Source organism: Mytilus californianus, unplaced genomic scaffold (genome assembly GCF_021869535.1).
Source record: "Mytilus californianus isolate M0D057914Y unplaced genomic scaffold, xbMytCali1.0.p SCAF_93, whole genome shotgun sequence".
Lineage (NCBI taxonomy): Eukaryota > Metazoa > Mollusca > Bivalvia > Mytilida > Mytilidae > Mytilus > Mytilus californianus.
In genome coordinates this window covers 11,113-83,201 of record NW_026262749.1, presented here as the reverse complement: position 1 = coordinate 83,201, position 72,089 = coordinate 11,113, and the positions used below count along the sequence as shown (strand labels likewise).

The 72,089-nt window shown below is 33.5% G+C and overlaps 2 protein-coding genes across 2 annotated transcripts; both read left to right on the top strand.

Moving 5' to 3' along the window:
* Positions 1-15,231: 15,231 nt before the first annotated feature.
* LOC127717250 (uncharacterized) lies at positions 15,232-21,967 on the top strand. Its single transcript, XM_052222993.1, has 4 exons — positions 15,232-15,840; positions 17,324-17,410; positions 18,648-18,713; positions 21,078-21,967. Exons 1-4 carry the CDS (start codon positions 15,408-15,410, stop codon positions 21,755-21,757), a joined length of 1,266 nt encoding a protein of 421 aa, XP_052078953.1. The 5' UTR covers positions 15,232-15,407; the 3' UTR covers positions 21,758-21,967.
* On the top strand, positions 21,959-27,531 carry LOC127717249 (uncharacterized). The gene is made up of 3 exons (XM_052222992.1): positions 21,959-22,813; positions 24,116-24,389; positions 25,708-27,531. The coding sequence occupies exons 1-3, from the start codon at positions 22,374-22,376 to the stop codon at positions 26,464-26,466; spliced, it is 1,473 nt and encodes a 490-aa protein (XP_052078952.1). The 5' UTR covers positions 21,959-22,373; the 3' UTR covers positions 26,467-27,531.
* The last annotated feature ends 44,558 nt before the right edge of the window (positions 27,532-72,089 follow it).

Below are 72,089 nucleotides of genomic sequence, written 5' to 3'. Positions count from 1 at the left end.
GCCACGTCCGGTCAGAATGGGGACGTTAAATCCGATGCCTCGTGTAAAGAGAGTGCCACGCTCTTTGCACGTTAAGAACCCTTGCAACAACGCTTTGAGGGGTCCGTAGGTGACATGTTGCAAGGCTAAATTTCAGTCCCTATCCAATATACCCTCATTTCCCATGGCAGTCTTTATTTCTCCGACCTTAGTCCCTTAATCTATTACAGAACCTACCTATTGTATTTATTGTGAACTTGTTCTCATCCTGAATCTCGTCCTGAATGTGCATGAAATATTTGCCACTGGACGTTAAGCAACCAACAATCAATCAATCAATCAAATACTTCTTTTATGGTAGGTACATGTTTTTCTATTAATTTGTTTTTTTTTCTGTACCACATTTCTCCTTACTTTGCGTTTTTGTCCAGGAATTTTGTCTCTATGGGCAGTCCAGAAAGCTTGGGAATTTGTTCTTAAAGAACTGAATCTACATTCATCAGCATATTGTGAACATTGTGCAGAGTTTATGGTGAAGAGACACTATACACTGCATTTGCCATGTGTTTAATGGCATGATGCATTTTTCCTTTTGTCATTTCTGTCAATTCTGTTTGACATTCTTCCTGTACCAAATCTGAAATTAAATATGGTCTTCTGTTTCGGAGGCAATTAATTCTTCATTGATGTTAACTTTATTGTCTGAGGAAACTGCTTTTTCCGTTATATCACTATTCAGATTAAATAAAGGTTGATTTTTATACCCTGATGGCAAGTAATCCCATCCATAGGCAGGGTATTGAGTGAATAAGGCCAGCAGATGTTTGCAAGTCCGGTGATTTCTTTTCTAGTTAAAACTTGAATGTTGTGTCCAAATTTCCCAAACTGTTCAGGGTTCGACCTCTGTGGTCGTGTCAGGCTGCGCTCAGCGAAGCATTTTATTATTATTGTGGATGTAAATGCATTTTAAAAGCACAAGGCATGGATAGGTCTGATATATTTTCGGATTTATTAGCCACTTAAGCTACTTTTCGCTTTCAATTATTGACTTCATATTGTGCCACAATAAACCCCGTACCACGCTTAAACCTTTGTCAAAGCAAATAAAATTCATAACTTCCTTTTACTATAACTTGTAAGCATGAAAAACACAACACCGTATGTGCATGAAACTTTAATAAAATAGAAAAAGAATAAACAACGTAGCAATAAAAAAAAAAATAGTTGATTATATTATTATCTAAATTACAGGTGAATGCTTATCAGTTCATATTTTTGATATGGTTTCATCAGATGACAAAAGTGCTATTGACGAAGATCACGTTGATCAGATTAAAGAATATTTAACACACAGAAAAGATTGCTTTACCATACTGCTAGGAAATTAAACTACATGTGAATCAGTGGAGAAAATTGATAAAGATGATTTAACCCAACCAAATAAATTTAAGATTGACACCTCAGGTGGTAAACATACGAGGAAAGCAATCCAGGAGCTACTGAAAGAAGACGAAGAACATATTCGACATTATAGCATAATCCAATGTAAACTGTTTGTAAACCTCCTTACGGTAGATGCATGTATGCTGGGATTTGATCACAACTTGTCAAATGAGTATGGAAAACATGCTTCTGCAGAGGACCTTCTAAAGTTATGCAGGAAGAAGTTAAAACAATATTTGTCAGGAACAATACACAATTGTTCCGCCAAAATTTCAAAGAAATTGTGTCATATATTTGGTTAAAATACAACTCCGCGAGACATGCATAACAAGTACAAAATCATTTTATCTTTATCAAAGTCAACGGAGGATGTGAGGATACAGCTAAGCACACTGTTTCAACGTTTTTATAATTAATTTCGGTCTGCTCTAGTGGTGTTTCCTCTGCCATTGGTGAAGTTGCATTTGTAGAATTAATTCTAATTTCTTGGGATTGGGCATCACCTTGCGTCTTTGAAGGATCTTGTTAAGTTGGTGAATGTTTGTTTCTGGTATATTCCCTTAATTCAGTGTCTGTGCAGATAAAGAGGCCATGTCTTTAATTAATCCATATGTTATAATAGCTATCAAAGTTACCAGGATTTAAATTTCATACGCCAGACGCGCGTTTCGTAAGACTCATCAGTGATGCTCAGATCAAAATAGTTATAAAGCCAAACAAGTACAAGTATAAATATGTCGACTGAAGAATGATTGTGAAACTATTATCTTTTAAAATGATTTTATTATACTAGTATGTTGTTTTTTCATTACGTTTCATTATATATAATATGATCTGGTTACTAGTATTAAATCAAATGTTACTTGTCCTTACTGTAATTCTACAAATTTGTTTTTGTCATTCACGTTTTTTTTTAAAACTTACAATTAGAAATAGTTCATTGTTCGTCATGGGCGTCATTGCTAAAACGAATTACTTGTAGTCGCCTTCCTTGCATGTGCTTCATTGCTGAAATGAATGTCAGGTTTTTCAGAAACTGTAAGTGATGGCCAAATGTTTACGTGTACTTCATGTGCTTGCATTTGCTTACTTTCTAGGTCATGAATACTATTGACGATGTCCTCTGCGTAAACAAAATACAATCCCATTTGTCAGTTGACCGACCGGTCTTCTTTGGTGTAATCTTGTTTTATCCAGATCCCTATAATTAAGAATGCAACACAAGACAATGAACGGAATCACACAGCAAGATATAGAAGCTGTTAAATCTTTCCCACTCTGTATTAATCTTATTATCTAACAAAATATATTGAGTTTACAACGAACGGAACACTATATTGACTGTGCTTTCGCCATTTTCATGAATACTTATTGTGATTGAGTCTACCAGTTTTCCTGTGAGACTGTTACTTTATTTTCTTGTGAGAAGTATATAGTCAGGATCTTTGGTCTGTAATAGACAATTCAATATATGAGTATGTATAGGGAAGTATTATGACAGATAAGATGATAAGATATGAATAAAGAAATGTTAAAAATATTGAATCTGGAATATATTGCTAATAAATTCAAATTATCCCAATCTAGAAACCAATTGAAATTTCCTCGTTGATAAATTCAGAAATGATTTAAGAAACTAGTTTCCAACTTCCTTAGGTATGGACCTTTCATGTATTTATAAATTCATATCGGGTCAGTTTTTCTTACAGCTCTTGACTCGGATTTGTGGTGACCTATGCCTTCAAAATATTAGGGGTTTGAGCATTCCTGGTGTAGATGGAACTAAATCTATACACACAAAATAGCGCGTTGGAAGCCAAAAAATTGAATTATATGGTGTTATTTTTACTGAAAAGAAATCGGAAGAGAAATACTTTAGCTCAAAGATGTCATTAACCTTCATAAATTGGACACAACAAACGGGTAAAACTCCCCCATGGGTGTGTCTAATACATAAACTGATTGTTGCCAGGTTTGGTTAAATTTGTCTCAGTTGTTTCAGAGGAAGATATTTGTATAAGATTACAAAAATTTAAGAAAAATTGTTAAATTTAAGTTAAAAGGGCAATGACTCTTTATAAGGTCAATTGACCATTTTGGTCAAGTTGACTTATTTGTAGATCTTACTTTGCTGAACATTATTGGTGTTTACAATTTATCTATATCTATATATTCAAGATAATAACCCCTTCCGAGTCCTTCTTAGTTATCATATTAAGTTAATTTCATCTACTATTCTTGCCTTTAAATCTGTCTACACTGTAAAAGTAACGATGTTGCATCTTTGCTCTGTTGTAGATTCAAGACCTCTATTTGCACAAGTTCTTCTTACATATTGGATAATGTTGTGAATGCTCGACTTCCTTCTGTCACAAAGTAGTCAATTCCCTCTAAACTGGTTCCTACTTTTGCACCACACTGAGCAATAATTCTGTACATTGTACTCTCGCCTGCAAGTTAATCTTTGTAAAAATATTATTTTAGTGTAAACCTGGATTATAATTTTGATACCAAAAGATGTTCAGTAGCATTTTTGCTGAAGTTCAAAGGGCAATAACTGCCACAAAATTAGGCTTATTGGAAATTCCATGTTTCAAATGACCAGGTGAGATTTATATACATGTAGTTCATATTTCTGTTTTTTTTTTAATGTTTCAATTTTTCTATTATTCCAACAGTTTTTTTCCAGGAAAATCTTGAACCAATCTACTTACTGTTCGGTGTGAGCTAATTCTCCGTGTTGAATTGATGCTCTGTAAATACCTACGGCATCCTTCAGACTCTTTGAGTCAATTATTGTAATGATTTGAGAAATATATCTGTAACTTTTTTCTTTTTTTTTACTGTCCCAAAGGGTGACTGGGGAATAGAAATACGGTCACTACAGGTCTTCTTCCGACAGGCAGTAGAACCCTTGCCCAGGTGGGGCGTTTCAAGTTTGCAGCCACGTCCGGTCAGAATGAGGACGTTAAATCTGATGCCTCATGAAAAGAGTGCCACGCTCTTTGAACGTTAAGAACATTTGCAACAACTCTTTGAAGGGTCCGTTGGTGGCCTGTTGGAAGGCAAAAATTCTGTCCCTATCCAATATACCCTCATTTCCCGACCTTAAGCCCGGAAGCCCCTATTACAGAACCTACCTATTGTATTTATTGTTAATTTATTCTCGTCCTGAATATGCATGAAATATTTGCCACATTACTTTAAGCAACCAACAATCAATTAATGTATTTAAGTTAACTTGTTCTCGTCCTGAACATGCATGAAACGTGGCATGTATTCAGTTTTCATCTAGAGCTTATTTCTTTATCCATATACAGGAAATTCTTCCTAAAATTTTGTTAGACATTATATCTTGATATATACTGTGATATGAACTAATTTTAAACTTTAATAATGATTAAAGAAACATGTATTAAGAAATTGTGTGACAATTAAAGCATAATTTCATTTCATTTTAAAGGAAAATGATAATCACCCTTTATCATTGATATATTTTTCCGAATTATCTATGACAATTTACAACGTATAGCCTGAATAATCTTCTTGTTTCTGAGACTGCTGGCCTTCTGTCCAACTAGCTTCTGTGGCTCAAAAAAGCCATCCAGCATTTTTTTATGGTGAACGAGGAACCTTTGCCCTTACACTTCTAGAATAGAGTTACCATCCACTTTTGAGTTCCTCCAATCCTCTCTTAAAGTGGAGGTTAATATTGGTCCAATGGAACTAATTTCTGTAAGAGACCAAAATACAAGATTAAATATAACATTATTCATATTGTATATTGAAAAAGACAAAAATAGTACATTTGTTGTATCTTAATCAATACTAGTATATAAAATTCATGTTGTAGTGTAGATATTAATTAAGAGAAAAATATTTGTTTATGTTACCAACATGTACATGTATCTTTCATGGATTAGCGTACGTGTATTGGAAGAAAAGTTAATATCATATTTTATGATGCTTATTTTTAAGTTTATATACATTTCTCTAATTGTAAGACAATTTATACTTTCCCCAACCGGTTGACTTTTTTTTTAAAACATCGTGTGGTTGGTTTAAATTGATTCCAGTTCTTCATTGGTTTATACTTCATTATGACATCAGATGTTCTCATTTCCATTGATTTGTCTTTATAATGATTTGTGCATAATATTGGTGATCATTGGTTTTTAGAATAACCTCCACTTACATAATTAGAGTGATCAATTTGAAGACCACGAGATGGGATGTAGTGATCGACCAATACATCTGTTTCTGTGGCGTCCTGTGGCTGGCTTTCATTTCTTACTAAAAAAAATGTTTTTAATTAAACCATTTACAAAGATACTAAGGACTTTAATAGAAAATATAATATACATTGTAGAGAAATGCAGTTGTTATCACTCAATATTTACTTGTACTTTTGTTAACAGAACATATGTGTATCAAGCAAAGGTGACACTCGTATTTAACCATATTATGACATTTTTGAAAGGAAAGTCTGTTACGACTATACATATTACCATGCAATAGCTCTATATCACTAATCGAAAATTTAATTGATGTTTTGCTTAAAAACTAATATGCTAGAAATAATTTTTAGGCAGTTTTAATAATTTAAAATGCATCAAAATTTCGTAGAAATATTGCAGAATTAAATATAGCTAGTCTTATACCAAATATTTCAGCAGCTAGTGGTACGGATTCACAATGCAACTTTCTTCCCATGCAAATGTTTGCAAAACAAGCCCAATCAAACTGACTTTACCTACCAGTTTTTTCCTCAAGGTATCTAATCCTGTTAAGCAATGCATCACTGCCTACTCTTCCCTTTTCTAAGGCACCACTTAACGCATCTATTTTCAAGGTTTTATTAATACACCCTTGGCATACTTCATTTAAAATATTAATATTATCCCCATGGATATCGACATTTTCCTCATTGCTATCATTTTCCCACAAAATGTAGAGCTCTAAGGTGAGGTTGAAGGCTGTAGGTCTAAATTCACCTGTTTTTTTTATCAGGGTTTATCTCATTAGAAGTACTGTGGATTCATTATTATTCGTTGGATACCAATTTTCGTGGGTTTCGTGGGTAAAGGTAAACCACGAATTCAAATTTTCAACGAACAACATATTTTCAATAGGCTTTGTATACAGAGATTGGCAAAACCACGAAATCAAATATCCACGAATATACAAGTTTTCAGCAATCCACGAAAATTGATACCCACGAAAATAAATGAATCCACAGTATTAGGCAAAGGATTAGTTCCATTGTGATGAGGTTGGTCATCAAAAGCAGAATTGCTAGCACTAAAGCAGTTATGGTTATAGTAGGGGTGAGATGGAGTGGAAGGGTAAGAATAGGCAGAAATAAAAAGGTGGAGGTTGAGTTGCAGCATTATAAACGGCTGGCGTGTTTGGATAAGATGGAAGTTGTGATAAAAGATGATAGGTGATTGGTGTGTTAGGATGTGGTGGCGATTGAGTTGCAAGGGTAGAAGGGACTTGCCGGTTTGGAATTTCCTAACAATATCTCTTGTTTTAAACACAGATGGAGTTGCAATTTTCAAAAGTTTAAGAGTCATTCTCTGTAAGCATCAAAGAAAATGAGAAATGCATACTCCAGGATTTCCTTTATTTTACATCAGGGGTTTGTTATGGTGCACTAACAACAAAAATAACTTTCATTCAGAAAGTTGAAGTGTTGGTTGCCATGGAAACAAGAAACTCCGAATTTGCTTGAAAACGTCAAATATGCTCAATGAAAAGTCAAATTTTTCATGTTTTTACCACTTTTATTGCAACAAAATATGAAGACATATTGCCATTGTTTCTTTTTCTATTGGGTCCGTAGGTGACCGGTTGCAAGGCTAAAATTTCTGTCACTATCCAATATACCCTCATTTCCCGTGGCAGTCTAAATTTATCCGACCTTAATCCCAGACGCCCCTCTTACAGAACCTACTTATTGCATTCATTGTTAATTTGTTCTCGTCCTGAATATGCAAAATATTTGCCACTGGACGTTTAGCAACCAACAATCAATCAATCTTTTTCTATTCAATAACATTTGAATGTTTGGAAAATTGTTTAAACTTATATAAAAATTTTCAATTTAAAAATCTGAGGTTGTTACAGAAATCATGATTAGCAAAAATTCACAAAAAACACATCTTTATGGTTCTGTTTATATTTTTAATCGAAATATTTATTCAACATTCCTTCAATAACATACAACTCATATCATGATATATTGTTATAAGGTTACGAATGTCTCAGTAACAAAACGACTTAGTTAGTTACGAATCGACTAGGTATGAAACGACCAGGTTACGAAACGACCTGCACCCAAAGTAATACATGTACGTTAAACAATAAAATGTCATTTGGAGACAAAATTCAACTGAATATCCTTAGTAAGTGTTAAAACATGTGTATTACATTATACCATATTACATTTTACTAAAAAAAACAAATTCAATTTTAAAGGTTTTTCTTTACCATTCCTGTGCCATGCACGAGTCCCCCTTTTTTACAATGGTAGTTTGTACAGACAATAGTGAAAAAAGACAATGCAGTGCAACTGAAAATTCAGTAGATTTCTTGTGTTTTCATGATTCTTTGTACTTACAATGAAAATTACTTCGGGGTCAACTAGATATTTAAACATAGAGCATTTACCCGCCACAAATTGTGACCATGTTGTGTAATACTTTTGCTTGGGGTCTTGTTTATCTGTTATTCCAAGATGCAGTTAATATAATTGTAAATTTTAAACAAGGCCATGCAAATTACCTTCTTAAATGTATTTAGTAGTGAAAATCGTCGAACGTGAGTTGTTTTTCAATCGTTTGTGTTTTGATGATGCAGGATATGTTTCGCTTTTCCGCTATGGTTTAAATGGCCGAAGCTAGCACGTTTAGCGCGTTTCGAATTTAAAAAAAAAATGATTTTAGTTGACAAATGTTCATTGAATAATTGTTGAATATTCTGTTAATGTATTTAATATTTTTAATGAACTTATGTGTGGTACATTAGAGAAATGATAAAAATTCGAAAGCAAACGTTTCGGGGAATTGTTCAAATTGCGCATGCGTATTTCGAGGCCCGCGATCATTTGAAATTGAAACGAACATTTTCGGATTGTTGCGGTTAGCTTACGTAATTTTATGTTGCTGTCTTGAAATATGGAAAAAAGCATTCTCGTATGTATTTTTTACGTGTAAATAAATGCAAACATCTATAAATTTCATATATAAACTTTTGTAAATATCTGAAATTATGAGTGACAGTTGATTTTTTTTTCTAGTTCTACAAAATTTAAATTACTTATTCACTGAAATGATACATTTCAAAACAATAATCTGTTCAATTTTGGGTGAAAATAAAGGAAATTTAGTCACAAACGAAACAACGTTGCTGGTCGCGTATTTAAGCCCTAAATGTTACATACAAACGTTCCAACAATGTTACCCAAAAACAATAACATAAACAGAACATTGTCACAATGTTTTGTTGTAATGTTGTGATCACGTTTTGTAAAAACATTGTTATATTATGTTATGGAAACGTTGTCACAATGTTATAATCCCGGTATAACATTCTGGGGAGTAATCCGTAACGTTGTGAGAATGTTACGTGTTTACTGGGATTAGACATTGGTGTCTTGAAAAGGCAAATGGAAAACATGTTGATCCATTTTACGTGTTCATTACTGGTGGCGCTGGAACAGGAAAGAGTCAGTTAATCAAGTGTCTGTATTTTAAGATATCCAGAATTCTTGCTCCAACCTTGTGCAATCCAGATGACGTAAGTGTACTTCTGACAGCACCTACAGGCACCGCCGCATTTAATATTAATGGAATGACTATTCATAGTTGTCTGTCAATACTCAAGTCATTATCAAAGGATCATGCTACATTGAGTGAGGATAAATTAAACACATTACGATCTAAATTGGACAACTTACAAATACTTATCATCGATGAGATATCTATGGTTAATAAACGTCTTTTGTATTTTGTTCATGAACGATTAAGGCAAATCAAGAAAAAACCTGAAAGATGTTTATTTGGAGGTGTTTCTATTATAGCAGTTGGTGATTTCTACCAGTTACCCCCTGTAAAATAAAAAAAAGTGATAAACTGTATGTAAACGATCCTTCTAATCCGTTGAATTACCTGTGGAATGAATTGTTTAAGGTAGCTGTACTGGATGAAATAATGCGACAAAAAGACGATAAAACATTTGCCGAAATGTTGAATAGATTGAGAATAAAGAAGAAACATGAGATGATTGAACCTGATGATTTCTTATTGTTAAAAAACTGCATGAAAGAAGCACCAGATCGCATTTTACACATTTTTGCAACAAATGCTGAAGTTCAACAGTGTAATAATAGTATGATCATGAAATATTTTTCTGACCCTGTATTGGTTGAGGCCGAAGATTACGAAAAGGATAACACTACTGGAACATTGAAAAGAAAGTCTTCATTTTACAGTAGCAGTGATATTCAACTACCATCATCCATTCTTTCAGCGGTGGGTGCCCGTATAATGTTAATCAGAAATCAAGATATTAAAGATGGTTTAGTGAACGGAGTAATGGGAACAGTACATAAAATTATTACTGGTGGCAATCTTCCAGAAGTAATGTATATTCAGTTTGATGATGACAATTTAGGTAAAAGTGCGAAAGAGCTAAAATGTATCAATGGCAATAGATGTGTAGGTTTAGGTCCGTGTTCAGAAGATTTGTCATTTGTGAGTGGTGTAAGAAAACAATACCCGTTAAAGTTGGCATTTGCCTGCACAGCTCATAAAGTCCAAGGACTAACTGTGTCTAAAATAGCAGTTGATTTACGTAAATGTTTTACATATGGACAAAGCTATGTAGCCCTTAGCAGAGTAACATCGAATAAAGGTTTATTTATATCTGAAATGAACAACAAATCTTTTAAGTGAAAAAATATATGCAGACCCTGATAGTGAAGCTGGTTTAGCATCAATGCAATTATTTTCAATGAGAACTGCATCTGCGTCTGTTGCTAATATTTTGAAAGAACATCAAATGAGAATTGTTTATCATAATATCCAAGGGTTGTTTTCTCATATTGGTGATTTGAAAGTAAACAATGATATGGTAAGAGCTGACTTTACATGTTTTTGACTGAAACATGGTTGGCTCAAATGATCAGTATGTTAATCTGAATAATTATGACTTTCGTCATGTATGCAGAAATGAAGCTTTCAATGACGACAATGAAATGTTTCGAACAATAAAACATATGAAAAATGGAGGAGTAGGATATTTTTGTAAAAATCGTATTAATTATCAGCATATTGATTTGCACATAAAAAATATTGAGTGCATCGGTTTTAGAATAATAGAAATAGACACGCTTATTGTTACAGTTTATAGAACACAAAAGTATGATGTTGAGACTTTTATAAAGCAGTTTGGACTAGTTTTAAATGAAACTAGTTGTATTTCACACAAATCAGTAATTGTTGGTGATTCCAACCAGAATATTCAAAAAGACGAAAGATCTATTGAAAATTTTATGAAATCTCAATGGTATGTTCAGGTTATCACGGAACCAACAACAGAAAAAGGAACATTGATTAATCATGTATATTTGAAAGGAATTAATCCATGCTGTGTAAGGATTATACGAACATTTGACAGCTATCATGAAGCAATTGAAATTATAACTGGAAATGTGTAACTAACGGTGTCTATCGTAAATTTCAAACTGACTCAGGGGCGGTAGTTGTAATGTGAACTTCAATGTGAATTTTCGTAAGAGCTTAATAGTTAGTGTTTTTTTATGAATGCTGAAAATTACCTTGTGTAAAATAGCAGTTATGTCAAACAGGTATAGCAATATACAATTTTAATGTTTCATTGACTATTACCTAATAGTTTAATATATTAAGTACATTTTTTTATGAATTGTGAAAATTTTATATTTAAATACAATGACAAATAGTCAGTCAGTATATGACACAATATAATTAACAAAAATACTGCTGCAATATTCTATATATCAATGATGCACTTCAGCTGTTATTGTAAAATCAACCCAGAATGTATCCACCGTTGTCAGAATCCAAAAACAGAACATTTTTCGGCGTTTCAGGGATATTGAAATTGATTGGTATTAAAAATTTCATTTTCAGTTGTTGTTGTTACTTTTTATTTCAAAATTGATTTTAACTTGATCAAGAAGTTTATCTGCATCAGTTATGTTTATTCCTCTCAAATATGATACAATTAAAATCTGGGCTTCTACAAAAACGACATCCATAAAGAAATTATATCCTTCATTTAAACTCTGACATTCTGAAACAAAAATAAACGTTAACATTATATGTTGTTTAATATGTTTCCATTTTCTCTTTTCATAAAAAAAAGTAGCCATTAATTAATATGTCACTAAAGTATTCAACATCTTAACATAGATTTATTTAATCACAAACACCGTAAAACAAAACTAATTATGTTCGTTTAAATAGTACAAGATAAAGCAATGTAAGTCTTACTTTTTCCGAGACGTCAAAAGCAAATCCGTATGTGTCGTTCCCTCTTATCTGCACTCTGTTTGGTATTCTCAAAAATTCATGGTGTCTTCAATGGTCATCCTCATTTGTTCACCTGCATATCCACTTTAAACGCCTCACAGTTATATCCAAAATTAAAAACTGAATATACTTCATTTTCAATATAAGAATATGTTCATCATCAGATTCCTTATTCTGGACCCAAACTCATAGTTCGTTTATTATTACTTTAAACATATTTGTAACAGAAAGAAAAAATGTGGACTAGTCTTTCTTGTCCTTTAAATTTAAAAAAGGATTGTCACTATAGGTGCATTTAGGTTGCATACATGGGACACTGTTAATTGAAAGGCGGTCTATACAGTTCATAAAAGGCAGAACCGTATACTTGGATTTGATAACAGAATATTTAAAAAAAACCAACATAACATCCATCCGGGCATTGCTATAGGACATTGCTATATTTTTGTTTGGTTTGGCAACATATAGGTACCGCGATTCCTTGGACGCAATAGTACGACCATAAACAATCGGTATAAACATCATTGAATGATTTTTTTTTTAATTTTGAATAAATTTGCCGCGTCAAGTCTAAGCCAGCAATTTCTATGTTTTCTAAAAGGAGTGTGCTTTTTCGTCCCATTGCCCAAGCAAGTTCTTAAAAGGCCTTCAGACGTCAAAGCCATCTCGGACTTGGTATTCGATTGTTGTTAGAAGATACATTACTAAACTCACTTTAGTACTGTACTTGCTGCAGTTTTTGTGGTCCACTTTAACCCATTTGTTGTTTTGTTGTGTTTGAATCCGTCACGTACAGATTGCTATAAAAAGTTTATTAAAGTAAAAATTATTATATTTCGAATGATGAGTAATGTATCGAAAAAAAACCGAAAACAAGTATGTGAAATGATTACACTGTATGCATATATTGATAACTAAATATTTGATTGGTTAAGGCTACTAGTATATTCCAAGTGACATAAAAATAAAACAACTGTAAGAAATGAAATACCTTTATATATGCAGGCACGTCAATCTCATTTTTACTTTTAGTCTTCTTTCCATTTTCTGTTCTTTTTTCTAAACTTTTCAACATTGAAAGGCATTCTCCAACAAGGGCATTTTGTTTGCCAAACTGTTCTTGTAAAAATGTCCTTTGGTTGTCAAATAACTTCTCAAGTGTCTGAAAATACAAATATTTGGATATATTTAAACTATCATTGGTATTATTAATTCACCAATCATGTGTCAATTTATAGTATTTCACCGTGGATAAGACTTGCACATAATTATGATGTTTGAAAGTTATCTCAAAAACGAATAACCCCCAAGGGTGACTGGGGAATAGAAGTATGGTCACCATTGGTCTTCCTCCGACCGGCAGTAAAACCCTTGCTAAAGTAGGGCGTCCGTTTGGCTGTGCGGGATGTACAAATTTGCAGCCACGTCCGGTCAGAATGGGGACGTTAAATCCGATGCCTCGTGTAAAGAGAGTGCCACGCTCTTTGCACGTTAAGAACCCATGCAACAACTCTTTGAGGGGTCCGTAGGTGACCTGTTGCAAGGCTAAATTTCTGTTCCTATCCAATATACCCTCAATTCCCGTGGCAGTCTAAATTTCTCCGACCTCAATCCTGGAAGCCCCTATTACAGAAACTACCTATTGTATTTATTGTTAATTTGTTATCGTCCTGACTATGCATGAAATATTTGCAACTGGACGTTAAGCAACCAACAATCAATCAATCAATCAAAAACGAATAGCACGAGATCTCAAAAATAACCATGTACACAACACTATCGCCTACAAATCTGTAGTATAAATTGCGTTTTTTAGTTTTGTTTGAAATACTGACAATTTTAATTTCGTACAAGAAGAGATAATTCATATGACAATATGCACTTCACTTTTATTGCACACAGGGCAAATAAACTGTGGTATATTTTGGCTCATCAGTTTATGTATTCTTAAATTTAAAGTAAAATTTACAAACATTATCAATAAACCGATGGCTGGTTTGGTGTTACCTTCTTAACAATTATCTTTAAAATATGGTCGATTTAAGGTAACATCTAAATGATTTATCCAAACGTGGAAAAAATTGACTGATAAATATAATAAAATTTTCAATAAAGCTTTTGTTAGTTCAAGTTTATATCTAATGTAAATGTCATTACATCTAAGAAAAGTGTCTGGAACAAATGACCGATTCAAGATATCAATCAATACAATTACAAATCAAGTAGTCAAATTGACAGTAAAATGTATTGAAATTATCAATAAACCGATGGCAGGTTTGGTATTACATTGTATACAACTATCTGTAAAATATGGTCGATTTAAGGTTTCATCGTAATCAAGTATCCAACAAGTGGTTAAATTTATTGAAAAATTTTGTAATTATTAAATAAAACTGTATTTGGTTCAAGTTAACAGCTAATACAACTGTAAGTACATCTTAGAAAATTATCTGGAACATGTTTGTTTCTCAAGTTTGTCAAGAGTCGCTTTCGGCAATTATCACTTTGTGTCAAATTATCTATATTATTTTTTGCGTAAAGTTTACACATAAAGACGAGTATCAATAAAAATAATGTTAATGAAAACATTATAGTATTGTAGAAATATGAAAAATTAATCTTACTTAAGAGCCAATCCGCCAGAAAACCATGCAATATTCAGAAAATCGTCCAAATCGACAATCACAACTTGACAATTTTTTATACATCATCTTAATCCTTGACATAAAATAAAAGAATTTGACCACTTAATTTTTCCCAGAATCGTATCTATTTTTAGTAACAGCCTCATTTGCATAATTCTGTAAATTCATAATGAAACCAAGGAAAAATACAACTTTTTTATGCCTTTTAAGAGTTACCCAGAAGCATATTAAATGAGGTAGTTGAGTTTTAAGAGCAATGTCAGCTGGAACCCATCCATTTTACTATGTTATGGTCAATACAAATGAAAATTTAAACGATTTGGCACATTGCCAGGAGCACGGACACAAAGGCGGGGTTTTTCATACATGAAATTACATGGTTTTCATTTACTTCTAACTTGCAAGACCCATTCCGGATATGTTTGCATCTTATATCGGTTTTAACTATGGGGTATGTTTTATATCAAAACAAAATATTAAGCTTGGCAAATGACTATTATATGTTAATTTATGCCTTGGGAGAATGGTAATTTTAGTCCCCAATTGACAAATTTTGATTTGATTTTAATTGAATTCTTAACACAATTGGAAATAAAGTGGCTCATTAAATCATTTGAAAAAGTAAAATCAAGTGACTTAAACATTAAAATAAGAAGTTTTTGTACTGCAATTGCAAAAGTCAATAAATTGTCTGGAACTAGTGAGTTCATCTTTTATGCTTTTCCCTTGACTTATCTCCCTTGGGTAAAATCTCCACTCCAAGATGTCAGCTTCCAGTGATGGTTTGACAGATGACATTTGTAGTGAAGTTTGTGACTTTTCCTATCTTGGAGGAGCATGTGGGATATCCCAGCACTATTCATCTACATCTAATACACTTCTTAAAGTATCTGAATGCACCAAACCCACTACTATTCATCTCAAACGTCTGAATAGTAGTGCGAACTGTGAATTTCCAGAAGGTCTTCTTATCCTGTATAGGAGTGGTATTTTTTCAATAGATGTAACATCAACTCGGCTAATCACATGTACTAAGCACAGGGACTTTTATGGTATCCATTGGAGAAATAATCGTGCACGATGTCAACATCCAGACCACGCCTCTTCCAGCAAAGCCAAGGCTGACCGAGGATCTTCACCTTTGTTGTGCAAGCATAACTGGCTGTATACTCGACAAGTTATTCCCGTAGGAACAGGTACAAATCTTAAAGGCAATTTTCATTTGTTTTCTCATAGTCAATCTGAAATTAGGGGACCAACATTTGATACCTAGATTATAAAGGGGGGATGAAGTTGATATTATTTACACCTGTTTCTAAAACATTTTTTTTTTTCATTTCCTTTGGTTAAGAGTAAACAAATAATATCACTTTTAAATAAGTTTATCTGTATTGGCCAGGGTAAGCAGTAAAGGGACAACCATTTGATTCTGAAAAAGGGAAGGGGGATTGTGATAGTCAAAATATTTATCATGTTTATATATATCCACACCAGCTAAGCACAGAATACTAATTTTCAAGCTAAACAAGGTTACAATATTTATTTTCTGCTTAAAAATAAACTTAAAACATGATGTAGGTTTATAAAAACTTCAAGACCAGAAAAATCCAAATATATAATTTCAACAAGTTCAATATTTAGCAGGACAGGGGTTTATTCTCTTCCCCTCGTAGTCAAAAGCTTAAGGTTGACCCCCTTATTTATTTTTGCAGTTTTTATGAGTCAGAATGATCTTTTTTTAAAATCCTAAGCCCCTCCCCCCCAAAAAAATCCACTGATTTTTGCAGGACAGGTTCAAAAGGTGCATGTACATGTAAGTTTAAATGAAACAGGTAATCATGGTAATCAAGGGACAAAGAAGACAACCTGGTTGAAAAAGAAAACAAAACCATACAATTACACAAAATGGACAACTTTTCACTAAAGACACACAAGAATCTGGCTAGGGACCTTGTTTAATTGTAGTGAAATACTGCTTCAGAATGCACAAAATAATGTACAACACATACATGACATACAATGTACAATTGGAAAATCAATACAAAACTACTTTGAATTTGTGAATTTTCTTCCTGACCCTTTGATAACTCATCAATATACATGTTAAGATTTCATAATCAAAGACACAAAGGGTGGTTGTTAAGCACTTTCTCTACTAAAAAAACTTTTATCTAGTTGAAAAGATCCATACAAATACATGTACATAGACAATAATAGTGCATTGATTTGAGATATCAATGATATAAGGATGAGGCTTAGGAAGGGGGAAATGCGAGGCTCTGCTGAGCTTTTTCCCCGTTTCGGGCGAATCCTTTCGTAAGGTTTTTCTATTTAAGAACCCTACATGTATGTACATTGCATATAAAACTCCTTTTTAGAAGAAACAAATATAAAAAAGAAGATGTGGTATGATTGCCAATAATACAACTCTCCACAAAGGACTAAATGACACAAAAATAAACAACTAGTTCACCATAAGGCCTTCAACAATGAGCACAGCCCATACAGCATAGTCAGCTATTACCTCATTTCAACTACATGTACTGTACTGTAATGATACCCTACCCTACATTTCCTGCTTCATTGACTTTGCTTTGACTTATGTCTTATACATGTATATTTTATTTCATAAACCAAAGACAAAGATTTTTTTTATAGTTATACACATTTTATTTGTAGGGCTGTGCAAACAATGCTCAATAAAGATGAAGAATTTTGTAATAAGTGACAAGACTCAGGTCAAACTAAATATAGAAGAAGATGTTGGTAAGATATATTTTAAACTTTTTAATTTAACTGTTTGTTGGATATGATAACCATACCAAGTAAATTAAATAAATTACATTGACTTACATGTATACAATTCCTTCATGATCAAATAAGACATTTGCACCAGAAAAAAGTATTTTTATTCATCATGTCTTTGTATTAATAAATAAATTTGATAGAAACATTGTATGATGAAGACATTAAAACTTATTGTGACCAATTTTGTCATGGGGAATCCTATAAGGAATAAATGTCATTAGATTATATTTGGTAAAGCTATGCATAGCTACTGTTTTTTAGCTCACCTGGCCCGAAGGGCCAAGTGAGCTATTCTCATCACTTGGCTTTCGTCGTTAACTTCTTACATTTTGAACTTCTTCTAAAGAACCACTGAAAGGAATGGAACCAAATATGGCATGAATGTTCCTTATGAGGTGCTGACCAAGTGTTGTAACTTTGTAGCCGATCCAACATCCAAGATGGCCGCCAGCGGGGGACTAAGTTTAACATATGACCTTATCGGAAATACATATCAATGTCTTCTTTTAGAGAATAACTGAATGGAATGAAACCAAACATAGCATGAATGTTCCTTATTAGGTATTGACCAAGTGTTGTTACTTAGTAGTCGATGCATCATCCAAGATGGCCACCAACAGGGGACTTAGTTTAACATAGGACCCTATGGGAAATACATACAAATGTCTTCTTTTAGAGAACCACTCAATGGAGTGAAACCAAACATGTCAAACATTAATTAAGTGTCTGTTATGTTTTTTTATGATTTTTTATATGATTTCAAAAACCCAAGTAGAGTCAGGTGAGCGACACAGGCTCTTGAGAGCATCTAGTTTTATGCCCCTGCAACTTAAATTTGTGGGGCATATTGTGTTACCCCTGTATGTCCGTCCGTTTGTCCCATTATGGGTATATTTTTTAGAGTTTTTATTATAAAACCAGAAAAAAATAGGCCATTATCCCATATACCAGGGGGGGTATTAGTATTTGCCTGTCATTGTTATTTCTGTCATACTAATTTGTGGTACTATAGTTGGCAGCTCCAATAGACGCCCCATCTTTGGAAGGTTTTACTGCCTGCTGGAAGAAGACTAAGAGTGATCATATTTTATTCCCCAGCTAATGGGATTTCAATTGTTAGATGGCCCCTAATAGACTTATGTTAGGAAAAATATTGAGATGAATATTGTCACACTTTAGTATTTGCATTTTTCAGAATTGTTTGAGAGATTGTGTGGGCGCATTGTAGGTATCCATGAAGATAAGGAAGATACAGATTTAGGTAATCTATATTTTAAGTTGAAAGGGTTATGATTGATATTGACATTACCTGGTGTCTTCTAAAAATGACTTCAACATATTGAACTAAACTTAGTGTAAAAAGGACAGTGATTATATTTTCAAAATGACCGTCACTGCTTCCAAGTCACTACTAGCACTAAATGATGATGGCATGACAGAGGTCATTCTTTTTATCACATTTCTCTCAATTAACAAATTGAACAGTAATATATGCAGTACTAGTATTACAAGCACAAACTATCAAAAAGGTCAAGAACAAGAGGAATCATGAGACAAAGTCACACACACATACTGACAACTCAAGAGACACTGATGACTGAAAACGAAAATAAATAAGAAAGACAGGCTAATGAGACCATTATTGATTTTTAGCTCACCTGGCCCAAAGGGCTAAGTGAGCTTTTCTCATCACTTGGCGTCCGTCGTCCGTAAACTTTTACAAAAATCTTCTCCTCTGAAACTCCTGGGCCAAATTTAACCAAACTTGGCCACAATCATCATTGGGGTTTCTAGTTTGAAAGATGTGTCCGGTGACCCGGCCAACCAACCAAGATGGCCGCCATGGCTAAAAATAGAACATAGGGGTAAAATGTAGATTTTGGCTTATATCTCTGAAACTAAAGCATTTAGAGCAAATCTGACATGCGGTAAAATTGTTTATCAGGTCAAGATCTATCTGCCCTGAAATTTTCAGATGAATCAGACAACCCATTGTTAGGTTGCTGCCCCTGAATTAGTAATTTTAAGGAAATTTTGCCATTTTTGGTTATTATCTTGAATATTATCATAGAAAGAGATAAACTGTAAACAGCAATAATGTTCAGCAAAGTAAGATCTACAAATAAGTCAACATGACCAAAATGGTCAGTTTATTAGGTCAAGATCTATCTGCCCTGAAATTTTAAGACCATTCAGGCAACCTGTTGTTGGGTTGCTGCCCCTGAATTGGTAATTTTAAGAACATTTTGCAGCTTTTGGTTATTATCTTGAATATTATTATACATGTAGATAGAGATAAACTGTAAACAGAAATAATGTACAGCAAATTAAGACCTAAAAATAAGTCAAATGACCAAAATGGTCAGTTGATCCCTTGAGGAGTTATTGCCCTTTATAGTCAATTTTTAACAATTTTCATAAATTATGAAAATTTTCACAAAATATTTTCCTCTGACACTACTGGGCCAAGTTCATTATAGATAGAGATAATTGTAAGCAGCAAGAATGTTCAGTAAAGTAAGATCTACAAACACATCACCATCAACAAAACACAATTTTGTCATGAATCCATCTGTGTCCTTTGTCTGATATGCACATAGACCAAGGTGAGCGACACAGGCTCTTTAGAGCCTCTAGTTTTAAGCCTCCCAAACTTTGATTATAAGTGTATGGAATGCTATGAAATAATACCACATGCATGATAAGGTTCCATAACAGAAAAAGAATGTTGGGGTTAAAGCCCTTACAGTTTAGAACTAGGGCAAAAAAACAACTTTTCTAATACTTTGTAGAAACGGCTAATTTCTTGACCAGTTTTAATCAGGTTTAATTCGAAGTCTGGAATTCTTGTTCTTTAATATGCTAAATCTAAGATTTTAGATTAAGATTTAAATTTTGGATATTGGCCTCATTTTGAATTTGTCCACAATCATGACATGATGTCCAAATGGTCCAAAATTAAACTTTGTGATTGTATGATTTGAACAAAAATTTAATTCTTGATATATAATGTACTGAATATAAAGGATTATTTCAATTATTGATCTTATTGATTTTGGTCCGGTTTTCAAATTGCTCCATATTTCAAGGTCAAACGGGTACAAGTTTTAAGTTGGTTTCATTTCCATGAGGTACAAAATGGTATACATATAGGTACGAAATAATATACATGTTAATATTCCATGAAATACGAAATGGTATACTCGTTAATATTTCATTAGGTATGAAATGGTCAAGGTACGATTTTTACATAAAAAAGAAAATGTAGCCTACCAACGTTTAAACCTATATTTTGGCCTCTCCGTTTTGGCTTTGTTCGGGAGACCTGATTAACTACATCTGCTTACAGTAAAAAAAATATTTCCTGTCAGTCATACATGATTGTACATATAATATAATAAAAAGAAAATATGGAATAATTGCCAATAAGACAAGTTTCCACCAGATACCAAATGATATGGTAGTAAAGCTAGTGGTTAATAGGTAACCATGCAGTCTTCAACAATGAGGTAGACCCATACCCCATAGTCACCAAAAAAGGCTTGTAATATAAAGATATAAAACAATTCAAACAATAAAACTCATGTCTGGTGTATATTATATAAATATGTTTTGTTTTTTACAGATCTAGACTCACAGTTAACCTTTTTGTCGACAACAACGTTAACTGACCTTTCACAGCAGTCAACATCAGATTGGGAGGCTGATAATGCTTCTGAAAGAGACAAATTCAACAGGGCTATGAATATTCTCGGCAATGGAAAGTTTCCCACTTTAAAACATCAATTAAACCTTCCATGGGATGATGTCTCAAAAAGTACAAAGGCAATGTATTTGAAGTTTACCTCTGATATTGTTAATTTGATCATTCAATATATTGCACCAGGGCAAGAAAACAAAATTATGGCAGACTTAAGTGAGAAATACATGTATCTCAATGATGACAATCAGACAACACATGATGACATGACAAAAGCACTCATACAAGCATATTTGGACCAAAATAACAGTCAAACTCAAATTCAGATTCTTTCCTTGTTTGTGCAAAAATTTACCAAACAGAAGCTAATTGAATTAATTCCAGGACTTACTATGTCAAAAATTGATAGAGCTAGGAAACATGCTAATTTGGAAAAACCTGGACAAATGATAAATTCCCCAAGGATATACAGAATGCGATTAAGTCATCCTCAACTCATGCATTTTATTGAGTTTATTTCTAGCCCAACTTACCATCAAGCAGTTGGATATGGATCAAAAACTCTACAGCTTTCATCTTGTGTGGAAATGAAAATTCCAAGGTAGTTCGAAGCATTATTTCATCAAGACTCATAAAGGCATACATGGCTTACTGTAAAGACCAAGATTATGATACATTTTCAAGATCAACATTATTTAACATTCTTAATGCCTGTATTGCCTCTCAGAAAAAAATCTACATGGCTTAGACAACACCACAGCCGATGGTATGAAAGCAATGGAAACATTGACTGATGTGATCAGTTGTTTGGACTAGAAGAGGAAAAAGTGGGAAAACTAAAACATATCATTGCATGTGCCAACCAACATTTAAAATTTGAAATAAAGGGTCATCTAGCCACATCTTCAACTTGTATAGATCACTGTACCACATTTAGCCTCAGTGACTCAAAATCCACCCAATTTCGTTCAACTTGTGCACATGAACATTCAGATAGTTGTACCAAGTGCAGTATTGTTGATAAGTCATTACAAGAAGTATCAGATACATTTCAAAACATGAATTCCATCCCAGCCGAAAAAATTGATGAAATAGATCATGAGTTATCACGAGCACAAGAGCAAATATTGACATGGAAGGCACTTTGTGTCAGGACAGTTCATCAAGATCAAGCAAAACAAACTGCTCAGTAATTAAAAACCTCATCAGGCCCTAATTGTAATGGACTGGGCTATGAAGTTTTTACCTGTGAGACACAGAGAAGCCCAAAGTGACTTTTTCGGCAAAAAGGGAGTAAGCTGGCATGTTTCTTCTGTTGTCACTCTTGATACTGAGGTTGAACCTAAATTGAAGACAAACTTTAATGTTCACACTCTTGTGCACATTCTTGAGTTAGGCAATCAAGGATGGTTTTCTGTAGCTCACATACTAACTGACCTTTTACAGCAATTACCACTTATATTACCTTTGGTAACTGAAATCTTTCTAAAGAGCGATAATGCTGGATGTTACCACTGTGTGCCACTGATTTCTTACATTCATAATATTAATGTAAATGGAGACTTCTCTGTTAAGATTGTACAATACAACTTTAGTGAAGCGCAGTCTGGCAAAGATATATGCGATTCAAAAACATCTCACTGCAAGATGCATATATTGAGGTATGTTTGTAATATCTTGTTAAAATATCTTCTATAATCATGGCAATACTGTAATTTTAGGACATTTTTCAATAATTTTTTGTTATCATATGATTATGAATACTGCAATTGTTTTAGTATGGAGAAAAGACTTCGCATTTTAAATATAATGATTTTATGACTTCAGACAATCCTGTCAAAATTACAAAATAATCATTTATTAGATATAAGAAGATGTGGTATGAGTGCCAATGAGACAAATCTCCAGCCAAGTCACAATTTGTAAATATATAAATAACACATAGCTGAGAGGGTGATAGAGCAGATTGTTACCCCGAGAAAACATTGTCAACTGAGGCGAAGCCAAGGTTGACAATGTCTTTTCGAGGTGTAACAATCTGCTCTATCACCCTCTCAGATATGTGTTATTTAATTTATTATACTGAATGTTCTGTTATTACTGTCGATTAAATTTCAAATTCAAAGTAATAAACTATGACGTCTTGTACATAACAACCATCCGTATTTAATAAAGCGCACACTTGATCAAGCATCTCCGTGAAGGGTAATAGAGTATTTGCCATAGGATAGAGTCGTATTTAATAAAGCGCACACTTGTTCAAGCGTCTCCGTGAAGGGTAATAGAGTATTTGCCATAGGATAGAGTCGTATTTAATAAAACGCACACTTGATCAAGCGTCTCCGTGAAGGGTGATAGAGTATTTGCCATAGGATAGAGTCGTATTTAATAAAGCGCACACTTGATCAAGCGTCTCCATGAAGGGTAATAGAGTAAATTAACACCCTCGTATTAGCCAATCAAAATCTGGCATTTTGACATGAAGTATAATAAAGTAAACTATCATAGGTCAAAGTACGGTCTTTAACACAGAGCTTTGGCTCACACCGAACAGCAAGCTATAAAGGGCATCAAAAATGACTAGTTTAAAACCAATCAAAAGGGAAAACCAACGATCTAATCTACATAATGAGAAACAAGAAACACTTATGAACTACATCAACAAATGACAACTACTGATTCAGAATATATATGCACTAAAATTATTTTTATGAATTTACAGTACTCGCAGTACAGAATCATTTGCTAACCTCTGGTAAAGACATTAATATTTATAACACTCTTAGGAGATATCCCAGTTTTTCAAAACACACTTATAAAAGATCCTATTAATATTTTATTGGTCTGCCAACATGGCCAAGGGCCATAGGACAATCTTATTTTTATTTTGCTGACTAATAAAATTCTGGCTCACTGAAAAAAAGTCTTGCTCATACAATGAATACATGATCATTTTTTTTTAGGTACTCTGGTGAGGGACATGATGTTTTGTCTGCAGAGGATATGTCAACTGCCTTAAACTCAAATGGAGGTGTTAAAGGGGTTTTCAATGCTGTGGTTGCAATTGATCAGAAACATCAGACCAAGACAAAAACCAAAATACCCAACATTAGCGCAATGAACAATTTTGAGTTCTACAGTGAAGGGGTTAAAGTGAGGCGTGCCTATGGAATAGGAAATGGCAATTTCATACCAAATCTTCAGTTTAAGGACAACACACTCATGGAAGGTTTTCAGGTAAACTAAGTGAAGTTATAAAGAAACATGGGATAAATGTCCATGATATAAGGACCAAGTAAATTTGTAAATTGAAAAATCGATACAGCCTTCAACAATGAGTAAAGCCCATACAACATAGTAAGCTATAAAAGCTCCAATTGACAAATGTAAAATTAGCAGCCTTATTTATGTATAAAACTAAAGATGAAAACCAAATTTTATTTATAGCAAACAAGGCACACATGGAATGTGACAGGGGCCAGACCAGTCAATAAGAATAAACTATGAAAATCAGTGAAAAGGAATTACCTCATCTGATTGTTCCAAAGCAAATTTAAACCCTAGCAAAAAAACAAAAGACACATATTACAGATCTGATACTTCTCTGAGTTACTAAAAGCTAATTTTTTAACAACTAATAAACAAACAATGTGTTTAAGACTAGTACAGATATATAAATGAAAAGAATACAAAAAGATACATCCAGAACAGAACACCCGGCTTTGAGTGCCCCAAATATAGTACTAGTGCAATTAAATCCAAAGGCTTACTTAGTAAAGAATCAGAATAGCAAATTGTAAACTAAAAAATATACAGTGACAATCACACATAAACACAAATCAGAACAGCCTGATATTTGCTAACCATATGATTCTATATAATCATTCTACTTGTACATGTATATTTTGTTCACAATTCTCATTCATAAATTTTAAGGGTTAGTTAAATGTGTGTGACCAACATTTGCTTAATCATTTTGAATTTTTGTGCCCCTGTTGTAGTGGAGGGGGCATTTTTTTTCACCAATGTCCGTCTATACGTTCATCCGTCTGTAGGCCCAAATATCAGTTTCTGTTCTCTAACTTGAGTTTACCAAATGTTATGAAACTTATACACAATGTTTATTACCACAAAACACAGATCAAGTATGAATTTTGGTGACATCACTTTTAACATTCTAGAGTAATGCCCCTTTACAAATGCAAAAATTGCTGAGTTTTTCATTTCTGTGCTCTAACTTAAGTTTGTCTCAACCAAATGTTATGAAACTTATGCTCATAGCTTATCAAGTACCAATTTGGGTAGTTACTTTTTCCCTTCTTGATTTATCATGCTTATGTCCCATTGTAACATTATATGTAAGTGGGCATATGGACACATTCCCAAATTATTTTATCAATCATTGGCCAAGAATTTTAAGTGATTGGTTGAATATAACATAAAATTACCATCAGTTTGGCATGCTTTAGTTGGTTGTTCAAAACTGTTTTGTGAACACTGAACATGCTGAATATTATTGCTGCAGAATATATACATAAATTTACTTTTTTTGCAGGTAATTATTCCATTTTCCAATTTTGTTGCGGACCATCATGGGAGAATTGTACATGCAAGGAATAATATTGATGTTGAACATGAAAATGTGGGTAATGAGAATGACACTGAAAATGTGGGTATTGAGAATGTCATTGAAACTGTGGAGAATGTGATGGAAGAAGATGTGAGTAATGATGGTTTATTTGCGTGTCCAGATCAAAGTTGCACCAAGGTGTATACAAAACCTCATTTTCTAGAAGCACATATAGTAATTGGAAATCATGTATATTCAACTAGTGAGAATAGTAATGATTCTGTCAAATTGATTTGGGCACAACAATGTGAGGCAGTTGACAGAGAACACAAAGTCCTCATACAATCTGTTTCTTCAATCGATATGAATGTCAATGAAGGATGGGCTCTGAAACTGAACAAACCTTTTAAAAGATTCACCAAAAAGGTAAAAGACTTCCTATTTGATATATATGTAAAGTGTGAAAGTTCAGGGAGAAGACCAAATTTTGATAAACTAGCAACTGAACTCAAGACAACAAGACATGAGAATGATGGCACCAAAATGTTCACACGGGAAGAATGGTTATCACCATCGCAAATACGCAGTCTTTTTGCTAATTTTGTCAGGCTTGGTGCTGAAACTTCTATAAAATCAGAAGATACTGCTGATGTTATAGAAAATGTTTTAGAGGAAATCAATTCACTTGAATATCACAACAATATGGCAGAATTGGCAACAGACATTGTGCAGCAGTTTCTGTAGATGTACATGTGTGCATGTTCATAATATTCAATTTGTTGTATTGTATTTGGTTGAATAACTACAAACATGTATGTAATATTTCATCTCAAAGATACCGATATTGCAACTGTTTTGCATGTACATATACATACAATTTGTATACTTGATCTCATAAAAAAAGACATTCCTTTCAACAAATTTCAAAATGACTGCCTTAATATGCAAGTGGTACATTCATGTGGAGAAAAACGTCTCGTTCTTTATGTTCTCCAAGATTTTTATTAAAGTGATATGAAATGTGCTTTTTACTATAATAACTTTTGAACCAATGCATGCAGATGTACTGAACGAAGTCCTGTATCCATGTTTTTTTTATGTTTATGACGAATCAATTTAACTTATAATCGACAAATATTTCATTAGGTAATTGTTGTTCACAAGCTATTAAACATTCGATTTGGTTGCCAAAGTTCAAAACCAAGATCATGTGCAGCACATTTTTCATAAGTAAATAGATAAAAGCCACGATCATTTTTGAAAATTTTATTTTCCATGAATTCCTAGTTATGAATTTAAGTTTTCCCTCACAGTTGTTGAATGATTTAATGTTTTGAATTGTTCTTAAGAACAAGTTATTACTTTTTTACCTTCCTGTCCACATTTGTTTACATCATGGTTTTCCCCTTGCACTTTCACTGTGTGGTGGCCAAAGTTCTAACAAGAGGTCATAGTTAAGGTCAATGCGTATAGGAAGACAATATTTCAATAGAAGTTCAATTATGAAGATTTTGATGATATTATAAAGAATGTTCTTTTACTGGAATGTTAACATACACTTGATGTTATTGTATAGTAAAACTTAGCCATTGAAGCATAAAAAACATATTCCATTTTTTTTAAATTTAAAGTTTCAGATGACTTCATAAAATTCTGCTATTTCCGAGGGTCTTATGTAGGCCCTTATAGGTACCGTAATCATAACAATTTTAACTTTTCATTCAAAATTCTTTATAAATTTTGCACCAGTATTATAGACTTAAAATTTGTAAATGTCTGATTTTAGCAGAATGGTTTGTATATGTCATGCCCCCCAAGGGTGACTGGGGAATAGAAGTATGGTCACCATTGGTCTTCCTCCGACCGGCAGTAAAACCCGTGCTAAAGTGGGGCGTCCGTTTGGCTGTGCGGGATGTACAAATTTGCAGCCACGTCCGGTCAGAATGGGGACGTTAAATCCGATGCCTCGTGTAATGAGAGTGCCACGCTCTTTGCACGTTAAGAACCCTTGCAACAACTCTTTGAGGGGTCCGTAGGTGACCTGTTGCAAGGCTAAATTTCTGTCCCTATCCAATATACCCTCATTTCCCGTGGTAGTCTAAATTTCTCCGACTTTAATCCCGGACGCCCCTATTACAGAACCTACCTATTGTATTTATTGTTAATTTGTTCTCGTCCTGAATATGCATGAAATATTTGCCACTGGACGTTAAGCAACCAACAATCAATCAATCAATGTATATGTCATGAAATAAAAAGGCATTGAGTTAGGATATTTTACTTATTCTAGAGATGGCTGCTTTTAAATAGAGCATAAGGTGATTTGGATCTTTATGAAATTGTACAACAAGGTTCCATATCACAAAGGGATAGCTGGGTTTGAGTTTGGGGGTAATTGCCCTAAACGTTTAGGAATTTGGGGCCAAAAAGGGGCAAAAAAACAAGCATTTTTCTAGTTTCCAGACAATAACTTGTGTTCAAGTGTACGAATCTCTCTGAAATTGTACTGCAAGGCACCATACATTGTAACACAAAGGGAAGGCTGGGATTGAGTTTGGGGGTGATGAATCTTGAGGGGGGATTTTTTCCCCCTTTTTTTTCTTTAAAATTTTCCATTTTAAATTGGTTATTTCTGATTTATATATAAAAGCAAATAATAATGATATGGTTTGAATAGGTAAATTAAAATTTTTTAAGTTCTTAGACCACATTCATTCTGTGTCAGAAACCTATGCTGTGTCAAATATTTAATCACAATCCAAATTCAGTGCTGTATCAAGCTTGAATGTTGTGTCCATACTTGCCCACAACTGTTCAGGGTTCGACCTCTGTGGTCGTATCAAGCTGCGCCCAGCGGAGCATTTTATTATCATTATCTTAATAACTATACAAGAAGGGTCCTACATATATATTTAAATAAAAACTATCAACATAACATGGTCTAAACACCCCAAAATTTATCGAAAAATTGGTAATTATATCTTCCAGTTATTGTCCCTGAAATGATTGAATCTACCGTTTGCTACTTCTTTCGAACAACTATATCAATATATAATAGAACAAATTGCATTAATGGTTAGTAGGAACTGTTCTTTTACATTCTGAACTTATTCTGAATTGTTTAAATTCTTCTTTTAAAGTTGTTGCTCTGGAAATGTTTGTTTTTGTCCGCTTTTAGTGCATAATTTGTCAATTAGAGTTATTCTGCTCCTGTGAGCCTCTTCATTTATGATGAATTATTTGTATTTTTGTTTGATTATTTTCTTAAAGCATTAAATTAAACATGAATTATTCTTTTCAATTTGTTGTTATACTTATTTATAAGTCCAGCTCCTATATTATGTCAGTAGTTACAAATTAGACGGCAAAATTGAGAAAATTTGAATATGCAGGTTACCAATTTGGTTTGGTATATACCAGACACCAACATTATTTGCCGAGCTTAATATTTTTTTTGATTGGGTATATATAGTTATACTTTGCAAGTAGATATGTTGTTTTACAATAATAAACGGGTCTTGGAGTATTTTGGCTCTGAAAGATGACCAAAATCAGCCATTTTGGACATGAAGCTAAATAAGACCTATTGAATCGGATAGATTATACATACACTTAATAGACAGCATTGTTATTTCTATGCATTCTTACACTTAAAGTGATGTATTACTAGGAACAACTGTCAAAAAATTATTATTGTTGCCATATTTTTTTATTTAAACCAGTGAAATATGCCAAAAAAGGCTTATTTTTGCTGTTTTCGAGCAATTTCATCTGTTAAAAGATGGCGCCCAAAAATAATCCGGATCGGTTCAAAATTTTCAAAAAAAATTTGTGTGGTTATTTACATTACTAAGGTGCACCAATGTGCCAATTATGAACTCATTTGGCAAAAGTGACATTCGGACGGTTTTGCATGGTTTTCTGGCAGATTGGCCCTTAATTCAACTTATAACGTACATATTCAGATTCCCCTAATACACTAATACAGGGAAGTTACTGGGAATAGCCCAGTCTAGTTCTCAGTGGAAGCCACTCTGCATCTGCCCTCCTTTTATCCATTGTAAGCTTTAACAACTGTCTGACATTGGAATGGTTTGAACCATTGTAAAACATGGTAGCTAAATGTCTACGATATATTTTCATAGTAATTTGTTACACTGCTATTCGAATTTTCGCCCCATATGAAAGTAACTAGTCAATTAGTTGTAAGTCTGGTCACAATAACACAACTGACCTTTAAAATTTGTAAAGCCTGAAATGCAAGTCCATATGAAAATGAACTAGAGGCGCCCATGAGCATGTGCCGCTCACCTTGGTTTATGTGTATTTTCAGCAAATGACACTCTCCAACATTGTAGACGATAATACAATTGGTGGTATTATGATTTGGATTACATGCATTATCCAACGGTGCAGAAACTTATAAATTAGATGTTTCCAAAATTCTAATAGTATTTTCATTAGGTTTCAAGTATTTATTAAATCTTTCCTATTAAGCCAGAAACATTCTGTGGAAGTGATTGAACGGTTGAAATTTTAGAGACAATGTACTTACAATAAACAAAAAACAAAGCAGATTACCAAATAATTTAAATACCATTCCATGAAAAGCTTTAGTAACAACAGTCACATTGCTAACAGCTATCCATTTGTTCTCAATGGGATCATAAGAGTCCAATCTACCGGAGTAATGTTTGTATATTGTATTGCTTGGAATGAAGAAAAAGGTATTGCCATGTCTCTGAACATTCTGTATTATTCCGTAGGAAAATACTATTGTAGGTGGAGGGGGAATTACTCTGGTAAGTGCCTCAGTGGGACCAAATTGCATTTTCTCGTAAGATTGGCAAATGATCTTTGTACTAGTAGATTTTGTCTTTTTTTCAGAATTATAAATATCTGTTAAAACTTGTAGAATTAGTGGATAACCATCATCAATATTGTTAGAAGATAAGTGTTTACATTTTTTCACATGGTCTCAGTAATTTTTTTTTCACAGCAAAAGCAGAAATAATTCCCCCTCAACACAGTAACTAGCCCATGTGTTTTTGAAGAAGAACACCAAATTCGTACAACTGGGACAGATTCAATTCGTGTTGCCTCTTCTGCCTACACAAATTAACTGACATTTTAAAGGTTTGATAGAGCATTGAAATGAAATGGTTTATATTGAATTATGAAAACTAATGTAAGGTTTAACATTCATTTTTGACACAGGTTATGACATTATTTGGATCTTACAACATTCAATGACATTCTACAAAGAAGTCACTTAAAAGTCAACAACAAGGCACAAGAAGATTAAGACATGGATGAACCGGTTTCATGTTCAAACAACTCTTTAATCTAGATTATTAACAAAACTTAATTACTATTATAGTAACAAATGAGCAAAAATATGTATATCCATTGGAATGTTTTCAAACAGTTGTTGGTTAGTCACTACTAGCCCATATACATTGGTGTCAAATTGATTCTAATAATAAATAGTATGTCTAGTTTCCAGAAAGTCTTGCTGCCAATTGATAGAAAAAAGTTTTTCTTGGGTGTAATGTAATCAAAACAAGAATTAGTCCATACTCACATATACACTGCTCTGTACCCACGTTCTTTTTCTAAAGCACATAAAAAATAATACACATTATCTCTGCTGTATTTCATTCATTAACTGCGATTTGAATTTTTTTTTATTTAATAAGAAAACAAATTAGTACATAGGGACAAAATATTAAATTTACTGATTGGTTCTTTTTATAAACTTGCACATTTTGTTGACAAGTTGAATTGAAATTGTCTATTGTACATCCCCCCGGTGGATCGCTATCCTTGCCGTGGTCGGGGGGCTTGCGTGTCTCAGTGACCCCAAGAGCTATGCCAGTTGGAGCTTCGTCTCCTGGTAGGGTTACCCATGCTGGACAGGTCGAAGGGTAGAGACCAGACTAAAGTGATCCGAACATCGTATGAGTTGCCCGATGTTTTAAATAAAATAGGCTCTCCAACCCGTTGGCCGTGGGTTGCTACCCGTGTCGGTGGTTGACGAGATCCTTGCGGATGAGGGCTGTAGCCAGACTTCTTACGGTCAGAAAAATACCCGGACGGACGAGACTATAGTTCAATAAGCTGCTTTGGCTCCAATATCATCTAAACGGGAGGTCGGATGGACCCGGTTCGATCAATCGGCTGGTCATGTCGAGCCCTTCAGTTAATCCTCAACAATAAGCTTTCTTGTAACAATTTTCATTATATACACATGTGTTTTAAATTAAGCTATTTATATTTCGGATAATTGAAGAAGGCGATGGCTCATGGGTCAATCAAGTGGTACGCTTTCTATTTCGCTTGATGGATACGCTCTGCTTGAGTATACTATTCTTGGAACATCTGGTGCTTTCCGCAGTGGATCTTGGGTGCTAATTTTGGGGACCAGCTACGTTATACATGTTATACTTGGAGCTCGTTTTCAGCATTAGCACTTGACCCCGGCTCGCCACGGAAACACAGCATCGCCCTTGTAGGCACTCCGAGGTGGGTGGATGACAAGAATGGTGAATCTTTCTCATTTCCTATGGCACAACAAAACCAACCCTCTAAATCAGCTTTAATACATAAAAAAAGAAAATGTGATGATTCAGTGCCCTGTCAGGAAGATGACAGTTGGCCCAGATTTATTGTAATAAAAGGAACAGATGAAAAACCAATTTCCAAAATATCTCCCTTTGTGATTCACAAACAAATTCAAAGCGTTGCTGGTACTGTAAAAAAAGTTTCAAAAATGAGATCAGGCAATTTGTTGGTTGAATGTTCCAACAAAAGTCAGTCAACAAATTTGCTTACACTGACAACAATTACAAACTTTCCTGTTTCTGCCTCTCCTCACAACAGTTTGAACAGCTGTAAGGGGATCATTCGAGACAGAAGTCAATACCTTGGTGACCTTACCGTGGAAGAAATCTGTGAGGAACTTTCAAGCCAAGGTGTAACTGATGTTGTTAGATTTCAAATAAAAAAGAATGGAAATATAATCAAATTAAATACATATCTTTTGACATTTAGAACTCCAACTCCTCCTCCATCTATTACTTTAGGTTGCTTCGGAATCAGAGTTGACAGGTTTATCCCTAACCCAATTCGATGCTTCACTTGTCAAAAGTTTGGTCATGGAAGCAAACAATGTCGTGGTACGCAGAGATGCTTCAAGTGTTCTGACGAAGGACACGAGGGAACAACCTGTAGCTCTGAATCTTCTAAATGCGTAAACTGTGGTGAATCCCATTTTTCATCATCTAGGGACTGCCCTGTTTACCTTAAAGAAAAAAATATTATCAAAATTAAAACAGAAAGAAACATCAGTTACCCAGAAGCTAAACAGATAGCTTCTGTTTCGAATGATCTCCTTGTTTCGAACAGACCATCGTACGCCAGCAAAGTTGTCCGCTCATTCAGTCACGAGCATACACAAACTCGCATGACCTGGCCAATTGATGCTGAGACATTTACAATGCTGCCTGTTGAAACAGAACCTAACGATAAAATATTAGTTCCAAGAAAACCAACACCTTCTAAAACCAGTACTCAGTCAACTCAATCTTCCTTACAGAGCTCAATGTCATCATCTAAAAATAATGAAAAAAAGAAATCAAATAAAAAAGATACAGTTAAATCAGACAGTTGGGGCGGTGAATCTGTCTGGGATCTTCCCAGTGACATAGATGATTCTTCCATCTCCAATAGTCCTCCTTCATCTGCATCTAATAAAACTAGTTTATCTTCTGCATCTAGTACAAAGTCTTCTAAAGCCCCGTCTCCTCTTCGTTCTCCAGAACAGAAGGATGTCCCAAAGAAGCCAGCAAATACATCCTCTCAGAAGTCTTCTGATTCGAGGTCGCGGGGTAGGGGTCGAGGCGGAGTAAAACCAGCTGCGCATGGTCCTGGAGATCGACGACTCTCCTCACACAACAGATTTTCAACACTTAACGACGAATCAGAAATGGAAATCGAAAGTGTTCCGCCACCCGAAAGATTACAATCTCAGGGTGAGCGAAATAAGAATGCTGGCAAACTCGATAGCATTCGCCCGTCTATTAACAAATCATGACTAATATCATCCAATGGAATTGCCGAGGTCTTAAAATAAATCTTCTCGAGTTAACGCTTCTAGTTCAGTCATTTTTACCTACCGCATTTTGTCTTCAAGAAACTCATTTAAAAGAAAGTGACAATGTATCTTTAAAAGGATACAACATGTATAGCACATTTTCTAAGGTAGATGAACGTGCTGCAGGCGGATCATCCATTTTTGTGAAGGACAACGTCATTCATAGCACAGTCCAACTCACCACGGATCTGCAGGCAGTTGCAATTCGTTTATCATTAGATAAAACAATTACATTATGTTCTATATATATTCCACCCAATTCAATTATAGATAAAGCTAAACTCAAAAACCTCACTGATCAATTACCCTCACCATTTATACTTATGGGCGACTTCAATGCACACAACCCCTTGTGGGGAAGCAAGTCTCATAATATCAAAGGTAAGATCATTGAGGACTTTGTCTCTCAAGAAGGATTATGCATTTTTAATGATGGATCTAATACTTATCTTCATCCTGGAAACGGGTCTTATTCTGCTATTGATATCACTATTTGCGATCCCTCTCTTCTTCTGGATTATTCATGGCGTGTTCATGATGATCTATGTGGAAGTGATCACTTTCCAATAGTACTTGAACATCTTTTTACTTCTGCCCAACAGAGAGTACCACGTTTGAAACTTGACAAGGCGGATTGGTCCTTGTTTGAGAATCTCTGTCAAGCGGAACTTCAGTCAAAGATGTTTGAGACTGTACAAGATCCAATTTTAACTTTTAATACAATTTTAACGTCAATTGCTGACAGAACTATTCCTAAGACCTCGGCAAATCCGAAACATCCCAGCAAACCATGGTTTGATGATGCTTGTGATCAAGCAATAGGTGACCGTAAAAAATCTGAAAAACGGTTCAACCAACAACCAACGACAGAAAACTTGAGTAATTTCCGTGTTTTTCGCGCTAAGGCACGGCGGACTTGCAGGCAAGCACGACGAACGTCTTGGAAGAAATTTGTCTCGGAGATAACATCTCGCACTCCGATGACAAAAGTATGGAACATGATACAAAAGATAAAAGGTAAAAATTCTAAAGCCACAGTTAAACATTTAAAAAATGGCAATGATTTATTAACATCTGAAAAGGATATTGCCAACAAGCTTGGTGAAACTTTTGCGAAATCTTCTTCTTCTAATAACTACAGGGAAGATTTTAAAAAAGTTAAAAAACAAAAAGAAAAAATTAAATTAAACTTTAAATCAAAAAATGGTGAAAATTATAATAAACTCTTTTCTCTTGAAGAACTTAAAACATCTCTATCAAAAGCCCATGATACAGCTTGTGGGCCTGATAATATTCACTACCAACTGTTAAAACACTTGCCAGATTCCTCGCTGGAAGCTCTTTTGCAGCTTATGAATAACATCTGGGAATCTGGTGATTTACCATCAATCTGGAAGCTTGCAACCGTCGTGCCTATTCCAAAACCAAGTAAAGATCACACGGATCCTATTAATTATCGGCCAATTGCTCTTACCAGTTGTGTCTGTAAAACACTAGAACGGATGGTTAATGATCGCCTTGTTTGGTTCCTGGAATCCAATGGGCTTTTAGCCAATATCCAGTGTGGATTCCGCCAAGGTCGCAGTACTCTTGACCATCTTGTTCGATTCGAATCATTTGTCCGTAATGGTTTTGCGAAAAATGAACATGTAGTGTCTGTCTTTTTCGATCTAGAAAAAGCCTATGATACTACATGGAAGTATGGTATTTTAAAAGATCTGTTTGATATGGGGTTGAAAGGCAATATGCCAAATTTTATTTCGAATTTTTTATCTAACAGACAATTTAATGTTAGAGTAAATTCAACCATGTCTGATCTGTATGATCAAGAGATGGGTGTCCCTCAGGGCAGTATTTTATCTGTTACATTATTTAGTCTTAAAATCAACAGCCTTGTTGAAGTTTTAAAAAGTAATATTGAAGGTTCATTGTATGTTGATGACTTTTTAATATGTTATAGAGGCAAAAATATGAATAACATAGAAAGACAATTACAGTTATGTCTTGGAAGAATTGAAAAATGGGCCTCGGAAAATGGGTTTAAATTTTCCATTTCAAAAACGGTCGGGATGCATTTTTGTAACAAAAGGAAATTGCATCTTGATCCAGAACTCACTTTGTACGGCAACCCAATTAAAATGGTTGATGAAACCAAATTTCTTGGGTTAATTTTCGATAAAAAGTTAACCTTTCTACCCCATATCAAAATGTTAAAATCGAAATGTTTAAAAGCATTAGATATTTTAAAAGTTGTCGGCAGCACCGACTGGGGTGCTGATCGCAACATTTTACTTAATTTATATAGATCTCTAGTTAGATCTAAACTAGATTATGGCTCTATAGTGTATGGCTCTGCAAGGAAGTCCTACATACAGATTCTCGATGCTGTGCATCATCAGGGTTTGCGTCTCTGTCTTGGCGCATTTAAAACCTCACCAGTTGAGAGTCTGTATGTAGAGGCTGATGAGCACTCACTCTCTAACAGACGTTTGAAGCTTGGACTTCAATATGCTGTCAAACTAAAAGCCTACTCAGATAATCCTGCCTACAGCTGTGTTTTTAATCCAATTTATGAAGATATTTTTGCAAAACATGAAAATAAAATTCCTCCGTTAGGTATACGTTTAAAACCACATTTAGCTTCTTTTGATTTAAAATCTGTTGCTCAAGTTGAAACTTGCAAATGTCCTCCATGGGAACTTCCCAAACCAAAAATGATATTTGATCTCCGTGAACACAATAAAAATAAAACAAATCCTCTTTTAATTCAGCAACACTATGCTGAAATCAAAGCCAATTATTCAGATTTTTCAACTGTCTATACTGATGGATCAAAAGATGGTGACAGAGTTGCATCTGCTGCTGTCTTCAGGGACAGAGCTGCAACTCTCCGTTTGCCATCTGATGCATCGATCTTTACTGCTGAAGCAGAAGCAATAATTTTGGCTTTGAAATTTATTGCTTCTTCAGATAAATCCAAATTTATTATATGTTCTGATTCACTTTCATGCTTACAAGCTATACAAAATACTAAAATTAAAAACCCAACAATTCTCAAAATTTTATATGTAATGAGGAATTTAAAAATTCTCCTTAAAGAAATATTATTTCTATGGGTGCCGAGTCATGTTGGAATCCTTGGAAACACAGCTGTAGACCTTGAGGCAAAGAATGCCCTGGGTGACCCTTTATCTAACTGTGATATACCATATACCGATTTTAAATCTAATATTAGAGAATATGTTTTTAATATATTGAAAAATGAATGGAGTAAAATAGATGGTAATAAATTACATGAAATTAAACCTAATTTATGTAAACCTTTCAATAATTTTATGTGCAGAAAAGATCAGTGTGTTATTTCTAGATGTCGTATTGGTCATACTAGAATAACACACGAATATCTTTTAAAAAATGAAGTAGAACCACAATGTATACCTTGCAACTGCAAGTATACTATTAAACATGTTTTAATCAATTGTATTGACTTTGCTGATATTCGTAAGAAGCATTTCAATGTCAATAATATGTATGATTTATTTAATAATGTTTCATTTACAAATATTGTTTCATTTTTAAAAGAAGTTGGAATATATTCTAAAATATAAAAATGTTATTATATTTAAAACGATTTAAAATTTTTATCACGTTATCTTAATGTTCATTTTTATTTGTAAATAATCAATTTGCTTTAATCTAGAATTTTAGTTTATTGAAGGACCTTTTGTCTGATTTTAAGAATATGCTTTAAATTGTAAAAAATATTCGAATTAGCTCTCGCCGCGATATAGCCTTGTTGTGCTAATGCGGCGTAAAGCAACCAACAATCAATCAATCAATCTATTGTACATACCTGTATTCAGTGTAAAAGACAGGTTAATATCTGCACTATGTGTTCAACTTCATTCATTATCTGCTTGTACCTTAGCCCTTTAGTAATTTGTTCAACTTTATTCATTTTCTGCTTGTATCTCAGCCCTTTAGTAATTTGTTCAATTTTATTCATTTTCTGCTTGTATCTAAGCCCTTTAGTAATTTGTTCAACTTCATTCATTATCTGCTTGTATCTTGGCCCTTTAGTAATGTCAGAAATGGTATTCACAGTTTGTAACCGCTCCTTTTCCTTTTCAATGACCCTTTGAAAATTAAAATCGTGTGATCCCGAGTATATCAGAAACTTATCACAGGACGCTGTGCAGCTTCTAATGTTACGATGGTTTGGATTGCTTCTCTGGTTAGCTTAATGTGACTGTCGTTTTGTGTATTATCAATCGGAAGAGTGAGAGAGAGAGCATCATGGGATCGCTGCAATTTCTGATAGTTTCTGGCTTAATACAGACGAGGAAATGCCACACTCCCCCCGGCTTCATATTTTTGCAGTATGTTTTGAATTTCTATAACCTGGTTGCCAAATTGTCCAAAATTGAAATAAAAATGAGTTTTTTTGGGGATGGTCCCCACTTAGACGAGAGAGGCCCTGTCTAAACAAAATCACTATAACTTTTTTTAGTTAAGTCGGGATCACTAAAGGACAAGGTACGATAAGGCCCGTTTTTCTCATATTTCAAAATTTGTTTTGGAAAGCTACTTATCACGTTAAAATATTTCCTTAGGTTTGAAGTTAGTTTGGATAAACTTCAAAACCATTAATTTAAGAAAATGGGTGAGGTTAGGGGGGTACAAGGGCATCAATAACGCCAAAAGAAGGAAAAATTACAATTTTTGGCCATTGTTTCTTAAAATTTAATAGTGTACGCCTACGTGACCCGAAGAAAATTTAAAAAAACGTTCTCATGACATTGGAATAAAAAAATCCTAGGTCGCGTTGGTGCAGGCACTTAAAAACTAAAAATTAGTTGTACTGAACACCTTCAAAGTGAATAATAAGTACAAGTTGCAAAAATTAGTGGTTTTAAAGTACAAGTATATCCAAACAAGTTTCAAACATCAGGGAATGTTTTAACATAACAAGTAGCTTTCCAAAAGAGAATTTGAAAAATGAGAAAATAAGGGGGGTGGGGGGGGGGGGAGGGGGCATAAACGGGCCTTATCGTACCTTGTCCATTGAGTAGACCCCATTTGTAAGTAGTCAGGCCCTTTTCCTTTCCAGCAACGATCCCCCCCCCCCCCCCTCCTTTTCACAAGCACTCTGTGATGCCCCCTTGTACAGGGCCCGATCATTGCTGGTGGTGGTCTCAAACAATGCCCTGATGGTGTCCCTCGTCCTGAAAGACAGCAGTCCATTTAAACTAAAGATTTGCAATAATTTGAATTACATCACAACCCTACATACCAAGGTATCCACTTCAGAAGTCTTTCCCAAAATTAAACTATTTGCTGCACATGCAACAAAAAACCATTGTCATTTCGGGGCCTTTTATAGCTGATTATACGGTATAGGCTTTGCTCATTGTTGAAGGCCGTACGGTTACCTATAATTGTAAATTTCTGTGTCATTTTGGTCTCTTGTGGAGAGTTGTCACATTGGCAATCATACAACATCTTCTTTTTTTAAATGTACTCCAAACCCCCAAAATGGATGATTTAAATACTTTGACTGCGAACTTGATACATCCCGCACAGCCAAACGGACGTCCCTCTTCGGTAAGCGTTTTACTGCCGGTCGGGAGAAGACCAAGTAATCATATTTCTATTCCCCAGTCACCCTTGGGGTGTATATGGGAATGTTCTAATCGTTTGAATTGATAAATCTATGAACCAACACATTAACCAATTCATACAACGGAACGGTCAATCACAAGTTATAATAGTTATCAAAGGTAAACTTCAATTAATTCTTTCGAAACCCAAACATGAGTTTTTATCAAAATTTATTAAGGATCTTCCAGATAAGAGGCAATTTCGGTCGTGACCGAAACCCAACAAATATTATTCAGGATATAAATTCCCCCTTATACCTCATAGTGTTCAATTTTGAAGAAAAAAAAATCGATTGATCGCATAGAAAAACAAAATATTTTTTGTCACGCCTTGGGCTAAACAAAAATCTGACTTAGAACCCCCCCCCCCCCCCCCCCCCCCCATTTTTTGAAGTTTAATGGTTGCTCCCTAATGAGGGAACACATATACAATTTAATGAAGTATTTCTGTTGCCTGTATTTCAGATGAATATAAATCATGACAAAACAATGTTGGATTATATAGGAGTGCAATTACTCGCATCAGATTCGGACATCACAGATCTAATCACCAGTGCTGACCTGTTAGAAGGAGAAGATGCTAATCCAAATACAACAATTGAACCAAATCCTAAGAAATGTGATATTTGTCATAAGAAAATCACAGAAAAATGCAATTTGAATCGTCACATAAAAAAAAACACAGGGATACAATGGAAGAATGTCAGCGATTCAACAAGGTGTTTACACCAAATTTAATTAATCTCGCCACGTTGACTCTGTTCATAAACATTTAGTTTTTGAATACAATACATGTAAGAAGAGTTTTACATCAAAAACAGGACTGTCGTACCTTAACAGAGAACATTCCGGCCATTTCCGTTATCTTTGCACTTATTGTTGCAAAGGCTTCAACTACAAAAGACAGTTTGAGGGACACAAAGCGGGCCACGACAATGAGAAAAAATTCACCTGTTCGAAATGTGCAAAGTCTTCAGTACGAAAATAGTAGGGATAGTCACCCCAAACTATGTGGAAATAATAAAGATACATATATTAAGTGTGACGGTAGCGGGAAAGCCTTTAAATGCATGAAATATATAAAAGATTTCAATGGTAATTGTAAATAAAAATGTGTGATATCTACATGATCTATACAACAAAGGAAAAGACTTTTTTAATTGAGCTGAAACTCCTGTTACACACTTGCAGTGATTTCAAATTTGGAAAGAGTATTTGTTTCATGATAATACTTGCGCTAGGTTTTAACATGTATTTATGTGTACAGGCCTGGGACCCGAATTTTCGTGTTTTGTGGTGCTTATTTGAATTCCATACTTGATGTAGAACATATAGTATTCTCGGCCAACAATAATTGATTTGAATATATTTTTTTGGATCCTGAAGCTTTCCTCTGACTCGATAAGCAGATAATGAATGAAGTTGAACAAATTACTAAAGGGCTTAGATACAAGCAGAAAATGAATAAAGTTGAACAAATTACTAAAGGGCTTAGATACAAGCAGAACATGAATAAAGTTGAACAAATTACTAAAGGGCTAAGGTACAAGCAGATAATGAATGAAGTTGAACACATAGTGCAGATATTAACCTGTCTTTTACACTGAATACAGGTATGTACAATAGACAATTTCAATTCAACTTGTCAACAAAATGTGTAAGTTTATAAAAAGAACCAATCAGTAAATTTAATATTTTGTCCCTATGTACTAATTTGTTTTCTTATTAAATCAAAAAAAATTCAAATCGCAGTTAATGAATGAAATACAGCAGAGATAATGTGCATTATTTTTTATGTGCTTTAGAAAAAGAACGTGGGTACAGAGCAGTGTATATGTGAGTATGGACTATTTCTTGTTTTGATTACATTACACCCAAGAAAAACTTTTTTTTATCAATTGGCAGCAAGACTTTCTGGAAACTAGACATACTATTTATTATTAGAATCAATTTGACGTCAATGTATATGGGTTAGTAGTGACTAACCAACAACTGTTTGAAAACATTCCAATGGACATACATATTTTTGCTCATTGTTACTATAATAGTAATTAAGTTTTGTTAATAATCTAGATTAAAGAGTTGTTTGAACATTGAACCGGTTCATCCATGTCTTAATCTTCTTGTGCCTTGTTGTTGACTTTTAAGTGACCTCTTTGTAGAATGTCATTGAATGTTGTAAGATCCAAATAATGTCATAACCTGTGTCAAAAATGAATGTTAAACCTTACATTAGTTTCCATAAATCAATATAAACCATTTCATTTCAATGCTCTATCAAACCTTTAAAATGTCAGTTAATTTGTGTAGGCAGAAGAGGCAACACGAATTGAATCTGTCCCAGTTGTACGAATTTGGAGTTCTTCTTCAAAAACACATGGGCTAGTTACTGTGTTGAGGGGGAATTATTACTGCTTTTGCTGTAAAAAAAAATTACTGAGACCATGTGAAAAAATGTATACACTTATCTTCTAACAATATTGATGATGGTTATCCACCAATTCTACAAGTTTTAACAGATATTTATAATTCTGAAAAAAAGACAAAATCTACTAGTACAAAGATCATTTGCCACTCTTACGAGAAAATGCAATTTGGTCCCACTGAGGCACTTACCAGAGTAATTCCCCCTCCACCTACAATAGTATTTTCCTACGGAATAATACAGAATGTTCAGAGACATGGCAATACCTTTTTCTTCATTCCAAGCAATACAATATACAAACATTTCTCCCGTAGATTGGACTCTTATGATCCCATTGAGAACAAATGGATAGCTGGTAGCAATGTGACTGTTATTACTAAAGCTTTTCTTGGAATGGTATTTAAATTATTTGGTAATCTGCTTTGTTTTTAGTTTATTGTAAGTACATTGTCTCTAAAATTTCAACCGTTCAATCACTTCCACAGAATGTTTCTGGCTTAATAGAAAAGATTTAATAAATACTTGGAACCTAATGAAAATACGCTTACCGAAAAGGGACGTCCGTTTGGCTGTGCAGGATGTATCAAGTTCGCAGTCAAAGTATTTAAATTATCCATTTTGGGGGTTTGGAGTACATTTAAAAAAAAAAGATGTGGTATGATTGCCAATGTGACAACTCTCCACAAGAGACCAAAATGACACAGAAATTTACAATTATAGGTAACCGTACGGCCTTCAACAATGAGCAAAGCCTATACTGCATAATCAGCTATAATAGGCCCCGAAATGACAATGGTTTTTTGTTGCATGTGCAGCAAATAGTTTAATTTTGGGAAAGACTTCTGAAGTGGATACCTTGGTATGTAGGGTTGTGATGTAATTCAAATTATTGCAAATCTTTAGTTTAAATGGACTGCTGTCTTTTAGGACGAGGGACACCCTCAGGGCATTGTTTGAGACCACCACCAGCAATGCTCGGGCCCTGTACAAGGGGGCATCACAGAGTGCTTGTGAAGGATTAAACTTCATTTAATAGTAAGTGTACAACAACAAAGGATTTCGTGTGTCTGCTGCTAAAAGCAAGGCATTTTACTTTATGAACAGGCAAGTAATGATGTTCTGGTAACTTGGTTATATCTGTTTTGGGTTGAATTTCAAAAATGTATTCAATGATGACCCCCTCCAGGCATCATCTAGTAAACTAGTGAACACAATGCTTTATCCATACAATATATCATTGCCATTTTGTTTAGTTTCTTTTGTTACCTATTCTGAAATACATGTTTAACTCCGCTGCATTGTTGTGCCTGTCCCAAGTCAGGAGCCTCTGGACTGTGTTAGTCTTATATGATTTAAAAATTTTAGTATCTGACGTATATTTCCGAGTTAAGTATGACGTCCATTATCACTTAACTAGTATATGTTTTTGTTTTGGGGCCAGTTGACGTGGGCCTCAACGATGGGTGTAATTGTCAAATATACTCAAAGGATTGTGTATAGATTTCATTAGTGTTAACATACAATAGAAAATATGGCATAATTTTACTTTAAAATAATACTTAATTTCTATATTCTTGCAGACCTTAAAATGTAAAGAATTTCTCTTGAAACCTAAATATAACATCGTTAAATGGCATGAATAGGAGCAGGAAAAAAATCTAAAAGTATCAATTTAATATCCATGGTTGTATATTAAAGGAATCATTCCTCATGAAAAAGATCCTGAATGTATCTCCTTTAGCACAATTTAATATATATACAAACTCAGGTTTTTAAGAATCTTTCATGTATTACCATTCACATAAAAAATATAGAAATCAGATAAACATTTCCTTTAGTATGAAGAATATCAATTAAACATTCTGTATGTGTTTATTTGTTTATTCCCATAAGTATCATTGTCCCAGACGAGTGTTACACATAACAGATTGATTTTCCAAATCTCATTCTTTTACTTTTATTAAAAAAAATGTTCTTGCTCACAATAAGATAACATTATCATGATTATAGTCTATGACCATGTTTGCACTACAAAATAAACCAAATTTTTCATACTATTGTATTGTGTTAATGTTATCCGTCCAGTAATTAGTCAATAATTAAGGTGATTTCAAATTAACTTTTGTCAATTTAAGAAATGAATGACAAGAAACAAATTGTATCATTCTTAAAGATTGTGAGGTACATATTATAATAACTGGTATTGAACTTTTAATCATGCTCTGTCAGATTCTCAATGTCTGTATCTGATTCATACATGTACAGGTACGGTGGTTTGTCATAACTTATTGTTTCGCTGTCACTTGAAAGTTGCAAGTCAGTTGCAAATGCTCCCGATGGTCCAAAATACAATTCTACATTTCATTGCAAGCAGTTACCACACTTGCACACCTTTTCACATAGGTCACAACATGAATGTCTAATCAGATTCCTTCTTAGCAACTTCTGAAACTTCTTTCTCGGATATAAAATTACTGAGCAACTTCTGTCGTCTGCATCCGTCTTTAAGTTTTACAAGATCTTTCACTTCTACATCTAGAAATTTCATATGATTGTTGTTATATAAAATAAAAGCCACAGAATCTCTCCCAACTCTTCCAACTTCTTGAAATTGGTCAACAAGGCTTCTTGGTGGATCATATAATAGTACGGTTTGAATGTAAACAATATCCACTCCCATTCCCAGTGCACTGGTTGCAATAACAATTTTGAAGTCATGGTTAGATTTCTGTAGATCTGACAGTATAATGTTTCAATCTCGTCAGTAGTTTCAGAATGGTAGATCTGAACATATGAAGAAATTATTAAACGTGTTGTTTTCAATTTTTTATATGGTTTGAAGTCTTGTATTTCAGTAGTAATAAAATTGTACAAGTTCGAAACATCTTTAATGGAATATATATGGTTTAGAGGTGGGGATATCTACTGTTTGCAAGTTTTCAAAAAGGAGGGGTTGGGGTGACCCACCTTATATTTCATTTGATTTGTTTTACTGACCAATACATGAATATATATGGTTTAGGGTAGGTGATCTCAACCGTTTACAAGTTCTCAAACAGGAGGGGTAACCCCAATATTTCATTTGATTTCATTTTTATTGTCTCATACATGCATATGTATGGTTTATGGGTGGGGATCCCGACCGTTTGGACATGTACATCTAACAGTCCTTCCATACACCAAATCTAGATCTATCGCTTATATTATTTGAGATCTATATAAACTTGACCACCAAAACTTAACCTTGTTCCTTGATCCATGAAATCAGAAATGTGGTTGAGGTCAGGTGAAAACTGTCTGACAGGCATGACGACCGTGCGAGGTAGGCACATACCAAATATAGACATCCTATATATAAAAAATGTAATAAGAAGGAATAAAATGCTTTGCACAGCCTTGCCTGATACGACTGCAGAGGTCAAACCCTGAACAGTTCGGAAGGGCAAGTTTGGACACAATATGTAAGCTTGATACTGTCTTAATTTAGATTGTAAAGCTTGATACTGTCTTAATTTAGATTGTAATCAAGTTTTTGACATATAATAGGTTATTGACATAAAATAAACGTGGTGAAAGATCTTGAAATGGGATGGAATATTTGTAATTTTCAATTGAAGATTTCTTGCTATTGCGCAATATTGTGATATTGTGCAATACAAATTTGTGATATTTTGCTATTGCGCAATTCTGTGCAATTGAATACCACTATCCCTTTCTCAAGTTCTCTGCGACAGAAATATCAGACTCAACAAAATTCAGATATTTTCCTAAACTAAAGATTTTTCATAAGTTAAAAAAACAAACTGGCAGGAAATGAATAATTGAGGTGCCATTTATCACATTATTAGTTATCAAAGGTACCAGGATTATAATTAAGTACGCCAGACGCGCGTTTCGTCTACATAAGACTCATCAGTGACGCTCATATCAAATATTTTTAAAGCAAAATAAGTACAAAGTTGAAGAGCATTGAGGATTCAAAATTTCAAAAAGTTGTGCCAAACACGGCTAAGGTAATCTATGCCTGGGATAAGAAAATCCTAAGTTTTTTTTCGAAAAATTCAAAGTTTTGTAGGAAATTTATAAAAATTACCACATTATTGATTCATGTCAACACCGAAGTGTTGACTACTGTGCTGGTGATACCATTAACGTTTTTTTTCAAGGGGGTTAACTTTAAAAAAAATACTTGATTGGCAGTTCCAGGAACTGATTTTCAAACTTGTCCAAGACATTGCTCATATAAACCTATAATATCAGTGTCGAAGCAATCAGGTAATGCAATGCTGTGCTGAGCCCAGCCTAATACGAATACAGAGGTCGAACCTTATCAGTTGGGCAAATTTGGACACAATATCCAAGCTTGATTTATACTACCTGAATTTGAATTGTGATAAAATGTTTGACATAATATAGGTTTCTGACACAAAATAAATGTGGTCAAAGATCTTACAAATCTAATGTGCAATACTGTGCAATTTCAGATTCAAAAAAAATTGGGGGAAAAATGTGAATCATGGTTTTTAGGCGGCATTGGGAACATCAAAATGAAATCCATTCCAGCAACTGTTATTAGATATAAACCTCCTTTGTGTACAATTCAATTCAATAAAAACAGAAAGGCATATATAAAACAGGAGAAAAAACATTTAAATATAGGAATATTGCAATGCTACATATAGCACTGCACATAAAAAAAATCACACACAGAGAGCTAACAACCAAAATAAACAATTATTATTTTAATATTTTTTTTTAGTAGTGTAGACAGAACCTGTTGGTCCTATTAGCACTTTAGTGCCATCCAGATACCACAGTTTGATGACAAAACAGATACTGAAGTTCTACCTGTCTTCCAGTCACTCAGACTCTGAAACTTTTGCCAAAATGGTAGAACCAGTAAACAAACGTGGAGGTGCATGATCACATTATGAATAACCTAAGTGAAGAGGGGAAAAACTGTAAAAGAAATAGAACCATGGGTGTTCAACACACTTATTGATTGGTCTACCCAATTTGAACATTTTGTTTGTTCAACTCCTTTACCTGGTAAGGACTACTTATAAAATGTATGGTAAAAGAATTAATGAGTATGCTAGTAAAACAACAAAAACTAAGCTGCTTTCAAATGTATTAACCTTAACCTTACTAATGTCTTGTAAGGGAATAATTATATTTGTATGACATGGGAAATTGACCCTATAGTTAAGAATATTATGAAAATTTTTATTTTTGTTTTGCCTGCGGCAAATTTCCTCGACCATCATCCCGGATGGCCTCCTTTATGACAAGACCTACCTTGTATTTTTTGTTAACGTATTCTCGTCCTGAACATGCATGAAATATTTGCCACTAGACGTTAAGCAACCAACAATCAATCAATCAATCATTTAAGCGCGAAGTATTACATGCAGCGTTAATGTAGGATACTGTTTTACAATTTCCATGACGAAAGCTCTTTCAGTGATGATCAGCTTCTACTATCTGCAAAGGTGGCATTTAATCTAAACTGCAACGATTCAAAGTTATAATTCAATTTCTTTGATTCGTTTATCATCCAGTTGGTATACATCTGAATGGAATGGTCGTCCTCTGATTGACAGGTCAGAGAATTTTTCATCGGTATTGTACTTAGTCTAGTACTGTTAGACATATGATCGATCTTTTTATATATTTTTTCGTGTCGCATATTAGTAGGCATTTGTTGATCTGCATGGCCAGATGAAAAAGGTACTGATGAGCTGTAGCTTTCATTTATTGGAGTGCAGTGAAGGGCCAGTTGTAGCTGCTGATGACGGCATATTTGCTGCTTGACATAAAATGAAAGTAAATAATGCAGATGCAGATTCGTTTATCATCCAGTTGGTATACATCTGAATGGAATGGTCGTCCTCTGATTGGGTCTTTCTGACAGGTATTTAGCCAGACTCCAGGTCAGAGAATTTTTCATCGGGATTGTACTTAGTCTAGTACTGTTAGACATATGATCGATCTTTTTATATATATTTTTTCGTGTCGCATATTTGATGATAGTGTAACATTGATTTCATTGTGTTATTGTGCAATGCTAAATGAAATATGAATTATGTGGGACAGAAACTTGTTTACTTTAAGATAGTGTATGCGCGTCCCCGCAATCGGGAGGACGGGACGACGTCAAATTTGCGGTCGTAGGCTACGCGTTCGCGAATCTGGTTTTATAATAAAATGCCATCTGGTTGAGAATGAAAGTTAATATTTAAAGGAAAAAAACATAAAACCTAACTAGGGACGTTTCTCATCTCATATGTCTATATTGGATTGCCGAATCTTGGGCTTGTGCATGGTGTGTATATCTTTGAATGTGTTTATTTTCCTAGTTGATGATAAGTCATATTGAAGAAGTTTGTTTATTTGCTTTCATTTTTAACATGTTTTACACATTTTTTAGAGAATGTTCTTCTAATTTTTTTTATTTTTTTTTGGTCTTGGGAGATGTTTAAATAAACATTTTATTGATAATATCATGATTTAGTATTGTGTGCTTCCTGTCAGGTTTTGCCCATCATTAGTCACACCATGCCGGAGTACAGAGTTGGGTAACGAACCGATTAATTGCGAATGTAACAATAATATTTGTGTCTACGATTACATTAATGCATATCAATGTAAGCTCGATTTATTAACTTAAACCTTCTATGGTTTTGTTGCTTAATTCTTGAAATGTAAATTTGATTGAAGTTGAAGGATCGAGTACATGGGTATCGCCCGTCGTAGTTACATATTAATGTGTCTGTATATAGAAATGCGCAGTGCAAACGAGGCCGTCCTCCGAGAACGGTATCCAGTACCTAATGTCATGGAAATATTACTACACCTCTATCAATGCAGGGTGTATAGTAAACAGAATTTTTGGTGGGCATTACATCAACTCAAGTTTTTACAAGAGTTAAATAAATATATATAAACAAAAATAAAATAATATTCAATAAAAACTATTCACAACATATGCAGATTACTATTTGACATCTATGGTAAATGAAAGCTATTTAGCCGCTATCTGGAGATGAGTGTAGAACTGGGGATATTGTTACGGGATAAATATATCTAATGATGTGTAATCAACTAACTCTGATGGTGCAGTAACAATGTCTGATTCTAAGATTATGATGTCATGCTCATCAATTGGAGGCAGATGACGGATTCTAGGTCTTGTTACTGAAGATGTTTGCATGCTTTGGCCTGCTGTTGTGACATGCTGAAGTGCATTGGAAATTTGACCTATTCTGGTAGTTGATGTATTTGGTCCTGGTGTTGCTGATACTTGCTTTGGAAAATTGTGAATATCCACGACAGTAATATAATAATAGGTGCTAAAATGCTTTGGTCTGTTGTGCTGACCTGTTGTTTTGTTTGCTGCGACAAGTCTTCTGTGTTACAAGTTGTTGATATCCTTGATGTAGTAGGCATTTGTTGATCTGCATGGCCAGATGAAAAAGGTACTGATGATGGTATATACTGATGAGCTGTAGCTTGCAGTTGTTGGAGTGCAGTGAAGGGCCAGTTGTAGCTGCTGATGACGGCATATTTGCTGCTTGACTTAAAATGAAAGTACATAATGCAGATGCATCAAAGCTGTCTGTTGGTGTTGATATATATGATGGAGGCGAACCGCTCACTAATTCCATTAGATCTAAGTCCTGTAACTCTTGATAAGGATTGACGTGATAATGGGGATTGTCCATGGATGTCTTTAACTATTCTAAGTATTTCCAATATCTGGAATTCCAGGAGAATCTGTCTGTGTTGAAACTAATCTGGTCTTTGGAGTTGGCTTGTAATTATTAAGTGTGTTCTGCAGATCTCGCCTAATAAGATGATGACAGCATCAGTCTCAGTTTTTTTTGCCAACAACACCTTTCTCGAAATCTGGACATGATTGTTTACCATATCTGCCATGCCTTGAGTAAGGCCTCCCTTAAAACATGACTGTCTCTGGAACTGCTCTAGTCTGACTATTAACTCCAGCTCCTAGATACAATACTTTACCTAAACGAATATTGCTATCCTGCCGAATGACAATTCAGCCACATTGGAACACTTGCAAATATCGTCTAGTTGATCAATTGTGTTATATTCAGTTTGTCCTTACAAAATCAATTGAAACTAAATCACCCTTGAGAGTCAACGTGAACGTATAGCACATAAATATATACGCAGCGTTAACATGCGTGAAATTGTAATTAATAAATCTTTGTCACGGTAATTCAAGGTTTTATACAAAATTTGGATATGTAAATTAGAAGTTAATTCATCTACTGGATCTTTGAAACAAATATTTCAGACGTGGAAGATGATAAATTGGATGAATCCATAAATGCGCAGCTGATGAAAAAGAAAGTATACAAGTTCAGTCGACAAAAAAGATAATCTTTTTCAATAGTTTTTGGAGGAGAAAACGAAAACAGAAGAAGAAAAAGAGAGACCAGAGAATTGGGAAAAGAAGAAAAAAAAGTCACCTAAAAAAAAACTTCTTAAGGCCCTCATAGGAATATGAAATAAAAACAAGACTAAGTAATATTTTAACAAGTCAAGTCAATTCATGTTAATCTTAATTTTCATAAAGTACTCTGAAAGTGTATTGCCCTTGCATCCAATTGTAATTAAGTGCTTATTCCTTTACCAATTGCAGTTACACCAGGCATGGAACCTGACTTTACACTTTCTGGCCACTTAATTTGTGGGCTTTAAGAATACCTCTGTATCTGTGGATCCCATCTATTATTTACAAACTTTGTATTCCTAATTCCCTTGTCCATTAATTCTATTTTGTCCAGAGCGTCTATAGCCATTACATGTAATGGTGGACCACAACTGAACCTAATAATTCTTTGGCCAACATTTTTATCGTATTTCATTTAGCTGCCTAACCCTCAATGCAGCAAATTCATCATTTGGTTCTTGTAGATTTTTTTATGTCCACTGTCCACAATATTTTTTATTAGAATCCTCATCATTAATGTTACATTCAACTAATGGAGGAACACTGCTGGAATCTTTAACATTTTTTAAACTTGCCTAAGACGAATTAACTGATGATGCTTTCAGAATATTATCCACTTTGACATAAAATTTTCTGCAGATTCAATCTTCCCTATGACACCACTTACTACAATAATTTCTTCAAATAAGCTGCCCTTGAGTGAAATTACTTTTTCGTCTCCCAATGTAACATAAAATGTAAAAAATACATTTGTATTCTTTCCATAACTTCTTTCCATTCATCACAAATGCAACCAAGTCAACCCTTCATTATTCTCAACCATCTGATACAGCAATTATCATATCCCGGCAACCTTATTTACAACCAACTTTATATAGCACCATCTCCATCATTTTCAACTAGGATACGTTGCCGTCCCGTAACAGGATGTTTCAGTGCCCTAATTACAGAAATTTCATCTAACACTACATCAATTTGAAAACTATGAGCTTAATCTTAATAATAAATTGCATTCTGATACCTTTTTATAATCGGATTGAAATGCAAATCCCGTGTGAAAGCTTTCATTATAAGAAAACAAAGCTTGGTCTCATGATCTATAGTTTAATAAGATTCATACCATTCTTATTTCTGTGTGTTGATTTTTCTGCGAAAGCAATAGTTTTAATGTAAAATGAATATTAACCCTACTTTTTACTTGAGCTGGATTTGTTATGATGACCGACCAACAGAGCTTTGAACAAGCATAAAGTTAAAAATGAATGTTGAAAGTTGGAAATGAATGTTGAATGTCGAAAACGAATGTTGAATGTTGAAAACGGATGTTGAAAATTGAAAAATAAATGTTGAATGTGGGAAATGAATGTTGAGTACGAAAGTTGAATGATCAAAACAAGTGTTTAAGGTTGACCATGAATGTTGAATGTTGAAACCAATGTTGGAAGTTGAAAACGAATGTTTAATGTTAAAAACGATTGTTTAATGTTGAAAACGAATATTGAATGTTAAAAATGAATGTAAAAAGTTGAAAATGAATGTTAAAAGTTGAAAAGAATGTTGAATGTTGATAGTTGAAAAGGAATGTTGAATGTTGGAAACGAATGTTGAATGTTGAATGTTGAAAACGAATGCTAAAACCGAATGTTGAATGTTAAAAATGTATGATGAAAGTTGAAAATGAGGGTTGAATGTTGAAAATGAATGTTGAATGTTCAAAACGAATGCTGATAGTTGAAATGAGAATGTTGAATGTTGAAAATACATACTGAACGTTGAAAACGAATGTTGAAAGTTAAAAATAGAATGTAAATAAAAAATTTTGAATATTGAAAACGATTATAAAATGTTAAAAGGTGAAAATCAAAGTTGAAAACAAATTATGAATGCTGAAAACGAATTTCGAAAGTTGAAAACGAATGTTCATAATTAAAAATAGAATATTGAAAACGAATGTTTAATGTTGAAAACGAATGTTTAATGTTGAAAACGAATGTTTAATGTTGAAAACGAATGTTGAAAGTTGAAAATGAATGTTGAAAGTTAAAAATGAATGTATAATGATGAAAACGAATATTGAAAGTTGAAAATCGAATGAAAATTCTGTTGTGTGGTTTACGAGGAGTTTCTATAACAAGAACAACACTAACGGAGGAGTAAAATATATTTACAAAACTGAATAATTGATTACATAAAAATAAAATAATAGAGGTTCATACAAAGTCCCAACTTTTCAAATATTTAACCTGTCAAAGACGCAATAATTATTTATGTTATGATGCAGCCAATAAGGGAATATTGTCTTTTGATTTTTACATAAGGAAGCTTACCATAAAGGATCACGACTCCATTTAACAAATTCTCCATCAGCTACCATTCTTGATAACCTGCAGTAAGTTCCTTGATTTGTATCTGAAAACAAAACAGTCAGTTAAAATTTTTCATAGGAACATGTTTTTACTGTTGTTTGCTTTTGCACCTTATTGTGTTTACTGATTCCATGTTTTTCATACAGTGACAGTTTAAGTAGATTTTGCCGCACAAATTGCAGTTTGTTGTTTTTGTGAGTTTTTATCTCTTTGACTTCTTGCTGCTCAAATTTCTGCCGTTTTCTTTGGCTATTCTTTTACGGAAACCTTTTTGTCAGTCTATGTGTTCATACCGTCTGATTTAAGTTGTTTTGATTTTCTTATTGATTGACGCATCACAGTTTGTTACCAACAACATTTTCTTTAATTTATTGTGTTCTTTAATGACAGATGACTGCAGTTTTGCCATTACTCTATCCAAAGACCGGACAAAGTTTTTGTTTGCTGGATATTTCCCTATTAAAGTCTGAAATTTCACAACAATAGTGGTATCATCTGTTTCACAAAGCAAGTCCCTACAGCAGTCCATCTCAGTTCTTATTTTTAAAATGTCTACCATAACTGAAAGTAAGGAAAACAATTTTCAAAGTTGACTCATTCATTATTTTTATTAATGCATACGTTAAATAACAATTTTCATTTCAATTCATTTATTTAGAATAATGTACATTTTGTTCTTGATACAGACTCTGGTGAGCACAAATATACATCAAGCAGGGTAACTAAGATTACAATGGAATACCATTGGGATTTTTAATTGATCTTGTATATATGTTCGTAGACACAAACCAGCTTCATGAATCGCTGTGAGCTGCTTTTAAACTGTTTTTTTTAAGTGATGTATGTACATGCCTAGTACTTTTAAACTTTTTTTTTAAGTGATGTATGAACATGCCTAGTACTTACATAGTTTCATAAAATCATGACAAGTGAAATTACTTGAAACCTTGAGAATATTTTTCTTCTACTCATGACAACCTTTTTAAGTAGTACACAATAATGTTATATCAAGGGTTTTAATTCATATATATCACCATCTAACAACTTCTGTATCTGAATAACAATTTAAATCAATAAGATTTAAAATTAACTAAGCAAAGTATTGTCACAAGAAACAACATATTATATTTACATAGTATATTCTAAATATCCACAAAAATTCATAAAATTCTGTTGTGTGGTTTACGAGGAGTAAAATATATTTACAAACTTGAATTATTGATAACATAAAAATAGAATAATAGAGGTTCATATAAAGTCCCAACATTGCAAATATTTAACCTGTCAAAGACGCAATAATTATTTATGTTATGATGCAGCCAATAAGGGAATATTGTCTTTTGATTTTTACATAAGGAAGCTTACCATAAAGGATCACGACTCCATTTAACAAATTCTCCATCAGCTACCATTCTTGATAACCTGCAGTAAGTTCCTTGATTTGTATCTGAAAACAAAACAGTCAGTTAAAATTTTTCATAGGAACATGTTTTTACTGTTGTTTGCTTTTGCACTTTATTGTGTTTACTGATTCTATGTTTTTCATACAGTGACAGTTTAAGTAGATTTTGCCGCACAAATTGCAGTTTGTTGTTTTTGTGAGTTTTTATCTCTTTGACTTCTTGCTGCTCAAATTTCTGCCGTTTTCTTTGGCTATTCTTTTACGGAAACCTTTTTGTCAGTCTATGTGTTCATACCGTCTGATTTAAGTTGTTTTGATTTTCTTATTGATTGACGCATCACAGTTTGTTACCAACAACATTTTCTTTAATTTATTGTGTTCTTTAATGACAGATGACTGCAGTTTTGCCATTACTCTATCCAAAGACCGGACAAAGTTTTTGTTTGCTGGATATTTCCCTATTAAAGTCTGAAATTTCACAACAATAGTGGTATCATCTGTTTCACAAAGCAAGTCCCTACAGCAGTCCATCTCAGTTCTTATTTTTAAAATGTCTACCATAACTGAAAGTAAGGAAAACAATTTTCAAAGTTGACTCATTCATTATTTTTATTAATGCATACGTTTAATAACAATTTTCATTTCAATTCATTTATTTAGAATAATGTACATTTTGTTCTTGATACAGACTCTGGTGAGCACAAATATACATCAAGCAGGGTAACTAAGATTACAATGGAATACCATTGGGATTTTTAATTGATCTTGTATATATGTTCGTAGACACAAACCAGCTTCATGAATCGCTGTGAGCTGCTTTTAAACTGTTTTTTTAAGTGATGTATGTACATGCCTAGTACTTTTAAACTTTTTTTTTTAAGTGATGTATGAACATGCCTAGTACTTACATAGTTTCATAAAATCATGACAAGTGAAATTACTTGAAACCTTGAGAATATTTTTCTTCTACTCATGACAACCTTTTTAAGTAGTACACAATAATGTTATATCAAGGGTTTTAATTCATATATATCACCATCTAACAACTTCTGTATCTGAATAACAATTTAAATCAATAAGATTTAAAATTAACTAAGCAAAGTATTGTCACAAGAAACAACATATTATATTTACATAGTATATTCTAAATATCCACAAAAATTCATAAAATTCTGTTGTGTGGTTTACGAGGAGTAAAATATATTTACAAACTTGAATTATTGATAACATAAAAATAGAATAATAGAGGTTCATATAAAGTCCCAACATTGCAAATATTTAACCTGTCAAAGACGCAATAATTATTTATGTTATGATGCAGCCAATAAGGGAATATTGTCTTTTGATTTTTACATAAGGAAGCTTACCATAAAGGATCACGACTCCATTTAACAAATTCTCCATCAGCTACCATTCTTGATAACCTGCAGTAAGTTCCTTGATTTGTATCTGAAAACAAAACAGTCAGTTAAAATTTTTCATAGGAACATGTTTTTACTGTTGTTTGCTTTTGCACTTTATTGTGTTTACTGATTCTATGTTTTTCATACAGTGACAGTTTAAGTAGATTTTGCCGCACAAATTGCAGTTTGTTGTTTTTGTGAGTTTTTATCTCTTTGACTTCTTGCTGCTCAAATTTCTGCCGTTTTCTTTGGCTATTCTTTTACGGAAACCTTTTTGTCAGTCTATGTGTTCATACCGTCTGATTTAAGTTGTTTTGATTTTCTTATTGATTGACGCATCACAGTTTGTTACCAACAACATTTTCTTTAATTTATTGTGTTCTTTAATGACAGATGACTGCAGTTTTGCCATTACTCTATCCAAAGACCGGACAAAGTTTTTGTTTGCTGGATATTTCCCTATTAAAGTCTGAAATTTCACAACAATAGTGGTATCATCTGTTTCACAAAGCAAGTCCCTACAGCAGTCCATCTCAGTTCTTATTTTTAAAATGTCTACCATAACTGAAAGTAAGGAAAACAATTTTCAAAGTTGACTCATTCATTATTTTTATTAATGCATACGTTTAATAACAATTTTCATTTCAATTCATTTATTTAGAATAATGTACATTTTGTTCTTGATACAGACTCTGGTGAGCACAAATATACATCAAGCAGGGTAACTAAGATTACAATGGAATACCATTGGGATTTTTAATTGATCTTGTATATATGTTCGTAGACACAAACCAGCTTCATGAATCGCTGTGAGCTGCTTTTAAACTGTTTTTTTAAGTGATGTATGTACATGCCTAGTACTTTTAAACTTTTTTTTTTAAGTGATGTATGAACATGCCTAGTACTTACATAGTTTCATAAAATCATGACAAGTGAAATTACTTGAAACCTTGAGAATATTTTTCTTCTACTCATGACAACCTTTTTAAGTAGTACACAATAATGTTATATCAAGGGTTTTAATTCATATATATCACCATCTAACAACTTCTATATCTGAATAACAATTTAAATCAATAAGATTTAAAATTAACTAAGCAAAGTATTGTCACAAGAAACAACATATTATATTTACATAGTATATTCTAAATATCCACAAAAATTCATAAAATTCTGTTGTGTGGTTTACGAGGAGTAAAATATATTTACAAACCTGAATTATTGATAACATAAAAATAGAATAATAGAGGTTCATATAAAGTCCCAACATTGCAAATATTTAACCTGTCAAAGACGCAATAATTATTTATGTTATGATGCAGCCAATAAGGGAATATTGTCTTTTGATTTTTACATAAGGAAGCTTACCATAAAGGATCACGACTCCATTTAACAAATTCTCCATCAGCTACCATTCTTGATAACCTGCAGTAAGTTCCTTGATTTGTATCTGAAAACAAAACAGTCAGTTAAAATTTTTCATAGGAACATGTTTTTACTGTTGTTTGCTTTTGCACCTTATTGTGTTTACTGATTCCATGTTTTTCATACAGTGACAGTTTAAGTAGATTTTGCCGCACAAATTGCAGTTTGTTGTTTTTGTGAGTTTTTATCTCTTTGACTTCTTGCTGCTCAAATTTCTGCCGTTTTCTTTGGCTATTCTTTTACGGAAACCTTTTTGTCAGTCTATGTGTTCATACCGTCTGATTTAAGTTGTTTTGATTTTCTTATTGATTGACGCATCACAGTTTGTTACCAACAACATTTTCTTTAATTTATTGTGTTCTTTAATGACAGATGACTGCAGTTTTGCCATTACTCTATCCAAAGACCGGACAAAGTTTTTGTTTGCTGAATTTTTCCCTATTAAAGTCTAAAATTTCACATAAAGGTTCATATAAAGTCCCAACATTGCAAATATTTTACCTGCCAAAGACGCAATAATTATTTATGTTATGATGCAGACAATAAGGGAATGTTGTCTATTAATTTTTACATAAGGAAGCTTACCATAAAGGATCAATCACGACTCCATGATATTTTTCCATCTTCAGCTACAATTCTATTTAACCTTCCTTGATTTGTACCTGAATACAAAAACAAAAAACAGTCAGTTAAAAGTTTTCATAGAAACATGCTTTTACTGTTTTTCGCTGTTTTTTTTTTTTTGCTGTTGCACTGATTTTGTATTATATCCTTTGGTTTTCCAGGAAGCTTACCATAAAGGATCAATCTCGACTCCATGATATTTTTCCATCTTCAGCTACTATTCTATTTAACCTTCATTGATTTGTACCTGAAAACCAAAAAAAAAACAGTCAGTTAAAAGTTTTCATAGAAACATGCTTTTACTGTTTTTCGCTGTTTTTTTTTTTTTTGCTGTTGCACTGATTTTGTATTATATCATTTGGTTTTCCAGGACACAATATAATGTGTTAGGAATTTAGCAAGAAAACGGGTCCGGTGACCTCATTTTTTCTTTTTCTTATCTGAAAGCATACTATTTAAGCTATCTTCTTATAAATTATCTGAAAATTCTATGGTGAATTTTTAGTTTTATGGCAGAAAAATTGGGTTTTCATGCATAATCTATACAAAATCTGTCAATTTTCAACAACCTGTAGCATGGAAATAAGCCCCGTGACCCATTCTTTTTATTATTATTTTTTATAAAGCATGTTATTAACTACATTTTGGCAAATCATTAAAAAATTCTATTGATTATAGATGGACCCGGTTCGATCAATCGGCTGGTCATGTCGAGCCCTTCAGTTAATCCTCAACAATAAGCTTTCTTGTAACAATTTTCATTATTTACACATGTATTTAAATTAAGCTATTTATATTTCGAATAACTGAAGAAGGCGATGGCTCATGGGTCAATCAAGTGGTACGCTTTCTATTTCGCTTGATGGATACGCTCTGCTTGAGTATACTATTCTTGGAACATCTGGTGCTTTCCGCAGTGGATCTTGGGTGCTAATTTTGGGGACAGGCTGCATTATACTTGCAGCTTGCTTTCAGCATTAGCGCTTGACCCCGGCTCGCCACGGAAACACAGCATCGCCCTTGTAGGCACTCCGAGGTGGGTGAATGACAAGGATAGTGAATCTCTCTCCTTTCATATGGCAAACAAAAACCAAACTTCTCAATTAGCTTCAACAAAAAAAAGAAAATGTGATGACTCTGCGCCCTGTCAGGAAGATGATAGTTGGCACCGATTTATTGTAATAAAAGGAACAGATGAAAAACCAGTTTCAAAAATATCTCCTTTTGTAATTCATAAACAAATTCAAAGCATTGCTGGTACAGTTAAAAAAGTTTCAAAAATGAGATCAGGGAATTTGTTGGTTGAATGTTCCAACAAAAGTCAATCAACAAATTTGCTGACCATGACAAAAATTACAGACTTTTCTGTTTCTGTCTCTCCTCACAATAGTTTGAACAGTTGCAAAGGAATCATTCGAGACAGAAGTCAATATCTGGGTGATCTTACCGTGGAAGAAATTAGTGATGAATTAACAAACCAAGGTGTATCTGGTGTTGTTAGATTTCAAATAAAAAAGAATGGAAATATAACCAAATTAAATACATATCTTTTGACCTTTAAAACTCCAACTCCTCCCTCATCTATTACTTTAGGTTGCTTCGGAATCAGAGTTGACAGATTCATCCCTAACCCAATTCGATGCTTCACCTATCAAAAGTTTGGTCATGGAACCAAACAATGTCGTGGTACGCAGAGATGTTTCAAGTGTTCTGGCGAAGGACACGAGGGAACAACCTGTAGCTCTGAATCTTCAAAATGCGTAAACTGTGGGGAATCCCATTTTTCATCATCTAGGGACTGCCCTGTTTACCTGAAAGAAAAAAATATTATTAAAATTAAAACAGAAAGAAACATCAGTTACCCAGAAGCTTAACAGATAGCTTCTGTTTCGAGTGATCCTCTAGTTTCGAACAAACCATCGTACGCCAGCAAAGTTGGCCGCTCATTCAGTCATGAGAATACACAAACTCGCATGACATGGCCAATTGATGCTGAAACTTTTACAATGTTGCCTGTTCAATTAGAAACTTCCGATAAATTAATTATTCCAAGAAAATCAAAGCCTTCTAAAACCAGTACTCAGTCAACTCAATCTTCCTTACAGAGCTCAATGTCATCATCTAAAAAAAATGAAAAAAAGAAATCAGATAAAAAAGATACAGTTAAATCAGACAGTTGGGGCGGTGAATCTGTCTGGGATCTTCCCAGTGACATAGATGATTCTTCCATCTCAAATAGTCTTCCTTCATCTGCATCTAAAAAGTTATCTTCTACACCCAGTACAAAGTCTACTAGAGCCCCGTCTCCTCTTCGTTCTCCAGAAAAGAAGGATGTCCAAAAGAAGCCAGTAAATACATCCTCTCAGAAGTCTTCTGATTCGAGGCGGAGTAAAAGCAGCCGCGTGTGGTCCTGGAGATCGACGACTCTCCTCACACAACAGATTTTCAACACTTATCGACGAAACTGAAATGGAAATCGAAAGTGTTCCGCCACCCGAAAGGTCACAATCTCAGGGTGAGCGAAATAAGAATGCTGGCAAACATCTGGGAATCTGGTGATTTACCATCAATCTGGAAGCTTGCAACCGTCGTGCCTATTCCAAAACCAAGTAAAGATCACACGGATCCTATTAATTATCGGCCAATTGCTCTTACCAGTTGTGTCTGTAAAACACTAGAACGGATGGTCAATGATCGCCTTGTTTGGTTCCTGGAATCCAATGGGCTTTTAGCCAATATCCAGTGTGGATTCCGCCAAGGTCGCAGTACTCTTGACCATCTTGTTCGATTCGAATCATTTGTCCGTAATGGTTTTGCGAAAAATGAACATGTAGTGTCGGTCTTTTTCGATCTAGAAAAAGCCTATGATACTGCATGGAAGTATGGTATTTTAAAAGATCTCTTTGATATGGGGTTGAAAGGCAATATGCCAAATTTTATTTCGAATTTTCTATCTAACAGACAATTTAATGTTAGAGTAAATTCAACCATGTCTGATCTGTATGATCAAGAGATGGGTGTCCCTCAGGGCAGTATTTTATCTGTTACATTATTTAGTCTTAAAATCAACAGCCTTGTTGAAGTTTTAAAAAGTAATATTGAAGGCTCATTGTATGTTGATGACTTTTTAATATGTTATAGAGGCAAAAATATGAATAACATAGAAAGACAATTACAGTTATGTCTTTGAAGAATTGAAAAATGGGCCTCGGAAAATGGGTTTAAATTTTCCACTTCAAAAACGGTCGGGATGCATTTTTGTAACAAAAGGCAATTGCATCTTGATCCAGAACTCACTTTGTACGGCAACCCAATTAAAATGGTTGATGAAACCAAATTTCTTGGGTTAATTTTCGATAAAAAGTTAACCTTTCTACCCCATATCAAAATGTTAAAATCGAAATGTTTAAAAGCATTAGATATTTTAAAAGTTGTCGGCAGCACCGACTGGGGTGCTGATCGCAACATTTTACTTAATTTATATAGATCTCTAGTTAGATCTAAACTAGATTATGGCTCTATAGTGTATGGCTCTGCAAGGAAGTCCTACATACAGATTCTCGATGCTGTGCATCATCAGGGTTTGAGTCTCTGTCTTGGCGCATTTAAAACCTCACCAGTTGAGAGTCTGTATGTAGAGGCTGATGAGCACTCACTCTCTAACAGACGTTTGAAGCTTGGACTTCAATATGCTGTCAAACTAAAAGCCTACTCAGATAATCCTGCCTACAGCTGTGTTTTAATCCAATTTATGAAGATATTTTTGCAAAACATGAAAATAAAATTCCTCCGTTAGGTATACGTTTAAAATCACATTTAGCTTCTTTTGATTTAAAATCTGTTGCTCAAGTTGAAACTTGCAAATGTCCTCCATGGGAACTTCCCAAACCAAAAATGATATTTGATCTCCGTGAACACAATAAAAATAAAACAAATCCTCTTTTAATTCAGCAACACTATGCTGAAATCAAAGCCAATTATTCAGATTTTTCAACTGTCTATACTGATGGATCAAAAGATGGTGACAGAGTTGCATCTGCTGCTGTCTTCAGGGACAGAGCTGCAACTCTCCGTTTGCCATCTGATGCATCGATCTTTACTGCTGAAGCAGAAGCAATAATTTTGGCTTTGAAATTTATTGCTTCTTCAGATAAATCCAAATTTATTATATGTTCAGATTCACTTTCATGCTTACAAGCTATACAAAATACTAAAATTAAAAACCCAACAATTCTCAAAATTTTATATGTAATGAGGAATTTAAAAATTCTTCTTAAAGAAATATTATTTCTATGGGTGCCGAGTCATGTTGGAATCCTTGGAAACACAGCTGTAGACCTTGAGGCAAAGAATGCCCTGGGTGACCCTTTATCTAACTGTGATATACCATATACCGATTTTAAATCTAATATTAGAGAATATGTTTTTAATATATTGAAAAATGAATGGAGTAAAAAAGATGGTAATAAATTACATGAAATTAAACCTAATTTATGTAAACCTTTCAATAATTTTATGTGCAGAAAAGATCAGTGTGTTATTTCTAGATGTCGTATTGGTCATACTAGAATAACACACAAATATCTTTTAAAAAATGAAGTAGAACCACAATGTATACCTTGTAACTGCAAGTATACTATTAAACATGTTTTAATCAATTGTATTGACTTTGCTGATATTCGGAAGAAGCATTTCAATGTCAATAATATGTATGATTTATTTAATAATATTCCATTTACAAATATTGTTTCATTCTTAAAAGAAATTGGAATATATTATAATATATAAAAATGTTGTTATATTTAAAACGATTTTAATTTTTATCACGTTATCTTAGTGTTGATTTTTATTTGTAAATAATCAATTTGCTTTAGTCTAGAATTTTAGTTTATTGAAAGACCTTTTGTCTGATTTTAAAAATATACCTTAAATTGTTATAATATTCGAATTAGCTCTCGCCGCGATATAGCCTTTCTGTGCTAATGCGGCGTAAAGCAAACAACAATCAATCAATCAATCAATCCATTTTTGTGAAGGACAACGTCATTCATAGCACAGTCCAACTCACCACGGATCTGCAGGCAGTTGCAATTCGTTTATCATTAGATAAAACAATTACATTATGTTCTATATATATTCCACCCAATTCAATTATAGATAAAGCTAAACTCAAAAACCTCACTGATCAATTTACCCTCGCCATTTATACTTATGGGCGACTTCAATGCCCACAACCCTTTGTGGAGAAGCAAGTCTCATAATATCAAAGGTAAGATCATTGAGGACTGTGTCTCTCAAGAAGGATTATGCATTTTTAATGATGGATCTAATACTTATCTTCATCCTGGAAACGGGTCTTATTCTGCTATTGATATCACTATTTGCGATCCCTCTCTTCTTCTGGATTATTCATGGCGTGTTCATGATGATCTATGTGGAAGTGATCACTTTCCAATAGTACTTGAACATCTTTTTACTTCTGCCCAACAGAGAGTACCACGTTGGAAACTTGACTAGGCGGACTGGTCCTTGTTTGAGAATCTCTGTCAAGCGGAACTTCAGTCAAAGATGTTTGAGACTGTACAAGATCCAATTTTAACTTTTAATACAGTTTTAACGTCAATTGCTGACAGAACTATTCCTAAGACCTCGGCAAATCCGAAACATCCCAGCAAACCATGGTTTGATGATGCTTGTGATCAAGCAATAGGTGACCGTAAAAAATTTGAAAGACGGTTCAATCAACAACCAACGACGGAAAACTTGAGTAATTTCCGTGTTTTTCGCGCTAAGGCACGGCGGACTTGCAGGCAATCACGACGAACGTCTTGGAAGAAATTTGTCTCGGAGATAACATCTCGCACTCCGATGACAAAAGTATGGAACATGATACAAAAGATGAAAGGTAAAAATTCTAAAGCCACAGTTAAACATTTAAAAAATGGCAATGATTTATTAACATCTGAAAAGGATATTGCCAACAAGCTTGGTGAAACTTTTGCGAAATCTTCTTCTAACAACTACAGGGAAGATTTTAAAAAAGTTAAAAAACAAAAAGAAAAAATTAAATTAAACTTCAAATCAAAAAATGGTGAAAATTATAATAAACTCTTTTCTCTTGAAGAACTTAAAACATCTCTGTCAAAAGCCCATGATACAGCTTGTGGGCCTGATAATATTCACTACCAACTGTTAAAACACTTGCCAGATTCCTCGCTGGAAGCTCTTTTGCAGCTTATGAATAACATCTGGGAATCTGGTGATTTACCATCAATCTGGAAGCTTCCAACCGTCGTGCCTATTCCAAAACCAAGTAAAGATCACACGGATCCTATTAATTATCGGCTAATTGCTCTTACCAGTTGTGTCTGTAAAACACTAGAACGGATGGTCAATGATCGCCTTGTTTGGTTCCTGGAATCCAATGGGCTTTTAGCCAATATCCAGTGTGGATTCCGCCAAGGTCGCAGTACTCTTGACCATCTTGTTCGATTCGAATCATTTGTCCGTAATGGTTTTGCGAAAAATGAACATGTAGTGTCGGTCTTTTTCGATCTAGAAAAAGCCTATGATACTGCATGGAAGTATGGTATTTTAAAAGATCTGTTTGATATGGGGTTGAAAGGCAATATGCCAAATATTATTTCGAATTTTCTATCTAACAGACAATTTAATGTTAGAGTAAATTCAACCATGTCTGATCTGTATGATCAAGAGATGGGTGTCCCTCAGGGCAGTATTTTATCTGTTACATTATTTAGTCTTAAAATCAACAGCTTGTTGAAGTTTTAAAAAGTAATATTGAAGGTTCATTGTATGTTGATGACTTTTAAATATGTTATAGAGGCAAAAATATGAATAACATAGAAAGACAATTACAGTTATGTCTTGGAAGAATTGAAAAATGGGCCTCGGAAAATGGGTTTAAATTTTCCACTTCAAAAACGGTCGGGAGACATTTTTGTAACAAAAGGAAATTGCATCTTGATCCAGATCTCACTTTGTACGGCAACCCAATTAAAATGGTTGATGAAACCAAATTTCTTAAAAAGTTAACCTTTCTACCCCATATCAAAATGTTAAAATCGAAATGTTTAAAAGCATTAGATATTTTAAAAGTTGTCGGCAGCACCGACTGGGGTGCTGATCGCAACATTTTACTTAATTTATATAGATCTCTAGTTAGATCTAAACTAGATTATGGCTCTATAGTGTATGGCTATGCAAGGAAGTCCTACATACAGATTCTCGATGCTGTGCATCATCAGGGTTTGCGTCTCTGTCTTGGCGCATTTAAAACCTCACCAGTTGAGAGTCTGTATGTAGAGGCTGATGAGCACTCACTCTCTAACAGACGTTTGAAGCTTGGACTTCAATATGCTGTCAAACTAAAAGCCTACTCAGATAATCCTGCCTACAGCTGTGTTTTTAATCCAATTTATGAAGATATTTTTGCAAAACATGAAAATAAAATTCCTCCGTTAGGTATACGTTTAAAACCACATTTAGCTTCTTTTGATTTAAAATCTGTTGCTCAAGTTGAAACTTGCAAATGTCCTCCATGGGAACTTCCCTAACCAAAAATGATATTTGATCTCCGTGAACACAATAAAAATAAAACAAATCCTCTTTTAATTCAGCAACACTATGCTGAAATCAAAGCCAATTATTCAGAATTTTCAACTGTCTATACTGATGGATCAAAAGATGGTGACAGAGTTGCATCTGCTGCTGTCTTCAGGGACAGAGCTGCAACTCTCCGTTTGCCATCTGATGCATCGATCTTTACTGCTGAAGCAGAAGCAATAATTTTGGATTTGAAATTTATTGCTTCTTCAGATAAATCCAAATTTATTATATGTTCTGATTCACTTTCATGCTTACAAGCTAAACAAAATACTAAAATTAAAAACCCAACAATTCTCAAAATTTTATATGTAATGAGGAATTTAAAAATTCTTCTTAAAGAAATATTATTTCTATGGGTGCCGAGTCATGTTGGAATCCTTGGAAACACAGCTGTAGACCTTGAGGCAAAGAATGCCCTGGGTGACCCTTTATCTAACTGTGATATACCATATACCGATTTTAAATCTAATATTAGAGAATATGTTTTTAATATATTGAAAAATGAATGGAGTAAAAAAGATGATAATAAATTACATGAAATTAAACCTAATTTAGGTAAACCTTTCAATAATTTTATATGCAGAAAAGATCAGTGTGTTATTTCTAGATGTCGTATTGGTCATACTAGAATAACACACGAATATCTTTTAAAAAATGAAGTAGAACCACAATGTATACCTTGTAACTGCAAGTATACTATTAAACATGTTTTAATCAATTGTATTGACTTTGCTGATATTCGCAAGAAGCATTTCAATGTCAATAATATGTATGATTTATTTAATAATGTTCCATTTACAAATATTGTTTCATTCTTAAAAGAAGTTGGAATATATTCTAAAATATAAAAATGTTATTATATTTAAAACGATTTTAAATTTTATCACGTTATCTTAATGTTCATTTTTATTTGTAAATAATCAATTTGCTTTAATCTAGAATTTTAGTTTATTGAAGGGCCTTTTGTCTGATTTTAAGAATATGCTTTAAATTGTAAAAAATATTCGAATTAACTCTCGCCGCGATATAGCCTTGTTGTGCTAATGCGGCGTAAAGCAACCAACAATCAATCAATCAATCTATTGATTATAATTTAGACACCCCATCTACCTTAAAGTCTGAAATTTCACAACAATAGTGGTATCATCTGTTTCACAAAGCAAGTCCCTACAGCAGTCCATCTCAGTTCTTATTTTTGAAATGTCTGCCATAACTGAAAGTAGGAAAACAATTTTCAAAGTTGATACATTTATTTTTTTTATTAATGCATACGTTAAATGACAATTTTCATTTCAATTCATTTATTTAGAATAATGTTAATTTTGTTCTCGATACCGACTTTGATGAGCACAAATATACATCAAGCAGGGCAACTAAGATTACAATGGAATACCTGGTGGGATTTTAATTGATCTTGTATATATGTTCGTAGACACAAACCAGCTTCATAAATCGCTGTGAGCTGCTTTTAAACTGTTTTTTAAGTGATGTATGTACATGCCTAGTACTTAAATTGTTTCATAAAATCATGAGCAGTGAAATTGCTTGAAACCTTGAGAATATTTTTCTTCTACTCATGGCAACCTAATTAAGTAGTACACAATAATGTTATATCAAGGATTTTAATCCATATATATCACCATCTAACAACTTTTATATCTGAATAACAATTTAAATCAATAAGATTTAAAATTAACTGATCGAAGTATTGTCACAAGAAACAACATATTATATTTACATAGTATGTTCTAAATATCCACAAATATTCATAAAATTCTGTTCTGTGGTTTACGAGGAGTTGCTATGACAAGAACAACAGTAACGGAGGAGTAAAATATATTTACAAACCAGAATTATTGATTATATAAAAATAGAATAATAGAGGTTCATACCAAGTCCCAACATTGCAAATATTTTACCTGCCAAAGACGCAATAATTATTTATGTTATGATGCAGACAATAAGGGAATATTGTTTATTAATTTTTTCACAAGGAAGCTTACCATAAAGGATCAATCACGACTCCATGCTATTTTTCCATCTTCAGCTACACTTCTTTTTAACCTTCCTTGATTTGTAATTTTCAATTTTTAATTAATTATTACAGATCTCTAGTAAGATCTAAACTAGATTATGGCTCTATAGTGTATTGCTCTGCAATGAAGTCCTACATACAGATTAACGATGCTGTTTTAATCCAATTTATGAAGATATATTTGCAAAACATGAAAACAAAATTCCTCCGTTAGGTAAACGTTTAAAACCACATTCAGCTACTTTTGATTTAAAATCTGTTGCTCAAGTTGAAACTTGCAAATGTCCTCCATGGAAACTTCCCAAACCAAAAATGATATTTGATCTCCGTGAACACAATAAAAATGATACAAATCCTCTTTTAATTCAGCAACACTATGCTGAAATTAAAGCCAATTATTCAGATTTTTTCAACTGTCTATACTGATGGATCAAAAGATGGTGACAGAGTTGCAAATTTGACCACTTTTTTGATAATTGTATTTGATATTACCTTAAATCGGTCATCTGTTCCAGATCATTTTCTTAGATGTACTGACAATTGTATCAGATGTAAACATGAACCAACCACAGCTACGTTGAAAAATTTACATTTTTCAGTTAATTTAACCACTTTTTGGATAATTGTATTATATGAAACCTTAAATCGACCATATTTTATACATATGTGTATAGAATGTACACCAAACCTGCCATCGGTTTATTGATAATTTTTCCACATTTTACTGTAAATTTTACACTTTTTTTTAGATAATTGTATTTGATGTTTCCCTAAATCGGTCATGTGATCAAGATAATTTTCTTATATGTATTGACAATTGTATTAGAAGTAAACTTGAACCAACCACAGCTTTATTAGAAAAATTTCAACATTTTTTAGTAAATGTTTCCACTTTTTGGATAATTCATTCAGATGTTACCTTAAATCGACTATATTCTAAAGATACTTGTATAGAATGTAACATCAAACCTGCCATCGGTTTATTGATAATTTTTCTACATTTCACTGTAAATTTGACCACTTTTTTGAAAATTGTATTTGATATTACCTTAAATCGGTCATTTGTTCCAGATAGTTTTCTCAGATGTACTGACAGTTGTATCAGATGTGAACCTGAATCAACCACAGCTTTGTTGAAAATTTAACATTTTTCAGTTAATTTAACCACTTTTTAGATAATTGTATTTGATGTTACCCTAAATCGGTCATTTGATTAAGATAATTTTCTAATATGTATTGACAATTGTATTAGAAGTAAATTTGGACAAACCACAGCTTAATTAAAAAAATACATTTTTCAGTAAATTTTACCACTTTTTGCATAATTCATTCATATGTTACCTTTAATCAACAATATTCTAAAGATAATTGTATAAAATGTAACACCAAACCTGACATCGGTTTATTCATAGTTTTTCTACATTTCACTGTAAATTTAACCACTTTTTTGATAATTGTATTTATTATTACCTTAATTCGGTCATTTGTTCCAGATCATTTTCTTAAAAGAACTGACAGTTGTATCTGATGTAAACATGAACCAACCACAGCTTTGTTGAAAATTTTACATTTTTCAGTTAATTTAACCACTTTTTGGATAATTGTATTAGATGAAACCTTAAATCGGCCATATTGTATAGATATGTGTATAGAATTTACACCAAACCTGCCTTCGGTGTTTGATAATTTTTCCAAATTTTACTGTAATTTTGACAACTTTTTATAATTGTGTTTGATGTTATCCTAAATCAGTCATTTGATCAAGTTAATTTTCTAATATGTATTGCCAATTGTATTAGAAGTAAACTTGAACCAACCACAGCTTTATTACAAAAATTACAACATTTTTTAGTAAATTTTACCACTTTTTGGATAATTCATTCAGATGTTACCTTAAATCGACTATGTTCTAAAGATTATTGTATAGAATGTAACATCAAACCTGCCATCGGTTTATTGATGATTTTTCTACATTTCACTCTAAATTTGACCATTTGTTTGATAATTGTATTTGATATTACCTTAAATCGGTCATTTGTTCAAGATCATTTTCTGAGATAAACTGACAGTTGTACCAGATGTACATCAAACCTGCCATTGGTGTATTGATAATTTTTCTACATTTCACTGTAAATTTGACCACGTTTTGAAAATTGTATTTGATATTACCTTAAATCGGTCATTTGTTTCAGATAGTTTTCTCAGATGTACTGACAGTTGTATCAGATGTGAACCTGAATCAACCACAGCTTTGTTGAAAATTTAATATTTTTCAGTTAATTTAGCCACTTTTTGGATAATTGTATTTGATGTTACCCTAAATCGGTCATTTAATCAAGATAATTTTCTAACATGTACTGAAAGTTGTATCAGATGTTAACATAAACCAACCACAGCTTTGTTGAAAATTTAACATTTTTCAGTTTATTTAACCACTTTTTGGATAATTGTATTTGATGTTACCCTAAATCGGTCATTTGATCAAGATAATTTTCTTATATAAATTGACAATTGTATTAGAAGTAAACTTGAACCAACCACAGCTTTATTTAAAAAAATACATGTTTCAATAAATTTTACATCTTTTTGGTTTATTCAGATGTTACCTAAAATCGACCATATTCTAAAGATAATTGGATAGAATTTAACACTAAACCTGGCATCGGTTTATTGATAATTTTTCTACATTTCACTGTAAATTTGACCACTTTTTTGATAATTGTCTTTGATATTACCTTAAATCGGTTATTTGTTCCAGATAATTTTCTCAAATGTACTGACAGTTGTATCGGATGTAAACATGAATCAACCACAGCTTTGTTGGAAATTTTACATTTTCAGTTAATTTAGCCACTTTTTGGATAATTGTATTTGATGTTACCCTAAATCGGTCATTTGATCAAGATAATTTTCTCAGATGTACTTACAGTTGTATCAGATGTTAACATGAACCAACCACAGCTTTGTTGAAAATTTTACATTTTTCATTTACTTTAACCACTTTTGGGATAATTGTATTAGTTGAAACCTTAAGAGCAATTCTCTTTAACCACCATCCATTTTATATAGGGGGCCGGCACGCATAGTCACCGATTTTCATGAAACTTAGCCAAAACATGTGATCATGTAATAAAGTAAGAAAAATGTCAACCAAAATGTTGCTAGTCCATGGTTGCCATGGCAACCAAGTGAATGAGATTTCCCGCAAATTTTGAGGAATTTAGCATTGACAAAACAACTACTTTGCAGTCATTCGTTATCAAAAACATGTTTTATTTAATGATATTTGTAAATATTTTTCAGAAACATGAAACTTAACAAACAAAATAGCAATGTCATATATAAAAAATATATTGGCTGAATATTGTCAAAACCGTAGAAGCAGAGGTCATTTTCAATGTAGTTCAGAAGACTAATTTTACACATTTTGTATGAACAAAATAGACATTTTTGCATCCACCTCCATTTAAACTGTGGTTATAAATGAAAAGTATCAATGTTTCTAATAAAAAAATTATAACAAAATGTTTGGGATATTGGGTTCTAGGATGGTTGCTATGGAAACAAAAATGTGTCATTTTTGCCTTTTTACCTCAAAAATATGACCGTGTTATTAAATAATCCACAAAAAGTTATAATTATTGAATGACTATAATGTGCAAAATATTTGCAATTAAATAACAATAATTTTGTCCAGAGGTCAAAGGTCATTGATGACCTTGACCTTTGACCTTGTGTATATTAAAAGAATTATGTAAGGAAATATAATAGAAAGAGGCATACAATACATGGAGAAAATGTCAAGGACTTTTTAAGCCATTCTTTTATTAACATATGAAAAATAAAGAGTCAAGGTCATTTCAAAAGTGCTTAGCAACCACCCTTATTTGATAACAAAAGTACCTTGCAACCATTCATGATTTCATTCATTCACTATATAGACTATTACATAGACTTAACTTAAAAGGTCTAGGGGGTTTCATCACATTAGTTGTAAACAATCATTCATTTAAAGTGTAAAAATGCCTAGCAACCATTTATTTATATTAGGAAAATACTTAGCAACCATCTATTTATATTGAAAAAGTGCATAGCAACCATTTATTTATTCTGTGCAGCAACTGTATATTGTAGGTTTCATTGGGATAAAAATCAGAAGAAAAAAATAATATTAAGAACACATGTCTAATCCAGAGTTATAGTAAATTATATAGCAATTTAATTTCATGAGACTGATTACACATATATACAAAAATTAAAAAGAAGTCGTCCGATGAGACAACTCTCCAGAAGTGGGCCAACTGTCATCTTCCCGACAGGGCACTAAATCATCACATTTTCTTTTATTATGTATTAAAGCTGATTTAGAGGGTTGGTTTTGTTGTGCCATATAAAAGGAGAAAGATTCACCATTCTTGTCATCCACCCACCTCGGAATGCCTACAAGGGCGATGCTGTGTTTCCGTGGCGAACCGGGATCAAGTGCTAATGCTGAAAACGAGCTCCAAATATAATGTAGCTGATCCCCAAAATAAGCACCTAAGATCCACTGCGGAAAGCACCAGATGTTCCAAGAACCATTTTCTGAGGCCCATTTCTCGATTCTTCCGAGACATAGTTGTAATTGGCGTTCTTTTTTTGCCTCTATAACATATTAAAAAATCATCAACGTACAATGAGCCTTCAATATTACTTTTTAAAACTTCAACAAGGCTGTTAATTTTCTTGTCATCCACCCACCTCGGAGTGCCTACAAGGGCG

Coding starts and splice junctions, on each gene's coding strand:
- LOC127717250 (XM_052222993.1), top strand. CDS start 15,408: ATGTCAGCTTCCAGTGATGGTTTGACAGATGACATTTGTAGTGAAGTT. Junction 15,841..17,323: donor AGTTATTCCCGTAGGAACAG/GTACAAATCTTA, acceptor TTTTATTTGTAG/GGCTGTGCAAACAATGCTCA. Junction 18,714..21,077: donor TAAGGAAGATACAGATTTAG/GTAATCTATATT, acceptor TGTTTTTTACAG/ATCTAGACTCACAGTTAACC.
- LOC127717249 (XM_052222992.1), top strand. CDS start 22,374: ATGGACTGGGCTATGAAGTTTTTACCTGTGAGACACAGAGAAGCCCAA. Junction 22,814..24,115: donor TGCAAGATGCATATATTGAG/GTATGTTTGTAA, acceptor ATTTTTTTTTAG/GTACTCTGGTGAGGGACATG. Junction 24,390..25,707: donor CACTCATGGAAGGTTTTCAG/GTAAACTAAGTG, acceptor CTTTTTTTGCAG/GTAATTATTCCATTTTCCAA.